General features: G+C 38.1%; 4 protein-coding genes across 8 annotated transcripts; 1 reads left to right on the forward strand and 3 right to left on the reverse strand.

The window, feature by feature from the left end:
* Positions 1-17,756: 17,756 nt before the first annotated feature.
* On the reverse strand, positions 17,757-19,172 carry ccl19b (C-C motif chemokine ligand 19b). Its single transcript, XM_039675829.2, has 4 exons — positions 19,015-19,172; positions 18,436-18,556; positions 18,225-18,337; positions 17,757-18,110 (listed from the first exon to the last, which is right to left on the reverse strand). Exons 1-4 carry the CDS (start codon positions 19,091-19,093, stop codon positions 18,088-18,090), a joined length of 336 nt encoding a protein of 111 aa, XP_039531763.1. The 5' UTR covers positions 19,094-19,172; the 3' UTR covers positions 17,757-18,087.
* An 8,059-nt stretch (positions 19,173-27,231) lies between these two features.
* On the reverse strand, positions 27,232-37,116 carry pigo (phosphatidylinositol glycan anchor biosynthesis, class O). The gene is made up of 11 exons (XM_039677783.2): positions 36,859-37,116; positions 35,787-36,268; positions 34,374-34,517; positions 34,095-34,218; positions 33,828-33,987; positions 33,450-33,629; positions 31,772-33,317; positions 31,071-31,274; positions 30,707-30,894; positions 29,226-29,296; positions 27,232-28,712 (listed from the first exon to the last, which is right to left on the reverse strand). The coding sequence occupies exons 2-11, from the start codon at positions 36,265-36,267 to the stop codon at positions 28,583-28,585; spliced, it is 3,228 nt and encodes a 1,075-aa protein (XP_039533717.2). The 5' UTR covers position 36,268; positions 36,859-37,116; the 3' UTR covers positions 27,232-28,582.
* A 1,455-nt stretch (positions 37,117-38,571) lies between these two features.
* Positions 38,572-42,601, forward strand: LOC120481781 (uncharacterized). 5 transcript variants are annotated; one of them, XM_039675595.2, is made up of 12 exons: positions 38,572-38,706; positions 39,518-39,571; positions 39,674-39,706; positions 39,900-39,932; positions 40,038-40,070; positions 40,165-40,197; positions 41,095-41,127; positions 41,436-41,465; positions 41,610-41,627; positions 41,813-41,830; positions 42,023-42,079; positions 42,298-42,601. In XM_039675595.2, the coding sequence occupies exons 1-12, from the start codon at positions 38,652-38,654 to the stop codon at positions 42,342-42,344; spliced, it is 444 nt and encodes a 147-aa protein (XP_039531529.2). In that variant the 5' UTR covers positions 38,572-38,651; the 3' UTR covers positions 42,345-42,601. The 5 variants fall into 5 exon arrangements, 3 of the variants coding, with proteins under 3 accessions (XP_039531529.2, XP_039531530.2, XP_039531531.2); XM_039675596.2 differs by having other exon boundaries at positions 42,041-42,079; XM_039675597.2 differs by lacking the exon at positions 41,813-41,830 and having other exon boundaries at positions 42,041-42,079.
* A 270-nt stretch (positions 42,602-42,871) lies between these two features.
* On the reverse strand, positions 42,872-54,909 carry slc20a1b (solute carrier family 20 member 1b). Its single transcript, XM_039675594.2, has 11 exons — positions 54,605-54,909; positions 52,744-53,496; positions 52,494-52,634; positions 52,284-52,369; positions 52,065-52,161; positions 47,747-47,866; positions 46,051-46,275; positions 45,404-45,950; positions 45,127-45,312; positions 44,942-45,026; positions 42,872-44,835 (listed from the first exon to the last, which is right to left on the reverse strand). Exons 2-11 carry the CDS (start codon positions 53,093-53,095, stop codon positions 44,680-44,682), a joined length of 1,995 nt encoding a protein of 664 aa, XP_039531528.1. The 5' UTR covers positions 53,096-53,496; positions 54,605-54,909; the 3' UTR covers positions 42,872-44,679.
* Between the last annotated feature and the right edge of the window lie 3,613 nt (positions 54,910-58,522).

Genomic DNA, 58,522 nt, shown 5'->3' on the forward strand with positions numbered 1-58,522 from the left:
TATACACGCAAAAACTATTTTAGCGTATAAATGGAGACCAGATCACACAGAGACATACCTGTTCACATGCCCTTGTTTGAGCTTGAAGATTCAAAACTCGACACAGGTCCTCTTGTCCAAGACTAAGTGCTCCTTGCCCTGCACTTTGACCAGCCCTCGGGCTCTACTACCTCAGACCCTGGTTGTCCGCCCTCTTGCATGACATCCTTTGCTTCGCCCTCGAGCCCGGACCTGTCCTTGAGCCGACAATGCGGTACTTGTCTCCGGAGTGTAGTCCTCATCAGAGCCAACAGCGCTGGAAAGCTCTTTCATGCAAAACACCTATATGTTATGAATCTTACAAATTCACCTTCATCACAGTGTAACTGATAGTAACGGCAAACATGTATCAATGAAGCTATTTATAGCTTTGCCTTATATTGAGTTTGATTTGGTTACGAGCTGAATTTGTGTCTTGTAATATAACAATTTTCCATCCATACAGAGGAGGCATGGCCTATTTTAAATGTATTGAAATTAATACGGCATCTTTGAGTAAACTTCGAGTATCATTTGAGTATCTGTTTGTCGGGCTGAGTGTCCTGGTTTTTGGTAATAAAAATAATGGTCATCCTAGAAAACATGTCATAAATGCTGCAAGGGCAGCCAAACTCCAGTCTTTCAACAAGTGCTTCATGGGCCCTATAATATAGACAAATGTTCCTGACAAAAACACAGACAGGCACAGTGGAGCCAGACGCGGTGCTTTCACAACGAATCGCAGGGAAGACAGCATTTGCACTAGCTCCATCACCATTAGCAGCCCATCCACAGCGTGATCTCTCGGCCATTAGTGTTCATTTGGCGGGACTCTTGGGAGGAGCTCACCATCAGGCTCTCTCTGCTAACAACCAGATGAATGAGAATGCACTGCCAACAGATACTAGTAATGGAGACTTTTCTTTTGTTGCCATTTGTTGTGGACTGTGTATGCCATGGTATGACCCAAAAGATTAAAATGTCACACTGTGGTGTTCAAACCACTGTTATAAACATTCATTTGCATCACTATGGAAAATATGTTTGTAAAAAAAAAAAAAAAAAAAAACAGTATGATATTTTTCTGATCCTTAACTATAAACCCTAAATTTAAATGTCATTTTTTTTAAATCAAAATTTCATGTCAAATTCACAATGTAACTGATGTGACTTCTATTCAGCACGGATGCATTAAATTGATCAAAATTGTCAGTAAAGACATTTATAATTATTTCAGAAGGATCATGTGACACTGAAGATTGATTCTTTTTATGTATGTGTGTTGTGTGCCATTTGCACAATATATAGTAAATTGAAGTTTTACCATTTTCCTCCATATGTCACCATAAATAATCAATTCAGTGACATGTAGTCTTATGTTGATGTTTAATTCTGCCCTGCACAATACCACGAAACATCAATATTTTCAGACAAAATACCACATTATGCATTCACAATCTTGTATTATAGACTCCCGGGCTCTACGAATGGACTACAGGTGTGATCCATCCTGAAATATTATAATTACCACATGAAGGAATTTGTTTTCAGTTTTTAATACTTAAAGTAACAGGCCAAAACCTCTTTCTTAACACCAAACAGCAAGCGAATGAATGGATTAAGGCTATTTCAGTTCACTGCTCCATGCATTTATCGATTTCAAGAAGTGACGTCATGAATGCTGTCTGTGATTATGGTGAATTGTGACTAACACAAAGCTTTGACAGAGTTGAAGAAACAGAGAACAGCACAGTTTTGATCAACCAAAACAAAATACTATCTTATGCTTTTAGCATCTGAAAAAATCACCACCTTTATTTTATTTTTCAACATTTTCATAATTTGCTTGTGTGGTTGCACTTTATTAATCCTATTTTTATTTTTTAGGTGTCAGGCTGAACCAAAACTGCCTTGCATTAATTTACATCCTGCTGTAATGGTTGTAGTCTCATGCCACAAGGAAAAGCAGGGCAAAACTAACGAAAAAATGAACGAATTCAGATCTGGCACACTGTGAGCCACTGCTGAAAAACAAAAAGAGCAGGATTTTGATGCCAAGTTTGTTGCCTAGCAACTCTCTCTCTCTCTCTCTCTCTCTCTCTCTCTCTCTCTCTCTCTCTCTCTCTCTCTCTCTCTCTCTCTCTCTCTCTCTCTCTGTCCCATTTTTATAAATAAAAAATATATATATAAAAAAATTTACTTAGCAATTGTCAGGATTCCACCAGCTTCACTCACTCCTCACACTCTTCATTGTTCCCTGAGTACTGATCACCATCACCTGCACCTCATCATTCTACCGCCTTCATATTCAATTCTCCTTCACACACTCATTGTCAAAAAAATAACAAAATACGTTTTATACAAAATAAGAAAACAACAAAGTTTAAGTTTTATAAGCTCAAATCGTGGCCTTGCTCTGTTCTGTGATGCGCGTTCATGACTCTCCTGTTCAAACTCGTTCATCAAAATGAACAAATCTTTTTCTGAGTCAATTCGTTCATTTTGTTCGTTGAATGAAGCAAATGACACGAAAAAAGATTCCAGATTCCAAAAGAGTCCAGACCAACTTTTCGACCAAAAAAATGTTCTGGGTGGGGTTCGGGCTGGCATCCAGGCTACTGAATTGCCCTAATAAAACTGCATTTGGAAGCTCAACCTGTGTGCGTCAGAGCAGTTTTATGGCAGTTGTGTAAATGAATGGGCAATATGATTTTTAGTTGAAAACGGTGTTGTTTAAATGCCTCCTAAAACTCATTTCTCATGCTGTCCTGTCTGGGAGATCCAAGTTAATAGTAAAAAGTGACATTGCCAACGACTGGCCACACATTGAGGATGCAATGAGTTTAATATTAATCTTTCGAAAATCAGCCCGTACACTTGGTTTGAGTTGGTTTGCGACGAGCTAGAAACTAGATACAGTAGATAGCAGTTACGGGATTTAATGTCACACGTTAATGTCACACGTTAAATCTCACGACCAATTCATACGAATTCGACGAATGATTAAACAGTGGCTAATTCGTACTAATTTGTACGAGTGAGGTCGTATGAATTGTTACGAATTAGCCTCCTCGTAAAATTCGTACGAATTCCCGTGAGATCGGGCTGGTCAATTTGTTTTCCAGTTCTACTGTTTATAAAAATAAATAAATAAATTGAGAACTTCATTTGCATGAATATATGAACTGACAAACTAAAAAAGTTCTTAACTTTTGGGAGTAAGTAAAACTCAAAATGTAACAATAATATGATTTTTAAAGATAGTAGAGCAGTTTCCCTGCTTTTTCAGAAGCTTAATATGTCTTCCTGCTTGGCCTAATCGAATGGCTTCGTAATTGTATTACGGCAGAAATGCTGAAATTTGATAGAGTCAATGGCATATTTTTCCTCCTTTTCCTCTTCATCCTGATTCCTGCAGTCCAGTAGTGCAAAAACCTCTTGTGAGTAGAAGCTTGGTGAGGTTCTGGGTGAGACATTAGGATTAATCAGATGAATATTAGATCATGATTATACCCTTGTTATTATCAGCAGATAATTCCACCAGGCAGGGCAAGAGAACATTTGTTTTTATGACCACAGATATACCGATATATAGCCTATGACAATAAGCCTTTATCAGTATGAATAACAATTTAAATAACAAAAAACATTAAATTACGAGTAATATGATTTAGTAATATGGTGATTAATTCCTAAGCCAAAAAGTAATATTAAAAATTGTGTTTCAATTTTATGATGCTATACTGTCTGAGAAAACCTTGCCGTCACTTGCCACCAGCCTTTTTAGTCTCTAATATCATGGCAACACATTATACGATCATGTTACTCAAGGAAGTTTTCCAACAGATAATTCAAAGACTGTCTTGGGAATGAAACACCAAAGTTGTTCCGTGAGTGGGCGTTTGTCAGTGACTCACTGCAAAGATAACAACCAGAAAACCTTTAAGATGTATTCATTTAAATATGCTGTTGAGTTCATGTTTACAAGAAATTGTGCGACACATTATTTTACTCAGAATTGGGGACAGATGGTTATATATCAGTTAGTCCAGTCTCTAATTAATACCTTCCCATAAGGTTTACAATTATACGTTGTTATAAGAATGTTTATCAGACTTCATGGTACTGATTCATTGAAAAAGGTGTAAAATGACAACAAATATCATCACTGACCCATTTCCTTGAGCTGCTAGACTACCCCATGTGTGTTTCCCCCTCAGTTCAATCTGGCAAAGTGTTTTATTTGCACCTCTGGAGGTGGAAAGCTGTTTATAAAGTCTCCGGCACAACTGCCTCCATCTGCCTCTCCCCGACCGTCCGCTATAGATCAAACCCAATGAATCTGTCTGCAGTGATTTGATTGGAATGGTGACATAAGCAGGATTTGGGAATGCATGAGCTTGACAGAATTTTATGCACAGCTTAAATGCAAGACAGTTTGGCAAGATGACCTGACATTCAGCCAGTGTGGAGCACAGACATCCATTAGAGGTGTTAGAAAGGATAGCTCGGTCAGTTCCCTTCTTTAATTAAATGTGATGTCCTTATAGTGCTAGAACACGGAGCAGCATACTTACAGTATTTTAGTTTAAATCAAAAAGGTGCAAAAACCATACAAGGTAAAAAAAAAAATTTTAAAAAAAACATTTTATTTTAGTTAGATACATATTAAAAAAAATATTAGTTCACCTCAAAATGAAAATTGCATGATAATTTACTGACCCCAATGCCATCCAAGATCATTGCCATCCAATCGTTTCGCTAGATAAGACCCTATTCCTCAGCAGGGAATGTGTAGAGGCATTTGAAGCACTTCATAGCCGTTTGAAACTACATTGATTTGGACTTCAATATGTTGGTTGCAATTGAAGTCCATTGTGTGGAGAAAAATCCTGTAATGTTTTCCTCTAAAAAAATTATTTTCGAAGAAAGAAAGACATGAACATCTTGGATAGCATTGGGGTGAGTAAAATTATCAGGAAATATTCATTTTGAGGTGAACTAATCCTTTAAGATATACAGTGTATTAAACAATGAGTTAAATTTGGATTTAAATACAATAAAAGCAAGGAAAGAGAATCTAAAAGTAATAATATAACTGGTTTAAGCAAAATACATTATGCAGTTAACATTACCAAGCCTCTTCAAAGCATTTGCAAGGCTATGACAGAATCAATAAAAGCTAATATGGAAATATAAATGTTCAATTTTGGTGTTCTCTGCAAATTAATTATCATTAGGGACAGCAAATTTGAAAGCAGAACAGCCAGAATGTTTTTATTTAGGATGGATTGAAAAGGATCTATGCCGATTTTATATATATTGGTGTATTACTGCACTATTCACAAAAATAATGAATGGTCCAAACAAGATGTGTCCACATTTTCTCAGAATATGGTCTTGGTGGTGTTGGGGGTGTATCAAAGCATTTGTGCAGTATTTTAAATTAATGCCTCGGGCTCACACTACTTCATAAATCGCCATGCTCTGGATGTTTTCACAATCTATACCTAGAGGCTGATATGTGGTTTTCGGCTCATATTTAAATCCATGGGCTTCTAAATGTATTTTTGGTTTCTCTCACTGCCTCTGAAATCAGATATGTGAGAGTGGATAGTGGGTAAGTTGTTCCAGCTGTGTCGGCCCCCTTAATGTAGCAAACTGCATAATTTTGATCACATCACCGTACTTTCTTTTACTTTTTTTGATAATTGGAGGTCTAAAAATATAGCGCGTTAAATTGCCAATCTATAAAGCCATGAATTACATAGCTGAAGATTAGCCATGAAATATTAATGCATAAATCAAGTCAGATGATTTTGGGTAAACTATGTCATTGGCTCAAATAGCTAATTAGTCCAAACAATATTTAATCTTTGAAAGAATTCATACTTTTGTTGTATAAACATCTGAAATATTGTATGCATTTCTGACAAGCATTGTAATTGGTAGTCCATCTGACCAATCAGAGCAGAGTTGGCCAATCACAACAGACTGGGTCATCTGACCAATCAGGGCAGAGTTGACCAATCACAACAGGCTGGACCTTCTGACCAATCAAGGCAGAGTTGACCAATCACAACAGACTGGACCTTCTGACCAATCAAGGCAGAGTTGGCCAATCACAACAGACTGCACCTTCTGACCAATCAAGGCAGAGTTGACCAATCAAAACAGACTGGACCATGTGACCAAACAGATCAGAGTTAACCAATCACAACAGACTGGACCTTCTGACCAATTAGAGCAGAGTTGACCAATCACAACAGACTGGACCTTCTGACCAATCACAACAGACTGGTTCATCTGACCAATCAGGGTAGAGTTGACCAATCACAAAAGACTAGACCTTCTGACCAATCACAACAGACTGGACTATCTGACCAATCAAGGCAGAATTGACCAATCACAACAGACTGGACCTTCTGACCAATCACAACAGACTGGGTCATCTGACCAATCAGGGCAGAGTTGACCAATCACAAAAGACTGGACCTTCTGACCAATCACAACACACTGGACGTTCTGACCAATCAGGGCAGAATTGACCAATCACAACAGACTGGACCTTCTTACCAATGAGAGCAGAGTACACCAATCACAACAGACTGGACCTTCTGACCAATGAGAGCAGAGTACACCAATCACAACAGATTGGATCATCTATCCAACCACATCAGAGTTAACCAATTTCCAGACTGGACCATCTGACCAATTAGAGCAGAGTTAACTAATCACAACAGACTGGGTCATCTAACCAATCAGAGCAGAGTAGACCAATCACAACAGACAGATGCTCTCAGAAAAGAGTTTCGAGGGAGACCTAATCTTTGAACAAACTATTTTCAGACTCTTTAAGAAATGAGGTGATTTACCTCATGAGGTCCAATGAGGAGACCAGAAAATAAAATTAGGAACCTTTAAAATAGCGTAATATATGGGCACTTTAAAGCGAGCTGAAGGTGCTTTCTAGCAGCACAGGATGAGGTGACTGAAAACTAGACACTGTCAGTCATAACCTACTTGTGATGCCCGGGCCTCTAAAGATGTGCATGAGCTGATTAATTAGAAATGAACTGACAACGAAGACAAATCCACTCTCCTCCATGCAGGCCTGAGCAAGGGCTCTCGCTTTTTCTGTGCCTGAATGGAAATGAGGCTGGTACATAAATCAAACCTCAGTCAACATTTTAATCTCAGGGAAATGTGAATTTTAAAACCGCCCCTCAATAATGCTAAGGTGCCTTTCTCATCCTTTAAGTATTTTGCATAAAAATTATGCCATCTACATCTTTAATTTATCATGACAGCACTTCACAAAGCAAACCGTTTTATAACAGGAGGTGCTCTTAAAACTTTAAGTGCATAATGGAGTGAAATGCAAGAGGGGAGGGAGGGAGAAGGGAAGGAGAGACATCAACAATCATAAGCTGACGTCAATACCTCACGCAGTTTACAGTAAGACACATCCCTATCATACTTCGGCTAAAAGCATATCTGTTATACTCATATTAAGAGCTTCCTTTCAACCCTAGACTACTTACCTAACAGCCTACTCTAAAACGAGAGACCGACACACTACCCAACTATAGTCTTTAGAAGCATCGCAATGACTGATGACTTTGGATATACGCCTACATACATCACAGTAACTAAAGATGTGTTATTACATATCCATCCTATTATAAATCATGCTTTTTAAAAGGTTACTGAGAAAACTTTTTCTATATGAAAGTGGAAAATACCTGACGGTGCTCTGTCGGTGTCAACCGCAGCCACGCTACTGGACCAAACGAGCGGAAAATACACAATTAAGCTGATCTGATTTCCACCTCCACACATCCTCAACAATTAGGCTCCACAGCGGATGTCCCCGGAGATGACTCCATGCTATTGCAGTCATCAAATACTTCACTGTGGCAAACTGACAGGAAACTGAACAGATTGAAGTTTAACGGCACATTATAACAGCAGCCTACTGGAGGCACATGGTAATCAGACACGCTTTAGTGCTTGAGACTCCTGAAACAACACATACAATAAATAGTGAGACCAAACCTGTGCTGGTGCACTTCAGTTGGAATGACTGTATATATTATTCATAAGTCTTGTTCATGAATGAGACTTGGGTGCAGTTCTATTGAGTTTGTCCAATAGCTTGTTTTCATATGACGTCATGCCACTGCGTTGCCATGGCGCGAAATTCAAATGGAGGGCAGGAAGTGATTTGCTGTATTTAGAAAGCACTATAACAAACTCAAAATGCTTGTGTTTTGAGTCATTTAGTTACTTGAATCGACCAAACCACAAGGAGTTTTTAACGTGTACCAAAAGTTGTTGTTCATACGGGGGGAAAATGCAAGAAATTGATCGAAAAACTCTGGAAAAACGGCTTGCAAACCTATGTGTGTATAGAAAATGTGCGTGTGGTTGTAACGTTAATGATCACTTCGTCAAAGGTGAGTTAATACAACTTAAGTGACTGTTTGTGTAACGTGTAACGTTTCCGAACTTTGTAAAGTCAAAGTATGTCTGTAAGACAAGGTAGTTGCTGATATCTGCAGCCTCGATGGCAAGAAAATATTTCAATTCAGTTGAAAAATCGTTCCTCTTCATAACGTAAGGATCACGTCCAACATATGTTTGATTTTTTGTTTATTTCTTTTTCTTTACAGTACGTACTTTCCTTCATCTCGTCCATGCGCTCTTCACTTCCTGCCCTCCATCTGAATTTAGCGCATCATCATAATCACGTGACTGAAATCCAGCTATTATGGCAGCCAATTAGGAGTGCTAATATGTTACTCCACCAACAAACGTTACAAAACAGAATACTGAGAATGACTTTAAAGGGAAAAAGTTTCAGTAACTAAACTAAACATGTAGGTGTACATTTGGTGGAATCTTGAAGACCCTGTGAAACCTGTGCTGTTTTATCCTGTGTTGAGGAATTTATTAGAGTGCTCTTGTCCACTTTATCACCTTAGGACCAGATTTAAATAATGTATATTAACTATCGCAAACCTATAAATCACCTTGATTCATTTAAATACTCTCCCATAAATTTTGCGTCTGAAAGGGAAACTCCTATAAATGCAAATGCAATAAAGTCGGCCGCGAAGGTAACTCTTTTATCTTTAATCTCTTTTAAAGATAAGCCTTTTTAGCGCTACTTGTTCACTGTGTCTTTAGTAAATCCTGACAGTAGTTTTTTTGAGCCAAAAAAGGGTATAAGCTGTTAGTAAATCTGGCCCGTACACTGTACAAAATGTAACGATTAATAAGTTGTGACAAAATGTGTTTTTACATTGCTTTAACTCATCAAAATAAGTTAAGCAATTTTCCACTTTTTTCCAAGTTACACAAGGTTTAACGCTTTAAGTCAGTTTAATGTAATTTAAGTTGAAATGACTTAAACATCCAAGTTGGTTGTACTTAAAAATTTAAGGCAACTTTTATTTTATTTTATTATATGTCAAAATTAACTAACATATAGATGACCTCTAACACACAAATTAAAAGTAAAAAAATAAGCAGTGCTGGGGCTCTTCAATTAGCAGGATTAAGATCATTACCAACAAAATGACTGAAAATTAACCAAGAAAATTCTAGTAAAAAATTACTTAGAATGTCTACATTAAACAAAGTTAAAAAGGATGAATATTAAAAGGTTTGACATGGTATTGATATTTCCTAATACACGCATAATAGCTGTAAACACACATTCACACAATAGCTTGGCTGGGATCACCGGCACAATGTTCGACAAGAGCAGAAGAAAACTGAGCTTCAAAGGAATAACATTCATAAAGACGAAAGAAAAAAGCCCTCAATCCATTATCCAACTAGAGTCAATGCCCCAGATGTCATGTAAAGCCTGCATGCACACTGTCTAAAGACAGAGCCAGATTGGACCCAATGAATGCCAGAGCTCACCCTAAGGATATGTCTCAAGTAAAACAAACACAACACTATAAATACTTTACCAGAAAAAAATCTTTATAATGGCTTTCTTATTCATGCTACAGTGCTTCTGAATGGAGGTAAAACAACTGCCTGTGATGCTCAAGGTTGATTGCATTGTTTTTCATTATATCCTCTAATGCATTTTGTTTACGTTTCCGGGAACTCAAGCCATAAAAGACATTGCTATCTTTAATGTAGTCTGCAAGTTCACACCCTATTTCTTCAATTGAACATTTGCTTTAATGCCATGTCTTTTATTCAGTAAATCTTTAGAGTTTATTGATCCTCATCCTCTTGGCCTTTTTAGTAGAACAGACTGACCTTTTCTCGTAAACAAGAGCAGCTCTCTATGACTTATCTATGAATGTCGTCAACCGTCACTTCCTGGAAAATTGGCGCAAAATATCTGTAATGAAAACGGAAGTTCCAGCAATCGAGGAAGCCACACTGTGGATCTTTTTTTCCTCAATCTTAAATGACTTGCGTCTCAGAGCAAGAAGACGAAATAGAATAAACGCTGTCATGTTATCTTGCGTTCTTTGAGATCCTCTGCTGGTTACTACAGTTATCCAGTCACTTCAGTATTTTGTTGCAAATCGATGGATTTATTCAGTAAAATGCTTCATCGTATTGTATGTCTTCTTATCGGATAAACAGTTGCATCAGCCTCAATTGGTTTTTAAAATCTATGCACATCTTGGCGTTTCCATGTGATATCCAAAAATGGATGTAGGTGGATGTAATTTGCCATAGAATAAATATGGACAACTCTTGTTTTTTTTATGGAATATTGCAGTATTAATTATAGGTAAATGATTTATCTGTAAACAAGTTCCCTCATTTTTTATCAAATTAAGTTATATAATTTCAAAATAAAAGCATGTGCTGGTTGACATAACATTAAATTCAAACATATTGTAAAAAATGTATGATCAATAAGTTATAATAACATATGTTTTTACCTTGGTTTAACTCAAACTAGGGTTAAGAAATGTTCAATTTTTTTTAAATTTATACGAGAAACAATTCATTTTCTCACTCACACGCGAGTCCCGTGGATATAACAGAATAAGGACTTTTAATTCTACTGTAATACCTGCAAGTGCTACTACTCACACAGGACAGGTTATTTGAAGAATTAAACTTGTGAGGTAGCGCTGTTTCACTTCAGTGTAAAAAAATATTGTTGGTTTAACTTAAAAAAATGAAGCAACCTGGCTGCCTAAAAATTTTAAGCTCATTAAAATGGAAAAAATTGAGTTAATACGATGAAGGGGATTGATTTAATCATCAGAAACTCAAAATATTATGTTATCTGAACTACATAAATTATCTAAGTTGATTTGACAAAAGAAAAAATGTTGTGAATCATGAAAATATTTTTTTACAGTGTTGGTCTACAACACTATCACACTAAACTGCATTTGAGTGTGTTGAAAGTTATAATGTCATTCTGTGTTAGTTGTCGTCATGACTCATGAAGCTCACAGTTAGTCACGGACGTGGAGCTCCCGACATCTCGGAAACACCACGCTGATATTGATCCTCGTTTTAGTTCTCCTTTTGTTCTCCATTGTCCATAATGAACTAAACAACAACAGCGTGAGCGTGCCACTAGACATAACGCAGTTGTCCACGTCAGTCGCCATGGTTACTATGCCAGTGCGAGCGGAAACCATGCAAGGGTAACGGGGATATTATGTCATTGACAGGCAAGTGAACTTAAACTTAAACATCAAAGTTGATTGCACTTGAAAATTTAGTGGTAAGGCACTGTGCTCATCTTTATGATGATTGCTAGCAAAACCAGGTCACTGTGCCATTAGCATCAGAAACGTCTTTTGCATTGACTGTCCTAGAGCTGCAGCCACTGGTAAAGTCAGTAAATATGAAGAATGTTTTCTCACATAGTAATTCTTAATTGCGAATGTCTTTAACTTGTTCCTCATGATTATCAAAATGACTTTGGGAAAAAACACCATATGGTCAGGCACTTCAGTTTAAATGTCACTCTTTGTCTATGGAAGGGTCTCTGTGGCTTGACAGCAGTTTTAATAGCACACGATTTAGTTTGGGCTTCTTGATTTAGGTCTCAATTTAGATCTTTAGATTTCATCCAGATGAAGTTTGAGTGGAAGTTAGCCCGAAAGCTTCATCTGAGAGAGTTGCGTCATCTTTTTTTTGCAGGGGTGTGCAAATTCATTGAATTATCTTGTCACAGCCTGTCCTGAACTATCCAGGCACTATCCACAGGTTATTGTCAAACTGAAATCAAATAAACTGTGTGATGCAATACATTTACAGCATGATTTCACTGTGGGCAGGGCTACCCTAACATCTTGTCTCTCATCACATCTTGTTATATACACCACTGTTCAAATGTTTTGAGGCAATGAGGTTTTTTTTTATTATTATTCTGTTTCGTTTGTTGGAAGAAATGAATTCCTTTATTCAGCAAGAACAAAGGAATTCGTTTATTTTTGTCAGTTAAGGCCTAATTATGGATCTTTCTGGCAGGGACACCAGAATAACAGAACATTCAAATCTTTGGAAGGGAGAAAAGGTCATAAAGGTGTAAGATGGATGACACAAAATCTCATCATCCCATTACTCTACCTTTCAAGGGTCCAAACGATGCCATAAATTTCCCACCCCTATTGATCTCTTGTCTTTTTCTCAGGAAGTAAACTAGAGCAGGAAAAAAGGCTCTCGCTGTTTCTCAAGCCCCTGCTTTGAGTAGTTTGTGTACGGCACCTGACAGATAAAGAGTTTCAAAGAACCACTCTCACAACGTGCCTTGTCCTCCACTCCACCATCAATAAGAACAAGAGACACTCTTGCTAATTTTACCATCATCACTTTGCTTGCGGAAGGTTTCCAGGGCTATAGGTACATGGCACTTCAGGGAATTACAGGAGATGAAGGGCCAATCAGAGAACCCATTCAACAACCCATTCACGAGACTGTGTCCGTCAATAAAACTGCATCAATTAGACAGGAATCTTAAAGGAACACGTCAGCTAAATAAAGAAATAAAAGCCAACCCTCATGTCTTTCCCTGAATGAACTTCTTTCAAATAGATTTTTTAAAACAAAAAATGCATGAGGGCTGAAGCTATCAAGCTCCATAATAACAAATAAACACACTTGTCTTTGGCTTATGACTCAAACATATTTCACGTCCTCTATCCCAAAAAGCGATTTAATGTGAAAAACAGACCTTTGTTATTCACTGAAAATCTTGAGAGAAGTAGCAAAGTGGAATTTGTGAAAACGGTTTAGATTGAATCAGACTGGGGTGCGTTTCCCGAAAGCATCGTTAGCCAACTATGGTCGCAAGTTCCGTCGTTATCAGCATAGTTCAACGAGTCGGTGTTTCCCGAAACCATCGTTCCAACGAACATTGGCAAACAGCATCGCAAAGCTGTGTGGTTTGAACGACAGCTCTCGACCTGTGGTTAGAGGCATCGTTTCTATATTGCATCACATTTGGACGTAATAAATCCTTATTTTGAGCTGACATTCAGTACAACCGATGCCTTTTATTTAGAATACATACAAATATAATTTACGTCTTTTAGTTTGTCAAAAGATTTAAAGTACCGTGTTTGAAGAGTGCGCATGTGCGAACTTGCTCTATATAGAGCCAAATATTGAGTCTGGTAATAAAGCAAAATAACTGAGAACAATTAGAAATAGTCCTCAGATGTCTGTAATTTATATAAAACAATCTAGCGTTAATTGATCTCAAATAGTTTCATTAAAAGTAGTTATTATTCCACCACGTGCGAAACCAACGTGGTTGAAGGATAATTTGCAATCAATGGGTTTCGGGAAAGAGTTGTGACGAGCTAGTTGATTTATCCAACGATATATCGATAGTGAAGCAGCAAACTAAAGTTGTTGAACGGGAAACGCACCCCTGATTGAGTTTTTGAGTTAAACTCTTGCTTAAATTTCTATCACACAAAGCTATTAAATGGCTTTAGAAGACTTGGAATTTAAAACACAAGTCACGGTTTACTTTCATGGTGTTTATCATCTTATATTTGGAGCTTGACAAACAAATTCGTTGGAGTGAGTACGAGGTGGCTGATTCGTACGAATTCCGCAGTATCGGGTAGGTTTAGGGGTGGGGTAATAGGTAATTCATACGAATTCTCACAAAATTGGGCAACTTGTAAAATATGTATACGATTTAGCAAAAGGAGGTTGTATCAATTCGTAAGAATTGGCAACCTCCTAAAATACGTACGAATTGCCGTGAGATCGGGTTTGGACAAACCCAGTCCTCATTTATAAAAAAAAAAAAAAAAAAAAAACTGCCAAGGAAACTCCTAAAAAAATAACACTTTGTACAGGTTTGTAACAACATGAGATGGTGTAAATAAGGACAAATTTTCATTTTTGGGGTGACACGGCTTGAGAACTCAGCTTGATCCAGTGATAACCCTGAACCTTTGCATTTGGAGATATGAGCTAATTATTGTTCTTTCAACATCGTCTATTATCATAATTACAGAGGGAATATCAGAGAACGCTCAGTACTCTTTTTGTACGGCTGTTCAGCCTCCATCCAACGTGCAGAATAGCTGCATGGTGAGCGAATGCGGGGGGAGGTAGGTCGTAACTGGCCTGTGAATAGATTTGTCATTAGAAGCGCGGTAGGGGAGACCCCAATCCTGGTCGTCCTGTGACACATCTGCCTGATTAAAGAGGTCAATAAGCCAGAGCTACGACACAGATTGCCAATTTCGACTGTCCTCGCCCAGATGTTACATAAGAAGGGTTAAAAATATTCTCTACACAGATATTTTTGTGCTTTGTTACCACCAGTTGTTGTTTTTGTCCTAAAAGTAGCGCTAATCAAAGATATTGATTTTGTACAAATGAGAAAATGATTGATCACTGCCAGATATATCCTTGGGGTATAGTGTAAATTTATACGAAAATCACCATTTATAGCACATCCCCTGATGCTTTAATAAAGAGAAGTCAAGGGGAAACTGATACCTTTGCCACAGAGGTCTGATATCTATCTATAGCCATAGCTATTCATAAATGTTTTGAATATTCCCCTTGTTCTGTAGAGATTGACCTTCATATAAGGAGTCTCGTGCAGACACCTCAAAAATAATAGGAATTAACCTCTTATTTTCCTCTATAATTTTTGTATCATGTGAAAATGTATTTTATACTCTGTGGTCTATAAATTATATAAAAAATATATTTTTTAAAATCTAACTGTTGAATGGTAGTGGACACTGTGACAACAAAGACTGGAGTAATGCTGAAAATTCAGCTTTGCATTACACAAATAAATGATATTTTAAAATGTACTAAAATAGAAACAGTTATTCTAAATTGTAATAACATTTCACAATATTACTTTCTCAAATCAACTTAGATAATTAATGTGGTTTAGAATAGATAACATAATATTTTGAGACTATAATTATTGAACCAATCTCCTTCATTGTATTTACTAAGATTTTAATTTTAATGAACTCAAAATTTTAAGGCAACTTAACAGGTAGCTTACTTTTTTAAGTTAAACCAACACTATTTGTTTACAGTGTACTGCATTTTCGGTCAAATAAATGCAGCCTCGATTAACGTCTTTCAAGAACATTAAAAAATCTCTAAACTTTTGTATATAATCATCTTTAAAATATTAGGATGAAATCATGAAGTGTCTTTTACTGATGTTTTTCAAGCTATTAGGTGATCCCAGAACGTGTGCTAAAGTATCTCCTACTTTATATCCTGTTCTGTTTCTATTTCCTATGAAGGTATCCATCCACTTTCTCTATGAAATATTAACATGCTTGTAAGGGTGGCTGACCTCTCGAGCACAATTTAGCTCTCATTTTAAACTTCTTTTCAGGAGAAGCCTATAGTGAGATTGTCCATCTTGTGGAAATTGTTTAGTGAAAACACTGACCCGGGTTTACCTGATTTGATTCGAAAACAGCCTTTCAAAACATGTCAAATATTGCTCTGAAAGACATGTTGGTGCATTAGATCAAACTCAAATGCAGATGAGTTCAACAAAACTGACATAAAAAAAGAAATCAAAGAAAACCATAAACTGTTCTACATAAAATGCTAAGCTAAAGCTAGGATAAATCTTTAGCTGCCATTTGATCCAATTCATTTGTTATCCCTTAAAGATGTGTCCCAGATTAAAGTGCATCAAACCTTGCAGGAGAAAACACGGCCAAAGCTATCACGGCAGCTTTTAAATGTATGACCTTAAGTTATAATTAATTAAGGTACTTTTGCTGTTGATTATGGGGTTTAGCTTTGCTAGGGGGGGTTGCTAATTGCTTTTAATACAAATTAAAACATAACATGTCAGCATTACAAACCAAAACATTACAAACAGTTTGCAAATAATATTCTTTTTTAAAGAATACTAAAGGGCATACCTGTAAGCAAATTGAGATTGGGCCCGGATCTCTTGACCATGTGGTGCATTAGCACATGTGTAGGGGGTCCAGGAGCTGTAGCATGAATGATCTGACCCCACAGGCTTCATCCATTAGAACTAATGTGCCTCACTAGTCCATTTAGCCTGCTAACCCCACCCCCACTCACTCACTCTCTCTCTCTCTCTCTCTCTCTCTCTCTCTCTCTCTCTCTCTCTCTCTCTCTCTCCCTCCTCAGACTTCTCCTCCAGGATACAGAAAGAGAAAGCAGGGCAACAGAGACCGGCTCTTTTCTTCTCTCCCAAGTCTGCTGCACTGAGCAATGCTGAGCCTCGAAGACTGAAAGAGTGGGAGAAAAAGAAAAGACAGAAACAAAAAAAAAGAGATTCTGAGAGGATGTTTGAGAAGCATTGACTCAAAGAGGAATGAAAGGAAAGAATAAACATGGGGGGGAAAATAGAATACAGAGGCTGTATAAAGGGCGGGAAGGTCAGTTAGACATCTATCTATCCATCCATCCCTCTCTCTCTCTCTCTCTCTCTCTCTGCGAGTCTTACTCTTCATGTTTGTCCCGCAACAGAATCCAGTGATTTTTCACTTCAGTAATCAGTCCATTCCTTGCTGGAGGGCTGCAAAGAATTCTGTGGCATCTGGATTGTGGGTTTCTGGGTGTTTCTGTGCACATTTGTTTGTGTGCATATGAGTGTTTGTGTGTACAATACCACTATCCATGGGGTACAACTTTCTCCTAATCCTTCAGAAAACTGGAATCAAATGCAGCTTCATCACACATCTGAAAGCGGTGGTCTGGATTAACGCCAGCTGATGGGATGCCACAATGTCGGCAATAAGAAATACAGTCGGCGGTCTTCTATCACAAGCACATAGCTGATATTACCACATATATACACAAAATACTAGTCATATAATTGTTTAAATATTGCAACTTTATGTGATTTAAAAGAATATATAAAGCACAACAAATACAACCTGACTTGACATGACTACATTTTACATTCTGGGGGAGTGTTTATAGCATGGCCAAAAGATGCTCTGCTTTACTTAAGTTCATTTGTGGAACTAAATAGAAATTATGGATAGTTCAAACAAGGTTGAATACCGCTTCGTTATAGTATAGAGGGTAAATACTTTATATAATAATCATTTTAAAGGTAACTTTGGCTGCTTGAGCTCTCAAGATGTGCCTGCTGCTGTTACTTTATATGCAGTGCATGTGTCGCACATTTTGATTTTGAGAATGATTTGTTTTAAGGTCATTAGTTCATTTTAAGATTATGCAAATTGAGCACACACCAAAAAAAAAAAAAAACATGTAACCAATTTTCATATTTAAACATTTATTCATATTCCAAAATACAGTGAAAATGTGAAAAAGAAAAATATATATTTTCATTCAATGGCTCAGGAAACAGTAACTTTATACAATGTAGACAAATGGTGGAAATATTAGCTTAAAATCTCTTCATGTAGACCAGTGGGGGAAAGGGTTCACATTTCTCATCTTCTTATGATATGACAGTAGATTCAAACTTTGACACGTTCTACTAGAGTACACATGTAAATGATCATTTACTACAGATGAGTGCTATCAGCTCTCCGTTCCAGGATCAGGGCTGTACACACGCCACAGGCTGGACCTGCGTAATCTGATTCACTGTTCCCTCCGTTTCTTTCCTGTAAGAGAAAAGGGAAAACTTGAGTTACGTGTCGAGTTCAAAATGTTAGATTATATGTTCTAAATATGATCTTTTACAAACATTTGATGATGAAATAGATACAAACACATACCTTTAGGTTTTATGTGTACAGGTGAAGCCAGTATGTGGTCAATCAGTTTGCTTACCCAGTTACTCTCACTGGGAAAGGGCGCACAGAGCTTATAGCCCTTCTTTGTGACAAATCTGTGGAAATTCATTCACATTTAAATATGCAAAATCCTATACACCTTGAAGTCTCCAGCACTATTGAGGCATTTTGAAATGCATGTAACGCGACTTACATAGTGGCAGGAATCCTGCAGACTCCATCGCTGGTCTGAATGGTGAAGGACGTCACAACCCTCTGTGGGATGCGATGGTTACTGGTAGTTAAACAGCAATCTGCTGCACCATCACTTTGAGCTGTGGTAGTTAAACAGTGAACACAGAATGTTAACCATTAGTCATTTTCACAGTCTCGCCTGTTAAGCAATGAAGAAATAGCCAGATTATCTTTACAGATAGTTAAGAATTGAAGAGTTCAGATGCAAAAGCCTCTAAATGCCATTTGAAATTTTCTTCTTTAATGATGATTTTTATCAAACTTGTATATTTAGGTTCAGTAATTTCACTTAAATAACAATTAATAGGTAATTATCATTGCCATTTAAGTGAAATCACTGAACTTAAATATACAAGCTTGATAAAAATGATCATTCTAGAAGAAAATTTCAAATGGCACGTAGAGGCTTTTGCTTCTGAACTCTTCAATTGTAAAAAGTTGCTTTAGACAAAAAGCATTCTTAACCTTCAGATACGTTCAAATACATTATATTTTGAAACCTTATCCATTTAAACCTCTTGTACAAATTTTTCCTCACCCGTTGTACAGCTCCATAGACTGACGCTCAATATAAGCAGAGCACCTGTCCATAATGTCATAGAGTTCGAGAACATCATGTTGTCCCTCTGAATGCGTTATTTCACCTGTCCTCAACAGATGTGTGGCTCACTGGGACTTGCGCTCCTTTTATACGTTCATCGCAAACTTTCACTTTCTTTATCCTTTAAGGTAACCGTTTCCTGTAAATCCATCCCTTTAAAGAGCCCTTTCACCTCCGTTTGTTAACTGGAAATGAAGGTGCCTGCCAAGCGAGTTCATTCCTCTGAAGTGAAGGGAAAGTTTCGACATGTCTTCGGGGCTGTGCATATCAGATGTGCTTATCAGTGTCACTGAAAATAAATAAATAAATTATATATATATATATATATATATATATATATATATATATTATAAATTAAGATTATATTTTTTAAAAATTAAACCCCTCAAAAAATAAGTGCATGCAGCTCTGCATTGAATTCACAATTGCTCGTAGGTTTGCAACTGACTTGTGTGTCTAGTTCAGTATCAGTCATATCAGTATCGGTTTAATCATGAGCACACTTCACATGTGGATATCTGATGTGATATACCAATTATTATCATAATGATTGTGATAGCTATATTCATCTTTATGACTCTTTTATGTAACATTAACATTTAAAGAAACATACCTTAATATCAAACTGGCAAATTCCTTCCAAACCACGTATAGTTTGATTGACAGCACGACTAATTTTTTTTTTAATTTGTTGGTTCATGTGCTTTTGGATGTGACCCAACAAAAGCTGCAAGAACATGTAGGCCTACCAGCTACTGCTGGCAGATGAGCAATGATTGCTGTTGGAAAATTATGCACTTCTAGAATTATTATCTAAGTTCATTCCAGTCTTTGAAGAGCACCTATATTTTTAAGTTACCATATTATTCATTTCACAGATTTGTATACTGCATTTCGCTGCTATTGTGTTTTGATCCACAAATAAAGAAATACTTACTTTCTGTGGATTTATAACCTGTTCAAAGCAGCTGAAATGTGCATCATGATATTCTTATGCACAGAAATGTCAAGTGTTTTGGCAATAATGGTAGTGTTATGTTTCAGGCGTGCAGCTACACGTGAAAGCTAAATATATGCATGGAATACAGCCAGCAAACTGTCTAAAGGCCTTGGACATGTTAATCATGCAGAACTTTTTTTTTTTTTTTTTTCATGCCATAGACAGAAATTCTGCTCGATTAACAGCCCCTCCACACACCGGCAGGTCTTTAATTTGTGACGTGATCCGAATGTCTCTAATGAGCACTAAAGTTTAATTTCTAACTACAGCTGGGTTCAGTTTTCACTCATCACTTCAGGATTGTCAGGGAATGAGCACCATGCCGTGTCACTTCCTGTTTGACGGCTCACTTCCACCTGGGCCGCGGCGACATCAGCAGGTCCAGAGGTAATCAAGCTTCTTTATCAAAGCAAGTGACGAGGAAATTACAGACAATCAGGACCACTTGAAGGCTAGTCAAAATGTGCGATGAGAGTCTTTTGCTCATGTTACAGCCCCTCTAAGGAAAGTTTTTTTTAATATGGAATCAATAATAAATTATATAATATAAATAACTTTGAATATATGCATTTTATGTTTTGCATATTACGCATTTTGTATTTTGGAAAATATTAACAAAGAAGACTATGAAAATAAATCTGCATTGTTGATTCTATTGATCTTTAATTCAAAATATTGGAAAAAAATCGAATCTTTCAAAATAACTGAAAGCGGGGGTGGGGGGGTTATTTATGTATCACATGGATGAATAATCATATGCAAATGATATGCAGATGAGGAGATTTGCATATCAGTCAAACTAGGCATTATAAGCTCCATAAATGGTTATTTCGGGGAGGAGACGCATGTGCGCACAATCTTCGGCTGACTGGGATTTATAAAGTGAATCTGTGCAGGTTCTGGCGTACAAACGGTTTTATAAATCTCAATATTTTTTGGCATACGCCATTTTTGGCTTTCGGGCACACGAACACTTTTAGTAAGGATCTTACACGCATTTTTATAAATGAAACCCCAGGTCAGGGACTTGGATAGTCACGGCAGAATCTTCAATTTGCTCTCAATAACACATCTTTGTGTTGATTTTGATATTTGTTTTGGATTCTTTTCCTGATGGAATATCCAACCACGGCCCATTATAATATTTCAAGCAGAGGCCATCAGGTTTAGATTTTTTTTTTATCTGTTGCTATTTATCTATGATGCATATCTCTGAACAAGATGTCCACAAGTAAAAAAAAAAAGGGGGGGGGGGGGGGTGTCCAGCACAACTGTGGGCACTTGTTAACCCTGTTTGCACAAAACCCATCTTGGTTTTGCTGCACAAAAGCTCTTTTTTTAGTTTCATCTGATCCTGTTGAAGTTCCAAACGTGTCTGACTCTGACAACTGAATATGCCGGGGTTTGTTTTTGGATGAGCGAGGAGGATTTTTCTTTAAAAAAAACCCAAACAACACGAGGAGATGTAGGTGCTGTTTGATTTTTCTTTTCCTTAGGCTAATTTCTGCAATTCTCCATCTGTGATCCGTGGAGTCTATAGCCACTCAAACTATTTTCTTGCAGCCACTTGCTGTTTTGTGAAGCTCAACAATCTTTTGCTGCACATCAGAACTTGATAGAGACAGATGTTTGTATTCTCTATTCTCTAATTATGTTGATAGAGAATACAAACATCTCATATATATATATATATATATACAAACATCTATATTTTACTGACCACTAAAGTCCACTTACTTAAAAATGTAAATATGAAGAAACACAAAGGCCAAATTTCCAACACAATGCGTACTGTAAAACCATTACTAACCGCAAATTAGCCTACTAACCGCAAATATTTTATGAATCTTGCTCAGAACATTTGACAAGTCTATATCTGTTGATAGAGAATACAAACATCTCTTTCAAATGTACATCTGTTCTCAGTGTAAATGAAAGCCAAATGCATTCAAATGCATTACGCATTCAGTCTATAGGTGCGTAGTTTCTTTACAAAGTGACATCGCCATATCCGACAACAATAATATGTTTTTACTCGTTTAAGCGGATCCCTGAATGGAGATCATTTTGAGAATACAAACATCTCTTTCAAATGTATTCTTATTCTCTATATAGAAGAAATGTTTGTATTCTCAATCAACAGATATAGACTTGTCATTTGTTCTGAGCAAGATTCATAAAATATTTGCGGTTAGTAATTTGCGGTTAGTAATGAATATTCTTTGGTTTCACCCATTGTGTTGGAAATTTAGCCTTTGTGTTTCTTCATATCTGCATATTCAAGTAAGTGGACTTTTTTTACCATACAGGTGACAACGTCAAAACGATCTCTATTCACACGGATCTGCTTAAACGAGTAAAAACATATTATTGTTATCGGACAAGTCGATGTCGTCTTTGTAAAGAAACTACGCGCCTATAGACTGAACGCGTTATGTGCATGTGCATGACGGCACCGTTTTCACAAATTTGAGTTTTTGTGAAAGACGATAACGGTATCATTTTCAAAATGTGCACTTTGAAAAAAGTTATTGTTTTTTTAAGGCCCCCAAATGCTGCTGTCATATAAATGAACGACCAAAAAGCATTAAAAGATTTTAGATTTTTTACTTTGACAAAAAAAAAAAAATCGAAATAAATTTGAATATAGGAATTAAAAGTATCCTCATCATAGAAGATGTGTAGGTCTACTGAAGTCAGTGTTATATAAGTGTCTGTTTTAAATGTTGATAGCAACAGACCACTTAAAATCACAACTATTACATCATAACATTCATCCAGTTATACAATAAATCTGTTATATAACACATTTCTTTCATCAGTATTGATTTACTCTTTCTCATCTAATGATGAATCTTGGTTGGCTGAGAACAGATGTACATTTGAAAGAGATGTTTGTATTCTTTATCAACAGATATAGACTTGTCATAAGTTCCGAGCAAGATTCATATCATATTTGTGGTTATTAATTTGCCAAAGATGTTTAACTTGAATAAGGCTCCTATAACAAAACGTTCTGTTCGTTTGGAGGTTCAGCTTTCATTGTGCTCATGAAGAACAGTAATGATCCATCTTCCTTGTATAGACTCGCCCACATCTCAAAGTGCTTGTTTATACTGGAAGCTCAAATTCACTTTCCTTCAATAAACAAAAGAAAGGGGGGGAAAAAATAATAATCAGACCACTTCCCGCAGTCAGGTTGTGCACTTGCCAGATCTGTCTGGAATCCATACAAGATAAACTCATTGCAGAAATCTACAGGTCACCAAACACAGTTTGATCCTTATCATTGATGCCCTAAAGCAGTTAGACACAAACCTCACTACTAGTTTGAAGGCTGGGTTAATATTTACATTTTGGAATTTTCTATTACAAAAGTATTATTTTAGTTTTTACTATTGAGATGTATGCCTAAGATGTCTACAGATAGAGATGTAATTTAAATTGTTCACAATTGCAAATTAGGTCTATTTTCTAAAATGTACAGACTTTCAGCTGTTTGCAATGAACAAATCAAACAAAATCCAAAATCAAGGGCTTCATTAGCTGCACCAGGTGTACTTGAGCTAGAACACGTGAAATATCTGAACCGGCTAGGTTTGTAAAGTGTCACTTTTGACTGCATGTTAGAAATATGACAAAATAATGGTCCAAAAAGTTCAAAGAAGATATCATCGCCTTTCACAAACAAGGAACAGGATACAAAAAGATAGAGAAGACACTAAATGTTCCTAGTTGAAGTTACAGTGGTTACACTACCTGAATGGGGCCGAAAAGGAAAGCTATTAACGGCTGCAACCAGATTTCTGAGAAGGCAGGTTCATAAAAACCCTTGAGTGACTGCAAAAAACCGTTAGCACTGAGGATTCAGCTTCTAAAGTAAGGGGAGTACTAAGTACATGCCATAACTCCAAGATGTACACCACTACTGACCCAAAAGCACAAGAAACGTTGGCTCCAATTTTCTCAAATTCATAGTTTTGGGATTCTGTTCAATGGAGTGACAAAAGTGGATTTGCCGAAATGAACACCGTCTATAGTTAAGCATGGTGGGGCTTGGTGATACTCTGGAGCTGCTTTGCATCCTCTGGCACTCAAAACCTGCAGCGTGCGGAAGGCAAGACGGATTCATTGAAGTATCAGGAAATCCTAGGGTAAAACTCCATGTCCTCAGGGAGGAAGCTGAAGCTTGGGACCTTCCATCCCAAGCATTCCTCAAATTCCACCAAGGCTTGGTTGCAGAAGAAGTCTTGGAAGATTCCTCAGTGGCCATCAGTCAACCCTATAGAAAATCTCTGGTGGGATTTGAAGAAGGCAGTTGCAGCACGCAAACCCAATAATATAACTGAACTGGAGGCCAGTGCTCATGAGGAATGGGCTAAGATTCCTCAGAATCGCTGCCAGAAACTATTGTCTGGTTATACATCTCATTTGCAGCAGGTCATGACAGGAAATGATGTTCTACCAAGTACTAAAGATGCTTGCCGTGAAGGGGTTGAATAATTGTGAGACTGTAGAAGTCATTAAAAGTTGCATTTTCAGTTGAATTTGGGGAAACTTGCTGAGCTATTTCTATTACTTTTGTTTGATTTGTTCATTGAATAAAATCTATACATTTTGTCAATAAACGTGATTTGCAATGGGGGTTGAATAACTTCGATTACAACTGTAAACGGAAAACAACAATCTTCACAGTTGCATTGAATCAAGCTATGTTTGCAGAAATCCCCCTCTGACTGCCAGATAAAGTTACACGGGAGTGTCATTTTCAAGAAGTCAGCTGCTATGCAAGATTTTATAGATCTTTCTCTGCAGATAAGCAGAATATTCCAGAGCACACTTTGCACCCGTAACACAGATTGGACAGGTATTTTTGTGATTAACAGTAGCATTGGTTTGTTAAATGGAGCTTGGAAGTTTACCGTCACGCTCAATGGGACGTTTCGTTGATAAAATGCGCTTAATCTCTCATCTTTCCTTGTTTTGGATCTGTTCTTTATGTTTGTGCAATGAGCCTGCTTTGATACGAAAGATCTTTTGTAGTGACAGGGACAAAGGCCACTGGAAAGTCCCTAAGATTAGTTTGTTTATGCGTCAACCACAGGTGGTCATGGCTAGTTTCTTAACATGACGGATGGATATTTCCCACTTTGATGTAGGGCACAAAGAGGGACGTCTTTTGGTTGTATTGGTTAATTGTTTTGTATGGGTGGAAATGTGAACTTGTTTTGTATATATATATATACAGTATATATATAATTTCTTTTAAGTTTCTTTTCTTTCTGCATTTTTGTCATTGCTGCATTGTTGTCAAGCTGGTGGGGAAAACACTGATCATTTTTAAATAAAAAAACTGGTTTGGTTTTGGTCGCGTTTCTAAAATGACACGGGTCATTCCAACATTTTTATGTCCCAATAGAATCATATTCATTATTTCTATCATTATTTTACTACTTTGATTGGGTGTTGTAATTTGGCAATGTCCATACGCACTATGATTCTAAGAACTCGCAATTTGCAAGCAAATCATTTTTAATTCTTTTCAAAATGTCTAAATTTAAAGCATGTTTTCTTATTCGTATAATCCATCCATTACTTTATATCCTGTTAGTTTTTAGTAAAAATAAAATAAGTACCTAACTAGCTATAACTAACAATGTTTAATACAAAATCCAGTCCTAAATCTGTTATTTTAGTTTTATTCATATTTTAATTAGCTTTTATTTTTTTCTATTTTGCTAGTTTAATTGTTAGTAATTTCTTCATGCAATATTATTATTATTGTTTTTTTTTCAGTTTCAGTTTTAGTAAAGTTTGCCTCAAATTAAACTTGTTTCAGTTTATTGCTAAGGCAACATTTATAATTAAATAAGTTTACCACATATATTCTATTTGATAACAGTTTTATTTCAATTAACAAATATGTTTGTTAGTAGTTTTAGTTAAGGATGATATCCCTGTCCTGAATGACATCATTCCAGGAGGTGACTCCATTTATGGTGGGAAAACAATAGCACAAACCTCAGTGGGTATTAGCAATGTATTTGATGAATTGTGTGTTCTCATTTTAAACATTCATATATAATAAATCTCATCACAAAAATAAAAGCATAATGAAAAAAGTTGAGTCCGTCATGTAAGCTAATTTTTAAATCTCTCACTGAGCATTGACTACCTTTATTTTTCCATTCTGTTCATTTTCTTGCCATTGTGTAAATAAAGTAAATATTTATACAGACAGACTATGTTTTGGTTGTGCTTCAGCTCTGCGTGACTACGTGGATGAAATAACCCTTCACAATAGATAATGCTTTACAAATGAACTCTTTTAGAAAACAAAATACGGCGATTTATCTGTTCAATAAAATAACTTAGCTGTTGAGTAATAAAAACAACATCTCCGCATGGCTTTTACAACATTTCTAATCCCTGATCTCGCCATCTCCAAAAAGCCATGCCCATGTTGATTTTTGTTCTATAGGCTTCTTGTTCTAATTGCGGTCATGTTCTCTGTTTGCCAGACGACTCTACTCTATTCTGCGGGGTTTTTTAATAGATTCCCCGGAGGTTCAAGATGAATGCATTCAAGATTTAGCAGCTCCATGTCAAGCAGTCTCACTCGTTGTGACTGACAGCTAACCTATAGCACTCTCCATAGGCATAATTTGGGGGTTAATGAACTTAACCTTAATTTAGCTTTAACTTAGGTTAAGCAACCTTTTAGCAACAACAAATTGCCACAGGACCAATAGCCATAACAACCAATGAAATTGCAGCATTACATTATTCTTGTGCTTTACACCAAAAAGAACAATTTTATTTCACTTACCATAACTTAATTGAATGACTGAGCTTGCAAGTATAATAAAAGTTTTATATAATATTGTTTTAAAGAGAAAATGTCACATAATAACTTAATAATTGAACAGAAATCACATTGAAAGAAATTCAGTTTGTTGGTCATTCCTGAGCTTAATGTGCACTTATGCAAAGAGAACGACCTATGACAGGGCACTTCGTAATGAATTTACCCTTGCTGACCGCAGAAGGAATCCGATTTCATAGGGTGTTTTTAGATAAAACAGCGCACTCTGCAGGACAGCAGCTGCTCCTGCAAACACAAAGAAACTAGAAAGCACACACACAAACAAACATTTCAAATTGTAAAAAATATTTAATTGATTTTTCCCCCTTTATCAATGAATTTAAACAAAATTTAGACAATTAAAATGATTTCTTTCACAGCTCTAATTCAATCATCAACCCCACATTAAGATGTTATTAAAAGCCACTGTGTGGCTTGACTGTATTTTGCTTTAAAAAATTAAATACAAAAACCAGCCTCTCACACACACACAAAAATGCACCATGCAGAGCAGAATATTCTATTGCATTCTGGCTAAATTAACCTGAGCATATGATCATGTAATAATCTTCCCCATGCATTTCTCACAAAAAAAATGAGATGAGTAAAATCATTTAATCCATTAGTGAACTAAATATATGACAGCTAAATAAATAACAGTCATTGCAAATTGAATGAACGCAGATTTCATTCACTAATATCAAACAAGGCAACCGTTAAAACTAGTGACCTGATATCTAGGTGAAGAATTTACCTAGCCAAAAAAAAAAAAAAAAGGTGCAGAACACAACTTGTTATTGGATAAACCCTGATGCTTGTTATTGCTAGGGAATAAACAGGACACCCCATTAACAATGAGCTTTTTATATACATAAAAAAATAAAACATTAAGAAGCAGGACAATAAAAAGAAAAAAAAATATATTGAATAGTTCAGTCCACTGCTGAAATGAATGATGCTCTCAAGCATGGCTTTTAAAGAGACAGTTCAACCGAAATACAATAAATAATTCTGTCATTTACACTACCAATCCTGCATGACTTGCTTCCATAAAACACAAAGCGAGCGCTGTTGCAGAATGCTGCGCTCTTCACAATTTTCACTGGTTACAATCCACCATAATTGTATGAAGCAGCTTGGTCAGTGAGATCACGACATGAGGGTGTAAATGATGACAGATTATACATTTCAGTTGAACTAGCCCTTTAAATCTTTTGGTCAGTCGGGTTTTTAATGAGTTCGCATTGCAACACTGTGGATTTCATGTAGCCCTTCAATAAAATAACTTCTAATATTCTCTTAAATGACCTTCTGGGCATGGCAGTAAAAAAGCATGCACAAAGATCATCTCTCTCTCTGTCTCTTCCAATACAAAGGCAGTAAAGCAACCAATGCCTGTCAACAGTTCAATAGCTTATTGAAAGCATAATGACTGTAGCAGTCTTCTAAAATAGCTTCGGTTTATTGACTTCTCTCACGTGTTCATAAATGAAGAGATGCTTTAGACCTCTTTGTTCCAAAGTCAGACGCGAAAAAGATCTGGTTTTCATCTGTATAGTTGGCAGTGGAGCTGAGGAGGTTGACCAGGTGTCTTCAACATCTCTGAAAAGTTCTAGATGAGGTTTTTTGGGTGACAAGCGCTACCTGGAGTTCTGATGGAGGAGTTTCTTAAACAGACCACCCACTGACACGTCCACCCTCATCACCACGGCAACCCCCAGAATAACAAACACGCTGCCCACGATGAAGGCAGACGCCTCAAACATCAGTCTGCCGAAAAGAAGAAAAAAAAAACAGCTTAGGATGCAGTTATGAGTGTTTTTTTTTTTTTTCAAAAATTAACTTATGCTACAGTTGCGCTGTGTCATAATTACAGCAATTACAAGATGAAAACTACTCTGGTTTCTATGCCAACACTCATAAGGCCACAATGGGTCCCTGTGTGGGTTTGTTCGTAATGACAGCAAAATACTTCACTACATAAATTCACGTCATGTGAAAGTCAGAGTTGTCAAAACTCTGAATTTATGTTAAAGTAATAATTCATGGTCTGTTTAGAAAGCACTGGACTGGAAGTCTATGCTGACAGTTAGCTTGCTAAACCTCCTCAACATCCAAAGCAAGTGCTGCGTGGGTGAATTTTAGAAAAGTTTTAAAGGACCTTGTACAAAACAACACTGTCAAACAATACTGAACTATTCGTTCAACCCACCAACAAGTCTTTTTGTAAATTTAACAACACATTAAAATAAGAAAGAGATAGAGATGGAGATGGTGACTCACTTCGGTGCAAACACTTTCCACACCATGAGGTGTCTCCTGAGGATAGCAGCCGCACAAACCGAAGCAAAAACCTAAAAGTAAACAAGTTATTTATCATTTATTTTCCATTTTACAAAAACTCAAAGAATTACAAAGAATTCACTAGCCTACTAAGCCCGTTCACACCAAGACTTACACGACTCAACACAAATGTATGACATTCGCCAAAAAAAAAAAAAAAAAGGTGGCCCTGAAACCAAGGTGTCCATTGTCTAGGTATTAATGGACTTTGGCGGAGGCAATAAAGTCTAGAGCCCGACCGATACAAATATTTGTTGGTTTTAAAATCCGATATATAGGCCGATATTTTTTTTTCTTTTTTTTCTGAAACGAATAACAAAACAGTAACAGATTTCCCTAACATTAGTTATTTGTAGATATTTATGAGTTTTAACTAAAATAATATGATAACGTATTTTAAAAAGAAACTTGTTCTTTTATTGTTACAACAGAACAGACTAATGATAATGACATTAGCTAGCTTTGTGGTTAGCTAGTCGATGATGAGCCGTAATTTAGCAATGGATAACGTCATACTGCAAATTGTAAAAACATACATTTTCAATATAACAGACCAAAGAGAGATGATACGTCTCATTGCTATAAATGTCACACGCTATTAAAGAAATACTTCAGTCACATTGTCAAAAGTTAAAAGGACAGTCAGTCAACTACACTGTAACAACGTAACATAATTATTACTAGCTAATTCCGCTTCACTCTCGGCTTATTTAACAGCAGCAAAACTGGACATGATAGTCACAAATTTTATCATGCTTATTTTAGTTAAGAGAACTGATGGGGATGTTCTTTTAATTGTTATTCAAGCAATGTATGTCTCGTGACCAACTCAACGAGTGTTGCCAACAGGGACGGTGTAGAGTGCCCTCTGGTGGACAAACTATACAACTCCAACATTCATAACATGGTTCAAGCGTGTTTCGTGATTCGTTTTTATTTTATTTTTGAAATATTCATTTATCGGCCATTATAACTGACGATACCGATAGTTTGGAAAATGCCTAATATCGGCCGGCCGATATATCGGTCTGGCTCTAATAAAGTCCACAACGAAGTCCAGTCAACGAAATCCAGATGCTGCACATCGGATGGTTCACGCCTCACCGTCATCCATTAATACCTGACAATGGACACCACGTCGGGCATTAACCCTTACATAATAATAACAATCTTTCTTACAAAAAACGCATTGCCTTGCTCCAGAAGGCTTTGCGCCTTTTTGTGCTCACTATTAACTCCCATTTTAAAGCATAGAAGAGCCAGGATTTTTAATATAACAATTGTATTTGGCTGAAAGAAGTCATATGAACCTAGGATAGCTTGAGGGTGAGTAAATTAAGGGATCGTTTACATTTTTGGGTGAAGTAACCCTTTAAATGTGAGCATAAGGCAATTAGAATATAGGCATAATTTGAACACACCTGTGCTCCATTCACAAAGAGGTAGCGTGCAGCGAGCTGCAGGAGACCAGAGCTGAACTTCTGAGGGTTCTCTCTTAGTCTCATCTCCATGACAGCGTCCTCACTCTCCTCTGCTCCTGCTGAGCATGTAGATCGGGTCCCACGCACCTCGCACACCAGAGGCCAGAACAGCAGTAGAGGACAGCCAACTGCATGTGCGAATTAGACAGTGCAGTGATCGTTAAAATTATGGACACAAGGCAGAATCTCATAAGCTTCAAACAAATGGCTGAGCAAAGTTGTGACTGGTTGATCAGTATAAGGTCATACAGAAACATCACATGTGAATCATGCATATCCTGCACCTAAGCTAAGGTCAAGTTACCCGCAAAGATGATGTGAGAGGAGAAGGTGTTGAGGGTCACCAATAAGGCAGGAACCACAGTGCCTGTGTGACCTTGAGGAAAACCCACAAATGCAGCACCCCACTGTATGGAGGGGAAGGTTGGGAGGTGTCCTGTAGCGTGGAAAAACTGTGTGGCCGCCAGAGACCATGAAACCACTGGAACCCATGGCACAGCGAAACCATCTGGAAGGGTTCAAATAAGAATATTTGAGGCATTAGTAAAATGTAAAAAAAAAAAAAACGAATGCTTTGAGTGATGTGGAGTGGAAATGTAAACAACTCTGATTGGCCATTGTATTAACGCACTCATCAGATATGTCAGTGATTGGATACAATGATCAATCAGCGCATGGGAGCATTTGAAAGTGTTTTAAAAGTGGGTGCAGGAGTGCTTGAAAGCACAAGCAGGCGTCTATCAGCGGACCAGACGCTCCCATGTGTATCTGTGCAAGCGCTCAGTAATGAGCGTCATTGATGTATATTTACAACATATATTCACATTTTTGAAGCACCGATAATTGTAGCCAATCCCATACATATTTGATGAGCATGTGACCACAATGGGCTATCAGAGGTGTTTCAGTACTGATTTGGTACCAAAGTCGGTACTTTTTGACAACACTAGTAGTAATAGCTTAGCAAGGGATAGGGTGTGAAGGTAGAAATGGAGAGCATCTTACTGGAGTGTTTGTACAGGCTGGAGAGGGTGGTGCTACAGGCGTGGATGTGCAGCACAGCTCCGGCCTCCAGCAGGAGAAGCAGGAAGGAAAGGGCCATTCCCTCTGGATGGAGTAGCAGAAGCACCAACCCCAGAAGTTCGCACAGCAAGACCAAGGGTGCCGAGTACACTGTACCCAGCCCGTAAGCCTCCACGGCTGGTCTGCTGTCCTCTTCGCTACCTCCTGTGACCCCATCCTCCAGCGAGTGTCGGATACGCTGATACAGTTGTGGTATAAGGTGGTGCAATTCAGCCTGTGGACTGATTCCCGTGCTGGCTCGGTACTTGGGGAGTGGGAGGGATGTTCCTCGAGAGTTCAACGGAGTCCTTGACTTGAGGAACACAGTCATGGGATCCACCCACAACAGGAGCAATCCCAGCCCCAGCAGGCAGAAAGTGGCCCGCGGCAGATACACCTGGGCTAGGCCGATTAGTTCGGACAAACTCCGGAAGGTGTCCTGTGGAGTAGCGCTCACTGCCCAATGCAACCCCATGCAAACACAGGCCAGTGGTACAAGGAAGCAGGCCAGAAACAAAGTAAGGCTGGAACAGTTAAGGTTCCCGTAGTGTCTAAGCCAACGGTGTAGAAGGTACCCCCACATGGCCAATGAGACCACGGAGAGGACATAGTGGAGGTTGCGCAGTTGGCTGTCCTGTATACGTGAGAGCGGGGAGAGGAAAGGTGAGGGCTGGCAGGAGCCCTGCTCCTCGCGGCAGTTGTGGAAGGAGAGGGATAGGTAAAGCGATCCAACCAGTACTCCCAACCACACCAGCAAGATGGTGGCCTCCCGTCTAATCACTGAGGACGGCAGTGCTGTTGGGAGCAGCCGAGGTGGCTTCTGGGTGTCTGGTGGAGGAAGTGGGACCAGGAGTCCATCCCAGTTGAGACGGAGAGGAACATATACGCTCAACGTGAAGAGCAAGAAGGTAACAACATGGCCCTCATATATAACATAACTGTCCGAGAGTAGAGAGGCACAACGAAGGAAAAGAATAAGCAGGGCTGGCGTGAGGAGGCCAGAAGGAGACCACCTATCTTTTGGAGAAACTCCATGAGTTCTCCATAGAAACAAAACCTCAGAAGAAAGTGCTGCAACTCCCAAACACCATGAGAGCTCCAAATAACCTTGCATGAACAGCTGACCTGCAGCTACTACTAGTCCCATCACCAGCCCTGAGAGTATAGGCAACTTCAGGATGTTTTCCTGAATTACTATATGAGACAACTCGGAAAGGACATAGCACAGCATACAGGAAACCCCTAAGATTAAGAGCCCAGCTGCCATCTTGAAAGGGTTGAAACGGGCCCAGGAGGCTCTACAAGTCTCTCTGACAGCTGTCAGATAGTTCTGCATGGAGACAACTAGCTTGGGAGAGGGAAGATGGCCCTTATGGGCAGCAGCTAAGTACTGGGAGGAAATGTTTGAGAAGTCAGCCTGCAGCTGAGACAGACTGTCAGGTGGGATGTCTTTGGCCATGTTAGAGTAGGTCTCCAAGAAGCGGTGTACCTTCACAGAAAAGGAAGAATCAGACAGAATTAAGTTCAGCACAATTGTTAAAAAAAAAAAAAAAAATCAAACATAATGGAGACAAAAAATTTATTGCACCCTAAAACATAGGCTAAGAGACATTCCTCTAACCTGTTTGACGTTAATCCACAGCGCCTCAGCCTGGCTTAGTCCTGTAGGTGCACCTCGGGAGCCATTCTGAGGAAACAGTGGCAGAAGGACCTGGCCCACACTGCTATAGGGAATGGGAACTCCCAGCAGAAGTGCCAGGGTGGGCACCAGATCAGTCTGAGGTACTACCTCAGGTTCCACCTAAAAAAAATATAAACGTGCTGAACTCCAAATGTATGGAAAGAGTTCAAAGATAACCAAAGCACTAAGGTTTTATAGATTTTTTTTCTCATTTTATGAAGTGGAAGTTGACCCTAACCCAATTGAGAAAAGGCTAATAATTCTGCTATGAATTCTGGTATTATTCTGATATGGACAAATCATAACAGTGTCATTTACCTGGGATCCTGGTGCTGAAAATAAGGGAGAGGAACTGTAGAGAAACAGGGCAGCATCTGTTTCTTTCTGGCTCTCTCCACCATGATCTCCAGTGTCTGTCATTCCATGATCACCCATCACAACCAACAGGGTGTCATTCTTCAGACGCTTTATCACTGACCTGGGGTTTGCGGTGAGGCAGCAGCAGATAATATTTAAGAGAATATATTAAAACTGTAACAACATGGCAGAGTGTAGGTTAATGAAACTAACAGCCATGCAGCTAACCTGATAACTCCATCCATCTGGGAAAGTTTCTCAGCCATCGCAGGGTGATCCGGGCCAAATCGGTGCCCACAGTGATCAACACCCAGGAAGTGAGCAATCAACACATCCCAATCATCCCCCTCCACTGAAGAAAGCAGACAAAACCTCTTAGCCATTCGTTCAGCCACTGTGTTTACAATGTAAACATGAGATGTGTATGTCTATTTACAAGGTAAACAAAGCGAGATCTTAAACCAACCAGGCGGGTTCCTAATAGATAGGTGAAATCATTCTGCTTACTGGTTGGATAAATGTTTTGGAGAATGCCATTGTCCACGGTGTGCAAGTCCTTCACATTGAAGGAGGGGAAGGGCAGAGATTTGTGGAACTTCTTGGGGAAGAGACTCACCCATGTATCATCCCCCATAAAAACAACTCTCTTGCCTTTGAAACCAGGAGAGAAAACACAACTATTAAGAAACACTCTAGCGGAAAAGCTACATTTTATGATCATTTCAATTTAAGCACAATATGTATAGCACAATATGTACGATTTTTAGATTTAAAATATCCCTAAACCACTAATCCCAAATGTTTGCAACAATGTTTTAACCAGTGTGACGGCCAGTGTCTTCTTTGCATTGCCTGTCAATGATATCATGTCTGCGTTACCCTCAATTTCCGGTTTTACTTCCATAAAACACCAAAGAAGCTTTAATAAGCCTAAACATTTGATAGGCGATCAACTTTTTGGATACCTTTACATAGAGAAAACTAATTGTTATAGCTCAACATGGTCAGTTTTATTTTAAGAAGCTAGTTGTTTTCTTGATTTACTCTGAGTAACATGTTTGTGCCTTTGTCAAGTGGCTAACATAATCAGAGATAGCTTTATTTGTAGTAACAGTAATACAGCATTTTCTCCACCATACAAAATATTTTAACATGTATTAGGCTTACGTTTAGCAAAACAAGTCATCCAGGTTTTTTTAATATGATGTTCTAATATCGATCTGCATTGTGCAATTAGTGTCTCAGACTAGCCATTGAGCGAACACACATAGTAACAATATAACAAATGTATTTTTAGTATGATTTGTTTTGACTAAGTAAAACAGCTGTGTTACCCTGTAATTTTAATTCGCCAAATAAAGTGACCTGAGAAGTAATTCAGCACTCAAATTATTTCATTACAATGAAATATAACAACGTGAATTTAAGTGATCAAAAGCAACTATAGTTAAGTTCAAGTTCAGGGGCGGATATTAAGATTAACTTTAATCGTACAAACATTAACAACAAAACAAAATGGCTGTGGCATACAAACAATAAAAACAGCAACGTAAAACGTCTCAGGCTCTATGCCCCGCCCTGGTTCATATCACACAGCATAACTTTAATAGCTCATCTATGAACCTGATTTCTGCCTGAGTCCCGTCAGATTGCTTTCCATCAGCTGAAGTTGACAAATTCCCATGATTAAACATTCATTCATGGCATCATCAAGCTACGCCTTTGTTATTGTTTTGAATAAGCGACCTCTAGTGGTGAAACTTACATACTGTGCCTTTAAGATTCATTTAATTCAATAAAACAGTGACTTAGTAAATACAATTCCATTAGTTCCAATAATGCATTATAGTAAACAGAATTATAGGAATATAAAAATGGCAAGTTGCAGAAAAGGAAAATGGCAGTTGCAGATTCACTCACCCACTTGGCCCAGCTGGTGCACTAGATTGTCTTCCAGGATGGCATTGGATGCAAAGTTGTTCCCCACGTCAATGAATGTGGGCAGGGAGCCAGTCGTAAAGCCTTTGATCCTCTGCATGGTAGTGGTGGGCGGATCGGCCCGGAAGGTGTAGAGTCTGGCATGTGAAGGGTGTGATGATGCCATCTCATCTAACACCGGCAGCTTGTTCTCAAACGGTTTGGGTGCTGTGTTCTCCGGATCATAGCGGGTGAAGTCAGCCTTCAGGGCGTCGATGATCAGGACCACTGCCCTACGAAAGCGAGGCTCGCTCAGGCAGAAATCCCCCTTCATCCGGGCTCCTGGAGATAAGACGTCCGCACAGGTACTGGTTCGGTTAACCTCCAGCCTGACGAGAAGGAAGCCTCCCACAAACAGGAAGATGCCCACATAAAACACTGAGCAGACCCAGATGAGGGCGAGCAGGACAGGAAGTCTTCTCATGCTAGGCAAGACAGAGATCATGAAGAATCAATAATATGGCTGGATGTAAATTTGGGGTACATTTCTCATCAACAAAACTGTGATTTAATGAAATTCCAAGCAAACTGAAACATTGGGGTACAATTAGGTGCTTTTAATGGATAAAATAGGCTTTTTCTGAAGAAAATTGTCAGAAACAATACAATTTTCATCAAAAAACAGGAAATTTACTCTAAATTGTAGAATGACAATACATTTAGACAGAGACTCATATACATTACATTTAGACATAACGTTACGCACAGAGACATATAATATTGAGTGCCTTTCTTAGACACCCCAAGTGCATTCACTGTTTACAAAAATGCTGTCAAGTTAGGCAACTCACAAGGTTTTTAGACACAGGCCGACACAAGCAATGCTCCATAGTAAGTCAAAACTGAAACAACACCAACCTTTAGGACTTTCTCTAATGTGAAATGTGCTGTATGAGTGTACCAGGCCAGACTATTATATACTACGAAACGCACAAGAAACTGAGTCCGTAAATGCAGGCGAGTGGCTTCTGTTGTATTCATGTGTGTGTGTATGTTGCATGCATCCAGTACTGACCTTGCTTCTCTGTGTTCGTCCTCTCTCTGTTCAGGGATGTAAATGTACACCGTGCGTCCACTGCAGGCGGACTGAAATGCCCCAGGTTCACCCACATTTGGCGGCGGTGCTATCAGAGCCTCAATGTTGCTCTACACTTCGGGACATGCAGCTTAATCCATGTCAGTTTGGTTTAAATATTCATTGATATACATCTATGTTAATATTGGTCATCTCGCAGACCGGTTTCCACTTCCGCTGACATGCGCAGTATGCATGACGACGGTTACAGGTATTAAGGCACCTGTCAAAATAAAAGACACTGCCTGCTGATGGTCAAAATAAAAGCCTCTCTTTTCGCGCAGAATCTGTGTTTGTCGATTGTAGTAAAAGTAATTGTGTCCAGTCAGGGTTTTTATTTTATTTTTTTTAAACTAACTTATTTCAATACAAGTAAACACCATTTAAGATATTTTTCACGTTTGGTTTAAATTAAATAAACTTAATTTGTCCTAAATAAATTGCGTTACTTGGTCTGTAGATGTACTGGGATATTATACTTGGACATTATAGCTGTAAAAGGCCAAACCAACTATACTGCATTTATTCATGACTTAGAACCCACTAAATGATCACTATACATTAAACCTGGAACATGACAAAAGTATAATGTAAAGTATTTGTAACATTTTATTAGGCTAGGGTAGGCCTAGCCTACATGTTTTTTTTTTTTTAATTATTTTATTTTTGTATTTTTTATTTTAATTTTTTTCATTTTCCAGCAATATTTCAAACAAAGTTAACACATCATAATCATACCTGGAACACAGAATATGACAGATTACTTCAGTATAGAGCTCCTAAAGGGACAAAAAAAGTTTCTCTGGGGAATGTAAACATTTTGTGAGCAAACGCAAAAATTTAGAAATATAATTTTTCCTCCTATCTCTCGTTTTTCTTGCAGTTTCTCAAGGGAACACAAACATTTTGCAAGCAAACCCGAAATTCTTGGAGGAACGCAAAATATTTGCGAAAGAATGCAAAAGTATTAAAATATAGTTGTTCAATAATGTCCCTTTAGGGGCTCCGCACCAATGTATCCAGCTTTGTGATTTTAAGTGTGGACATTTTTATGTGACCATCATGTCTGTGATTAATTGGAGAACATTTGAGAAGTAAAATGATTTTGTTAAATTACAATTTATACATGGCAGCTAGATCTAAAAAAAAAAAAAAAACAGATTGGAAATATCATGTTGGTGACTTAAACCTATTTATCTATAGCCCATAGGTAATTTTTTCCAAAATGGTACCTTATGAGGCAAAGTGAGACATTAATGTAATCCTCAGTAATCATGCTTATAATGAAGAGTGTATAGATAATCTCACTCTAAACACAACAACAAACCAGTGTGCCAACTGCAGTGACATCAGATCTCTGAGCACAATCAATCATTTCCTTTACTAAGATGCCAAACGCACACCAATTTGGAGAGGAAATGACCATTTACTTTTGAAAACACAAATTAACATCCATCCCATTCTCACACCAGTCACCACTGAACACAATAAAGTTACGTCTGATCACAAAGTCAACAATGCGAGTCATTCAATGTGGGAATAATGCCACATCTGTGTGTCGAGCGAGAGGTGCCATCCAGCTGTTGGCAGGTAAACAGAGACAAGCCTGTTCCACCAGAGCATGTGATGCCAGCTAGCATATAAAAGCGGGATTTAAAGCACACACTGGCATTGGGCACATTGAATTTTAGCACTTTGTTTCAACTTGTTCGGCATCCACCCCTTCATTCGAGATGAGAACTGGTATAGCCATAATGCTCTTTGTTGCAGTGGCAGGATTCCACAATGGTAAGATTAAAATATTGCCTAACAACATTTGTACATTGATGTCTGTCTAGTTTATCTGTTTTTGTTTTAGCCAGTCCTGAAAAAATGGGCTACTGAAGTCGCTGCCTTAATTTTTTAAGTACAACCAATCAAGTCATTTCATTGTACTTTGAAGAATTAGTTGAATCTTGAAAAACATATAAAAAAGGTTTAAATTGCTTAACTTACCTTGATGAGTTAAAGCAATGCATAAATTATTGATTACATATTTTTTTTACTGCGTGTCTTGTTTTTTAATTGAATGCATACAACGTATATAGATTTGAATATACATGATATATATAGCCTATATATATATATAATGTATATTCAAATCAATATATATATGTGTGTGTGTGTGTGTGTGTGTGTGTGTGTGGTGTATGATTATTTATATATTTAAGATAAAAATGTTATATGTATTTAAAATATTTATATCTGTATATAATTTATAATATTATATTATTTATGTAATATATGCTATTATATGTTAAATAATATTAATAATAATATTTTATAATGTTTCTGTTATGAATACTAGACCATGATATGTGCAAGGTTGAAATCAATAGCCTAATTGGCAAAGTTATTTAAATAGCTGCATCGTTTCCATTTGTGTTTCTTTGCAATTATCTGTGCTATAGCCTGGTTAACGTTAATAAATTAGGCCCTAATTTACGTCATTGATAACAATTTATTCTTACTGGATTAGCTGGCCAAAATAGAAAGTATTTTCTGTACATAATCTGCATAGCCTCCTATGAAACCTATATTTACATGTTTGTGTTTGTAGCGATTTCAGCATCTCTGGAATTCGATGAAAGCAATAAATCGCCTGAAGAGAGAAGTAAATATATTCAGTTTGTTTTGGATGATTTCCCCCCAATACAACATACAGTAAAATATTGACAAAGAAAAAAAAATGTAGGCCTAATCTCTCTATTTTGTCTGTATGAAGAGAACGTCACGACAACACAACCAGGTGGGTCATAGTTTCTTCTGAAATGTATAGCCTAAATTAAGATATAGATTTGCTCAGAATAACCTCCACCACTGACCCACTCAGCCTTGATATGGTTTATGACAGACAGGCTCGTAAATCTCGCATTTACTTATCGCAGTGTTGTTCTGACTGAGATTCCCACAAGCTGACGTCATTTTACATGTTTCCTCAGATGACTCGGAATATGCGGCTGCTCACGTGAACGGTAGGCCTAGACATGTGGGGTAGGAAATCAAAAGCTGTCGATCCAAATGCTCATTTTGATGTTGGTTTGAGGCCATTTACTCACTCTCAATATTCTTTGGCTCAGTGACAGAAGATCTCCTTAAAACGACTCATATGGGTGAGAGATGGGTCGTGTCTTTTTTAAGAATCTGAATCATCTGAAAATGTCCAAATAAATAGCATATTTGTTTATTTTCTAATTTGTTTAACAGATGGAGAGACAGAGGCACTAACATTTGATACAGGTAAAGGGAATTACTTTTTCAGAACTTTTTTTCCTGGAAAAAATATACATTCATGATAGGCTAGATGATGTGTTGCAGGCAGCATCAAAATTGTTGTAGATTTTATAAATAATAGAATTTAAGCCTATTCTTCCTACTTAAATTGTCCAATACATGCAATAACCAACTCAAATCAGCTCAAAATATCTTGCATTGGATCAATTTGTGTGTGTCTGCCGATTAAAAAAAAAAAAAAAAATTATTATTATTATTATTTTCATGACTCTTGCCGCTAGATGGCCTTATAGCTCTATAGAAAAACTACCCAGCCGAACATCTCATTTGTTCCATATAGAGTATATGGAGCAAATGAGATGTTCGGCTAGGTAGTTTTTCTCTTCAGTATGCATTCAGACCATAGACTGTGGGATAGATACACATGTAGACATTATAATATATATATATATATATATATATATATATATATATATATATATATATTTTTTTTTTTTTTTTTTTTTTTTTTTTTTGGTAAAGCTTTAGCATTTTAAGTTTTAATTTTGCTAATTTTTTTTTTTTTTTTTTTTTTTTAGTTTTTCCTATGTATACTGAAGCATTCCTCACATTCAATTCATTCATTAAGGGGGACCCGTGAGAATTTCTTACTTTTTTTTCCACAACTAAAGTAAGATAACTCCTCAAATCTGGACCACCCCAATGACCACCCCACTCAACTTTTTTTTTTTATGAGGGGTTGAGGTGACCCACGGGAAATATGAGGGTTTTAATTATTGTTTATAATTATGGTAGCCTAATTATTTATTATGCTATTTAGTATTATGGTGTGTAGTTATATTTGTTTATTTCCAAATTTGTCTGTTTTTTTCTAACTTTATACTCCATGAACAATCCTAACAGATGGAGAGACAGAGGCACTAACAGTCGATACAGGTAAAGAGAAAGAGTAGCTATTTCAGAACTTTATTTTCTGGAAAGATACACATTTGGAACATAACAGATAGTAATTAGCAAATAATAACAAGCTTTAAGATGCCAAACTAAATATTATATGAGCTGTTTTATTTTGTGTTCGTTTTAATATTCAAGATTATTCACACATGTAATGTCTTTCAATTGATGGTATAAAAAACGATTTGTTCTTTATGTTATTTTTTATGGAAAAAAACTGTTCTAAGGCACATGTGACGAAACACTTATGCAAGGTTTTTTTTTTTTTTTTTTTTTTTTTTTTGACGTAGGAGAGAACACCGGAAGTGACGAGTCCGTAGGTACGTGTGGTAATCCATTCGTCACCACACGAGGACGACAGTGTGTCACTTACAATGCAAACTGTACTATGAAAAGAGATTATGTGAAGAAAAAAAAGAGATTTTGTGAACTAATCGCGGGTTGTGTTGTGTGATTTTATTTAGATTTTTATGAGGGAGACAGTAAGTATATTCATTTAAATTATACTACTGTACAAGCAAAGCACTGTAAATTATATAGGCTATATTGTCTTGTTAACTCATCTTTATCGTGTTATTTTATTTCTATGATTGGTGTGGCTACTGTAAACTGCTAATGTTTCCATGGCTATTGTAAAGTTGTGTAACACATGACTCTTATTGCACAGCCTCTCAACAGAAGACAGGTAAACGCTTCACGTTACATTATTTGTATCCATAATTTAAGACGAAAAACAGTTAGAAGTCTAACATACGTCCTTTCATTAAAATAGAATGATTGTATTCATGCATGTGGTATATATAGTCAGTAATTTAATGGATGACTTTTGCAATAGTAATCGTTCCTTTTGATAATTGACCTGTTCTCTCTTATATAGTCTCTTGTTATTTTCTAGAGCACATCGAGCAGGCTGAAGAGACTGTGAAAATAACAGGTGAGATGTGTTCTTTTCACTGTTAATCTGTTCATTCAGCTAATGAAATTAAAAAATAATAATAATCTTAAAGAATAATAGGGTTTGGGGTTCATCATACTCAAATACAGACAATGTTGAGGGCTAAATCTTAGAAAATGTCAAATTTATAACTAATTTAAAAAATGCAACAAAATATAGCCTATATATTTTTTTCTCAATGAGACCTTTCTTTCTAGGGGTTTTCTTTGATGATGCTTACGAAGAACAGTCGGTGTTTGAATGAGTGAATGTGAGGCAAAATGTAAAGCGCTTTGGTGGACATTTGGGTCTGCTATATAAATGCAGTCCATTTACGAAGAAAACTAGCGTGTGTGAAATCTATGTAATATCTTTTAAATCTGAATCTCTTGTTATTGCAAATTGCTAACCTGTGTACTACCTAGATAAAATCCACTGCATGTATGGTGATCTTTTGCACACACAATTTCAAAGATCAGTTTTTTTTTTGTTTTTTTTTTTAATAAAGACTGTAAAAACTGATGTTGTCCAGCCTTCGAGTAAATGAGAGGCTACAGGTGGGTGTAATAACATGATTGCATGTCTTCTCACTGGCAGCAGATGTAGGTGGTGTGAGAGAACATATCTAGGACATTTATCCAGGCCAGCGCCGTCTACAGTCCTTGGGGGCTCATTTGGGCTTTATTTATATCAGCTGCATTGTCCCAGCTTATTTTTGGACCAAAGATGCAAAGTTGCATATCCCTAAAAATACCATCAGCACTAGTAAAATTAAATAAGCAGGCAGACAGATGATAATCAAAAAGACATTTTAATCTTTCATCCCAAAGCGCAATATACAAAATAAAACATGTTTTTTTCCCACTCTTTGGTAACAAAAGAAAAGAAAAGAAAAAAAAAAAAACCATCCTTAAGGCAACTACAGCAACTATGTAAGGTCTAAATGTGTTGAGTTTAAAACCAAATAACCATTCACAAATGGCTTCACAGCAATGCAGATCCTCACATCCAGTTAAAGAATGCTGTGATCTTTCTACACCACTGCTACCTTCAGACCAAACCATCATTTAACACCACTGTCCCACACCCATCTAATAAATTGGGCAAGTCATACGTGTTGCTGTAGGGTTTGTAAAATATAAGCATATACATGTTTGTATCGGTCTACATTCCTCAGAAGTACTACAGTAGGTCTATGAGAAGGCTGGAGGAGATGAGCTACACCAACCAACTGGATGCCATCAAGTTTTACAGAAACGCCAATGGTCTCAAATCTAGCGCAAGTAAACTTCACTCACTTCATCAACGTTTAATTCACTGTGTCAGATATTAAGCAACACAGCAAAGCATTACTGTAATTCACTCAAAGGAAAAGAGGCTTATTTGTTGTTTTTAAACATAAGAGGTCCATTTTTGCAGGGGACTTTTTATATATACATCTATAAATTTAATTTCCAAAAACGGATCTTTTGGCCCCTGGGCAGCATTACTCTGGTAATACGGGCATAACGTATTTGGGCATTTTAGTAACACTTCATCCAGCAGCCATGGTGACTGAACACAAAGGGCCGAAATCCACCATATGGAGTTCAATTGTCTACAGCAAACATTCAAGGATGCGCTGCATTTAAGAGTCGCCAATAGCATACCAATTACAGCAGAGCATTCTGTGCTTTAAGGAAAAGCTGAATCGTAGCAGTAGCTGCTGGGATGTTTAACTGCATCTCCAAGTACAGGTTGGTCTGTTATAGTTATTCAAAGCTGGGCTAAGCAGAGCAAATATTAACAGCTCAATTACAGTGGTGCAAAACACGCAGGTGAGTTTGATGTTCTGGAACCCATTAATAAAAAAAGAGCACTAAAGGAACGCCTGGACTATCAATATTTTTGGAAACTGCTTAGTTTACCAAGAGGCTTGTTTTGTAGTGTAACCTACAAAAGAACTAAAATTAGATCAAGACATCTGAAAAAGGGCACTGAAATTGTATTAAGGAACATGATGTGAGTGACCAGTTTCTTTGCAAATCAACCCTCACAGGACTAAAAATGTGAGTTATAAGGCTCTATTTGTGAGTTAAGTCAGGGCTGCTTAAGAAAAAGTGAAAAACTCATGCTTACCGAATGTAAAGAATAAAAACGGAACTCCATTGCTCTTCCCTAAATTCTTTACACCGCTTTTGTAAGGAACTCAAATGACAAAGTAATGAAAAATGCATGTCAAAGGAAGTCTAGCTAATACTGCATTGTAATTGTTGTTTTACCTTAAAAAACCCTTTAGTTCTGTACATAATTACATTAAAAAAAACTGATTTAACATATGTACAAGAGGGAATTTAAATGGCAACCATTCTAGTGATGAACTTTTCTTCCCTGGCCAATGGCATGTGATGGTGCAATGCACACAAATCATCAATACAGGCTAAAAATGATGCAACCAAAAATCACAGGCTCAATCGAAAGGGGCCTTTTCATCCCCCACTCATCACGAGGATGACAGGAGGGAAGAAATAAGAGAAACAGAGAAGGGAAGGTTGAGACATGCCCTCATCCTCTCTCTGGGGATCCTTGTTCCTCCTTGAGAGCAGAGGACTTTTAAGGCCTCACAGAATGACGTAGGTGAACAGGGCCATGATGGCCGCGCTGATAAGGCCAGAGATGGGTACAGTGACAAACCAGGCCAAGAAGATGTTTCTAAAAAGCCGCCAGTCCACTGCCTTCCTGGAGCGCAGCCAGCCGACAGAGACCACTGACCCGACCTAAAAACCACAAACGACAACAAGCTGTAGTTATCAATCTCATTCAAATAATCTCCGTCTAGGACTTGCTTTGCATCAGTCTGTTTTACATATAGGCCAATCTTACCTTGCAGTGAGTGGTGGAAACTGGAAGACCAATGTTAGAAGCAACCACAACGGTGATAGCAGAGGCGAGCTCGATGCTGAAACCACTGAAATTAAACAAAGTATAGTTTAGGTAAGTCTGCCAATTGGGAGGTTTTGCTCTGTACAGCAGGTGCCTAATATTACAACATGGGTATGTATTTATACCTAGACGGGGTGATGGGGGTCAGGTCCTTGCCCATGGTCTGGATGACTCTACGGCCCCAGACCCACAGACCGACACAGATGCCTACTCCTCCATACAGCAGCAACCAGATCGGAGTTGGTGCAGTTGATACAACAGACCCACTGTCATAGACCAGCCATAGAGCAACCAGGGGACCGATTGCATTACTGAAAGCAAAAGAGAAAAAACAAGCTCAAATCTTAGTTTTAAAATCTGTGAACACAATTTTAAGCATTGTACAGCTCAATGCAATAATACCTGACATCATTTCCGCCGTGAGCAAAGGAGCCAAAACAGGCGGTTAGAATTTGCAGGAACTGGAAGAGCATCGACACTTCCGGTCTGTCAGCATCAGCTCTATCCTCCTCCAAAGAACTACGGCTACTCCCAGGATCTTCGTCAACGATCTCCAAAGTGACCTCACCTTCGCCGAGGCCTTCAGGTGCACCATTCTCTGCCACTGCATTACAGTAACTTGTGTAGCTGTCCATGCGGACGCGCTTCCTCTCCTGGGTGCTGGCTTTTTCCTTGTCTCCGTCTTCGGAAGCACGGAAGTCAGCTTCTTTGGGCTTGATTTCTCCGTACATGCCAATGATGGCCATAGTGTAGGAGGTGTAGCTGTTGTTGCGGCGGATGGGCCGTTCGCCACCCTCCCCCATGCAGTCTCCCACTTTTGCTAGATGGAGTTTGTGCAGCAGGTCCTTGTAGAGGCCAGAGTCCTTGTGAACTGTGTGGTACTGAGAGTAACCGTTGCTAGGAATCTGACTGGGGCCGGTGGTGAATTGAACGTGGGTCCTTGGAGCAGCTGAAGACAGAATTAATTTACATGATTGATCTGCGACAAAAACAGTAAGCATGCGTCATGATTGGCATGGCATGTGAGGCATCACACCCTACAGACTTACCAATGCCTGTCTCTGACTCTTTGCAGTCCTTTTGATCTGGGTCATCTGAATCCCCAATGTTAAAGGTGACTTTGCGCTCCTCAGAAGGAGGTGGGGAAGAGGGGGGGTTAGAGGACAGGGCACTGGATTCCTCAGGGACAGGTTTCAGGATGGGACTGTGAGCTTCATGCAGCTCCCTCTTCTCCATCAAAGGACTCTCAGAGGGACTGGAAGACTTTAATTTACCTGTATATCAAACAAGATAGATTAAAGATTATAGTCAGCTCCATGATTGCTAGAAACAACAACAACAACAAAAAAGTGTTCAAATGTTTTATTTAAATCAATTTTATTAATTTACATTTATTGAGATAATAAATGTTTAATTAACAATTAATTGAGAACCATAAGGAATCTGATCAATCATTTGTGAGAAGTACAAAGGCTGGTGAGACTTTATTCACTGGCAATTCACATGGCCATCACATGAGCGCTCGATTCTATAAACTTTAAGAGGCAAACACTCTGTTTGCTTAAATTGTCACTATAACCCTACATTTCAAGGACAGTCTGACATAACTCGGTCCATCGTCCACTGATCTGCCGAGTAGCGTACTTGAACTCTATTTTAGTAGCAAATGCCACCTCAAACTGTAGCCATACACCTTAATGTGACGAGACGGAGATGCTTGCGCCAACACCTCAATTAGCCCACGGCTATTCCGGTTTACTAGGCAAAGACCAATTAATGGATCACTATGACCCAATTAGGCTGTTAATACACAGCCTCCGACTATACAGATCTAGATAGACAACACAGACTACTTGGTTTGTGTTAAACTTCCATATCTAAAACTGGTATTTCTTGAAAGTGCAGTTGGTATTAGAATGTTTTGTGTGTTTTTGTCCGTCATGTGAATCGAGGATTAGGGAACATTTGTTTGCCATCAAATTTTGTTCATTGTGAACTGTAATTGAGATCACAGCTGTTACAATGGATGCGTATTACTGTATTTTTCAACTTTAGCTGTGCAACAGGAAAGTCTTGGGTTCAACACAAATTTCAATTTTGTATGTGTGACATGCAGTTAAGCTACAGAAAAAGTTATCCGAGCAAGGTAATAAATGTCAATACAGTATATAATAGCTACAACACTACATAAAAACTAATGTAATAAAACTGCTTGCAAACCATTCTGCATACATTCAGTATTTTTGCACAGCATATCCAGAGTTGACAGAGCTTAACTTGTATTAAACCCAGAACATTCCTTTAAAGAGTATATTGTCTTTCTAAGTGACTTATTAAAACTGCTGTCCACTGCCAATCTTTAATCTGTAGGGTATTATCCTCACAAACACCTGGTGCTAGCCCTAAGGCTAATAAATCTCTCATGTCCACAGATTGCCATCCAGATTTTATAGGGCATGGACATTTCTGATTTAAAGTGTGTACTTAGCCTATTTAAATTATAAAAAAAAAACATTCAAAGGTTATATCAAAGTACAGTGCAACACAACATCTGTAATGGGCCTTATAAAAACTCCTGTGGCACCCCACACATTTAACATTTTAAAGTAGTCTACTTGGCATCGGTTAAGCTACCCAACCGGGTTGTGGAAGTGATATGCAACCAGTTATGACATTCTATTCTATTCTATTCAGTTTTAGTGCAACTGATCATAAACAATTACAAAATGAAAAATAGATACTTACATTCAATCTTCTTCTTGAGTCGAGGGCAGACAACAAACCAAACGAAGATGCCGGTGACCAGGCCAAAGCCGATGGAAATTAGCAGCACTCCCCACCAGGGCAGCTTATCGAATCCCAGCACTGCAGTCCCATCAGTCACAGGGGGAAAGGGACCAAATGGGGTTTTGAGGAGGGGAGGAAAGGAAAGGTGCTTTTGAGACAACAGGCAGCATGTGCTACCAACAATACAAACAGCATTAGGGAATAGACAGGGACATTGTGGAATCCCGGTTGTTAGTAATGGAGTTGGAGTTGAATATTAATAAGATGTAAGAAGTGAATTCGCAGCATCTAGAATTTGCTTTCACACCCTTTCTGAAGAAAAGAAATGCATATTCAGAGAATAATACTTAGAGGCCACTGGCTCTCATTTATCATTTTCAGTTAAAAGACTATTATGAAGAGTTTAAGAAATGTACTTGCTCCACTTGTTTAGGAGTCGATAGAAACGCAAACCAAAACAACCACTGCAACCAAGTGTCAAATATCCTTGTCGCAAGGCTTGTCCTCTTACATAACACTTCAGGTGAGATGTGAGTGCAAACAGCAGCAAAATGTTGCAGTGACAAGACAGCGCACAAGGCCAACACACCATGTTCAACAAGTGCGGGTGCCTTAAAAGGCAACTGCGGCAAGATATCACCCCCCGTCTCTTTGAGAGGACGAGTGGGGGAAAATAAATGTGACCACTCCTGCAGAAAGGTTATATCTGAGCCAAGACTGCAGTGTTAGCTGTGGTAATGAAGAATGTGTGCTGCATTTTCAAGAAAGAGTGCTGGCTGAGCAAGTCAGCCATTTACAAATTCCCCATGGGGTCCAGAACCACAGACAATGAAATGTGTCAACTTAAGTTCATGGGACCAAAAAGGGTATTGGAAATATTTGGAGCAAAACTGTCCAAATGAGATGGAAATAAAATGCTTAGGTGGAGCAGGAATGTGAAAAATAAACAGTAAGAGAGGTTTAGAGATAAGAGGCCAGGGAGCAGTGGGGCATAAATTCCCGTGCCTTGCCACATGCACGTACTACTGCAGGGGCATGCAGTGACGCTGTGTGCTTTGGTTATGCAACTCCAGTTCAATCTCCGGAGACAAGATTCAAAGACATTTTTTAGAGAGGGCACTGAGTTACAGAAGGGAGGAACAGCTGAACTTTCTAACATGACTTAGCAGCATCTAAAGGCACAGAACAGGTGTGGCCAGCAGAGTTGAGGGGGTGAATGATGGAAATAAGAGAAAGGCCAACAAATGGGGCCCAGTTATCACTTATGGCCGGCTGGCACGGTTCCTGCTCAGTGTGTGAGAAATGCAGCCCTGTGCATGTGGGTTAGGCAGGGATTGCATTCATGCTTGCATCGACGTAGTTTGAATAGCAATCTCCCACAAAAGGGGAGCAGCCAGGCCACAACCATGCAGTGGGATGAATGAATGGAAGTGGATTCATTTCCTGCTTTGCCTCACAATAAAATCTGCTATCCCATGGCCTTTATTACACAACAACACAAGTTGTTTTTCCAGACACTTTCAAGCACTATTTGTCATCCTGGTGACGTGCCGATGGTTTATGAATCATTCATAAACCTGGGCTGGGAACTGGTGTTTATGGCAATTATGGTGATTGTGATCTTTGACCGTCGTGTGTCTGTTGCAAAGGTCACACACAGTTTTTGATAATTAACAGACAACATGAAAGAAAAAAAAAAAAAGTTTATGATGTGATATTGTAACTTAGTACTACCAGGAAGATATTTGGTGAGGATACAAACCGTTTATTGTTTTGTTTTGTTTTACCCATGCCACTGAGTATGGCATCCGCAAATGAATCTGGTGCTTCAAACAAAACGTTCTTTTTGACACCGTAAACTGTTTTGAGTCATGTAGACTAAGCCTGGCCAAATATAAAAACATTCCACTTCAAATCCACAAAGTCTGTTATTGCTGCCTTTCGTGTTTGCTTTATATCCCCGGGGCAACCAAAACACCCCACTGTCTGTTTTTCCAAAGAGAAAGCAGACCGGAAAATAAGCATAGACATACTGGGGGCGGGAGGGTGTAGCCAAACATTATCGCCCTTGTTATTAAATTAAGAGCATGAGTAATACAAGTTAAGGGCTGGGATAAAGGATCCTTTAGGATTCACAAAAAAATTCTAAAGAAATTTCTTAAGACAAACTGTAAGGAATTCCACGTAAGATTTTTTTTCCAAGAATTGCACATTTTCAGAATTTCTAAAGAGCTATATGAAATTTTTTTTCTTAAGAAGAAAATGAGAGGCTTTGTTTATCTAATCTTCAGCAAGATCCACCATACAATCAAGATAACAACAAAGAAAAACACCTTAAAAAGTGTTCTTTTTATCTTGACAGGAGTTATCATACAGCACACCATCATATTTAACGTGCATGGTCCCTATTTGAATCGTTTTTGTAGCTTAAGTTACAAAATTTTTAAATCAAGTCACATCACTCATAATTATGACTAATCATTGTTTACATAATCTACCATCCGAATTTTGGCAACTAGTGTCGATTCCTCCAGATTGTAAATTAAGACAAAAGTCGTGTGGTTTATTTCAGCCTTCATGTGTAGTCATTGTGAGAACTAGCTGACTAAATTAAAGTAATAATTCAAACAAATAAATCAGACAAACAAACAAATAATTGTTTGCCTACTTCAGTCTCAAATGCTGAGGGCTTGTGTGTCATCTGTATTTTGCATGAGGTGAAATTTACAGGCACTGTGGATGCTGAATGACCATATGTCTGTGTGCAGAAATTGGGGGTGGGTTACAGCACCAGGTTAAGGAAAGGTGGTTTATTATAAAAGGACCAGTGACTAGATGTGTTCATCGCAAAGTATGTGCATTGGAATGAGTTATCATCCTCATATTGCACAAACAGTTCAAATAAAACCAGAAGAACGAGGAGTTCCAAGTACCAGTGCAAACACACCGCTTCAAGGAAACTCCACCTAGCCACATTCTTACTGAATTTGTACAGGGCATGTGCACCTACATTCAGCACCCAGCACCCTTCAGCACACAAAAGAGGTTGATCAACGATTCATGACATGCCGCATGCCTCTCAACCCCCCCCCTGGCGAGTGCTGGTATTGTCCTGTCCAGGGAGAAGCCTTGGAATAAATGATCCAGAGTGAACAGCCTTAAACAGGTTTAGAGTGGGCGGAGTTAAGGGACTGTGTCTGGTGATCTGCTGGCTTTAAAGCTAATCCAACAGCAGATGACACGACAATGTAACTAAGTGTGGCTAAAGATCAAGATAACCGTATGTTAAGATGGCTCTATTACTATGTTGACCTGAATTGTCAGCGAGACTGTGAGAGGATACATGTCCTTGTCCTGATGCTTTCAGACAACTCACGTGCTGTGTGCGTCAGCTGATGGGAAACCTCATTCTAATTGATTCAGGGTCCTGAAGTGACTTTGCACTTATTAAGTGGGCTCTAGAGGACAGCCTTTTAATTTTGAGACTATAAATCTTTAAAAGTCATTAGAAACTACATGTATCAGATGAAAACCACTAGGCATAATCTGAATGGATTTATCACTTTTTGAGTTTTGTAACAAACTTAACATAATCTTATTTTAATATTTAAGTACTAAACAGAGACTATTCAGAAAGAAAACTGGCATTGCATAACTATAGACTGTCCAAATATGAAAAAACTTAAAGCATTAGGGTGTTTAAAGCAGAATGTATGTGTGCTGCTAAGTGCATGTGTGTATGCTGCACCTTGCTGTGCCTACGTAAAGAGCGCCCGCCTGGAGTGCACGTGTACACACTCCTAGGCTGCATATCACGTCATACCCTGGCCTGTAGCCTTCATTTAATGGCCCAGGCCAGTTGACTTCTTGAATTGTTGAGCCCTGTAGGTAAAAGGAAACAAAAAAGGAGCAAAAGTTGCTCATTTAATAAGGCTTCAAATTGAAAGGCAAAAATTATTCAGAGCTCAACAGTTAACAGCACTCAAAAACGAAAAACGTAGTGCTTTCTCTACTGAGGCTGACGGTTCTTTTTGATGGGCGTGAATTCTTTATTCCACTGTTTTTTCTCTCCTATGACGGAGAAGGAAAAAACACTGACTGAGGTCATAAATACAGACACCACATGTCCATGTCATGAGTGCTCCACTGAGTTCTCCATTGCCCACTGGTTAAACACTGCTTTGCCTTATGCACTGTAAACACAGTCTAGCAGAGTCTGGGCATCTGCTCAGGATGTTAATGGGCATGAAAAGGGCAGGAATTCAGAAATACTCACAAGGAGCTCCAGTAAACATTATGGAGAACAGGTTGATTCCCATTGTAACGGCGTAGAAGAATGGCAGGGCCCTCAGACCATTGGGCACTGGATCCTTCTGCAAATGACAAAATACACTTTTAGCCAACATTCAACCTTGGTGTGATATTATATTCTTCTCACTCTACATACAAGTAACCCATTAAGACCAAGTTGGAAAGATAAGATCCTTTTATTTACCTTTTGTAAGATGAGTTTGCGAACAAAGAAGAAAAGAATGGCAGACATGATGCCGGAAAGGAGAGGTGAGAGGAACCATGAAGCAACTGTAAGGGAACAAAGAACAATACACTTTAAGGAAACTAACACACCTCCAGTATCTTGACAACAGTATTAATCATACAAGTTCAAATGACAAATGGATCGTTTATGTGAATGCTGCCGACTCACCGATTCTAAGAATCTCCCACCATTTGACTCCCTGCTGACCTTTGGCGACAAGTGAAAAGCCAATGGTAGCCCCCACGATGCAATGGGTCCCAGAAATAGGTAGCTTCAGAAAAGAAGCAGCCAACTGCCACACAGCAGAGCCTGTTGAGTGGTGGGGGGAAAAAAGCACACTCAAAAAGAGAAACCTCAAATTGCATATATAATAATAAGTAATAACATGTATTGTACAAGCACTTCATCAGCTACTCACCAACCATAGCGCTGACTGAGCCAGCCATCAACACATGCTCCGAGCCGTTATACATGGTCACATCAATAATGCCTTTGCGGATGGTCTCGCTGACCTTTGCTCCAAGCAGCACAGAGCCCACAGTTTCAAAGATAGTAGCAAGAATACAGGCCTGCCTAAGGGTAACTACACCTGAACCCACTGCCGTCCCAAACGAGTTGGCAACGTCATTAGCACCCACTGAAAAGGCCAGGATAAACGCTATGACGAAACCTAGGATTAGGAGCCATAGATAGTCTGCCGTATCGATTGGAGCAAACCCGGCAATGGTGCTGCTCACAAGCGCTATCGTGGCCAGAGTTGTCGATACCATGGTGCGCAGATGGTTTTCAAGTTATACGGAAAAAAAATAATAATTTACTTCACAATCTTACAGGTAATAGAACCAAATATGTATAAATAATTCAAGCAGCAGCACACTGGATATTTTATCCCCAGAAAATTGAGGTACTAGTGTTTCTAAATCCGTTTTTCTGCCTCAGACCTACCTTCGCCCTTCACTAAACCAGCAAATCAAAGCAATCCAGACACCAGAGGGAGAATCTGCACTGCTCTAAACTGATATGTAACGTCAAGGGAGAGGGTGGAGTGAGGGCCTATTGCTATCCTCTGAATAGACTAGATCTGTTACGGTTTGTTTTGGCTTGGGCAATTAGGCAGACAGAGAGGACATCCATTGTGCAACAGACACGATGGGTGAATGGTAGCTCATTCCTGAAAAAAAAAGAGGAAAAGTGGGAAGGTTCCCGTGTTACGTAACAATTTCACTGCAAAGCCACTATAACTTGGACATAAGTCTGCTATTGCACACTAACGCAGTATTAGCACTACTTTATTCGCCATAGAGGGAGCTAAAAGTTTCTAGAAAACTCTTTCACTGTACAAAAGAGGACGCATCGAGAACAGACAAACATGAATGCATGCATGATCATACAACAAAAACTTTTGAAAATAAAATATATGGCATCTAACGTTAACGTTGCCTATGCATGAACGAAATCCAATGATCTTATGGCTTTTTGGCTACAATCATCGAGTCAAAACATTCACAGAAGGAAAATGTAGCATTAAAAAGCCAATATATTTCCTAACAAGCCGGAGAAGGAAACACTTTGATTATTATTTTAGGCATTGTGACAACAAACAGCAACTTGCATTCAAATTAAGCAGCCAACACATCCGTGTCATGTGGCTTTCCAGCACATTACTGCAATGCAGCCTTTATTGGCAAAGAAAACGCAGAAAATAAAATCACGAAATGTGTTTGCCTGTCACTTAGGGCTGTTTCAGCCAGTTCTCCCCGCTCGCGCTAAACACGCACTTCCTCGCTAACGTTAGCTTGAGGAAACAAATCACTCACGAACCCCAAATCGTCAGCTTTTAACCCATTTTAGATACGCTGATGTAAATATGAAAATAAAAAAGTACACTAGTGAAAAACGAATTTGATACGCCTTTTTAGGTTAACAATGCGAAATTCATCTTTTCTGTGCGCGCCGGGTGTCCCCTCCGCACAACACGTGTCGTCATTCATTCACACCCGCTAACAGCTAATATGACGTTAAAAATCATAAGTACTTAATTAAAAACATACCAAAACACATTTAAACAACATATATCCGTGACACCGTATCAATTAATAATCGTAAATAGACGTGTGTATTTTTTCCACATTCGACCACCGCGAGTCAGCTGACAAAGCCAGGAGCTCGCGCTCATTCTGACCGTTCACAAATTAGCAAAGGGAAAAAAACGTCGACGAGAAAGAACGACAAATACCACCAAGTACAAACTAGAATAGGAAAAAATATTTTTTACTCACCACTCAAAGAAAATTGTCGATGAAATCGATTTAGATATTTTGACACAGTAGCCCGCCCAGTCAACTTCCCGTAGACGCTTTCCCCGCGCGCGGGGGGTAACGTTAGATACGATAAATGCTCTAGCTCTTTCTTAAACACTAACGTCGGTTGAATAAACTAAAATCAGATCTTAAAGCGACAAATAAAAAGACACTGCTGATTGCTTTGAGTCTTTGATTAAATAAAAAAAAATCCCAATTTAAACCGCTTTTAGCCGGCTTCAGATACTGAGTTCCTGCTTGTCCACGCAAGACATATATCGTCGGACTGTGAGGGCGGGGCAAGGGGGCCGTCTTCGCTTGATGATGGTGGCGTCAAACAATAAACTCCGCCCTCTGACCTTATTTGGCAAGTAAAACGACTTTCAACTATTACTAAAACTCTGTAAATGTATAATCTGGAAAATGCCCGCATGATGCTTCTGCATTACAAATAAAGTTAAATTCAACATCTACCCCACAAATACATTGCTTTAGATGTTTCAGATGCCGGAAAATAATTTTTTTAGTTTGTTTTAGAGTTTATATTTACATTTTGTCTGAAAAAAATGAAAGTATAACTGACTAAAGACATCTGTATTTGTGAATATGAAGATAAAAGTACAGAGGACAAATTAAACTATTTTGTTTTTGATTTGGTAATTTGGTAAAAAAAAAAAAAAAAAGTAAAATAAAACAATATATTCATTTCACATTTATTTGTATAGCGCATTTTACAATAAATATAGTTTCAAGCAGCTTTAGAAAGTGCATGCCTAGATTACAATAGAGTGATTTATTATAGCTGACTGTGTCCAAAAATTACATAAGTACTTCAGAAATGTACATTATGCAGTTAGCCAACAATGTATTTATTGAAACAATGTATCCATTTAAAGCAGAAACATATTTCCCCTGATATAAACAAGAGTGCAGATTGATCTGTTGTAATTGGTAAAAATGTGGAATATCTAAATTAATTCAAAAGTGCTTATTGTTGTCTCTCTCTCTTTAATGTGAACATTTGGGGACTTTAGCTTATTCACTGTATCCCACACTGTAAAAAGAAAAGGTGCCTGGAGGAACCTTTTGGGGTTCTTCACTTTGTCACACCGGCAGAACCATCTGTAGATCCTCTAGGCACCCTTTGGAAAAGGGCAGTTCTCTGAGGAACCACTCCTGAGGAACTCTTATATTAGGCACTGTGTGGAACCATTTTGGGTTCCTCCAGGAACCAAAACAAACTGAACTAAATACAAAATAAGAATGGTTTATTACATATTTTAGATCCACTTCAATACATACAATTCATGCACTTGGGAAAAAAGTTATGGTTAAAAGATGTCTGTGTATCATATAACCTTGTTATTTGTACAAACTGTGACTATACAAATCACAACATATAAATGGGAAAATGTTGGCATTATTTTGTCACTTATTAGGGAGCAGTATGCTAGCTGGAGCCATTTACTTCCAGTCTTTGTGCTAAGCTAGGCTAGCGGCGAGTGTGTCAGACAGTTACAGCACGCACGGAGATGAAAAGGATATGTATTGACTTATCTAACTCTGGGATACGGTGAATAAAGTCCCCAAAAATCTCCAACAGACAACAATGTAGGCCAGTTTTACCTTTATGTACAATTCCAAACCTGCTATATTTGAATCTCTTTGTATATACAGTATACATTATAAACAGTACATTTAATGTATACTGTATACAAACATATTCAAATATAGCAGGTTTGGAATTGTACATGAAGGTAAAACTGGCCTAAATTGTTGTGTGTTGGAGATGAGTAATGGTCATGTGTTCAATTTTCACAATTCAAAGGCGTTTCCTGTTTCCAGTATTGCATTCCCTCTAATTCACATATCCATGCTGCATCGTTTATGGTACTTGAAAAAGAGATCAAAATGTATGTAGATGTGATGTCAAAATCTAAAAATAGTAAAGCAATTAAAGTGATTAATATATGCTCATCCTTGAACATTTTCACATAATATAATATAATTTCACATATATAATAGTTTCACAAATATAATTAATGATGCTGATATATAAAAGTATACTCTATGTATTTATATTGCATTAGAATACGCTTTGGAATTGATAAATGTATAATGTATATCTGCTGGTAAACTGATTATTTTATTTTTATTTTATTTATTTTCTGTTCTTGTTGAGGCATGTGAAATATGTTGTATGAGAAATTACAATGTACATGCTACTTGATGTTCACAATAAAGCATAAAAAAATAAAAAAATAAAAATCCATGCTGCATCGTGGGATGCAGTTCTATGAAGATATGCTGTAACTCCCCCATGTGGCCACAGCAAAACAACTTTATGGCAAGAGACCTTTCAGTCCAGGCTTTATGTATTTCAAAAAGGGCATTTATTGTCCATGTTAAGAAAGAAAGAAAGAAAGAAAGAAAGAAAGAAAGGACGGATTTTTTAAAATAGTTCTAAGCACTTTTATGATCTGTCCTGACAGTTATATTAAAATAATAAACAGGATAAGTTGATATAACAAACTGTTTCTATGCATTAATTTGGGTATAGATAGATAGATAGATACGACTTATGCATAAATTTTACCAACAAAAAAAATCGTAGTTAGCTACACCAAAATGCGATGATGATGTAATAATAAATAATAAGTAGGTGTGACCAAACTTCTGACTGGCAGTGTGTACATACGTGTATACTGGGTTTTCCGGCCAAGATGGCGTACTAGATAGCAGCGTAGTTTTATCACTAGTAAAGTCTCAAAGGTTTATTTCGTATTTTTATAACTTTTCCCAAACGGTTCAATAGAATTTTGTTCTTCATCATCTAAGGTTGACAAGTAGAGTACGTAATTCCGAAATGATGACCGTGAGCACGATCAGAAATGATCATGATTATATGGATGCGATGGAGGTTTCTGCTGAAACTAACAAGCGTGTCTTGGAGCAATGCGCTGCTGAGAATTTACCTGTTACTCCCAGCAAAGTTCACATAATGAAGAAAGTGCGGCCTGATCAGACGGAAGATATCTCTAATGCGGATATACTTGAGGCAATTCACTCCCTCGGCAAAAGATTTGACAAGCAGGAGAAAAAATTGGAGGAGCTGTCTAAAAAGATGGAAGACAATTGTAACGCCATTTCTGAGGTAAAGGAAGAGATGAAAGCTCACAAACAGAAGGAAGTTATAATGGAGCTGGAACTTTCTGATCTTAAAAAAGAAAATAAAGAGCTGAGGGCAAGGGTAGGAGAATTGGATCGCTACAAAAGGCGTTGGAATTTACGTATCAAAGGCTCGCCAGAGAAACAGAATGAGAACACCCGACAGGAAGTGATATCCCTGCTGGCCAAAATTGCTCCTGGTGTGCCCTGGGAAATGGAAGAGGCGGTTGATACGGTTCATCGTATTGGCAGAAGAGAAGGAAATCGTACGCGTCAGATCATCATACAGTTTTCCAAACGAATCTACAGAGATCAGATATGGACATTGTCAAAGGGGTCAACTGTGTGCAAGGAGGCAGGCATTCATTTCGCTGAGGACTTAAATAAAGAAGACCGAGATGCTAGGGGAGTACTTTGGCCACGCATTAAACAAGCGCGTGCTGAAGGGAAAGTGGCATACTTTCGTGGTCCCTTCGCTTTTATTGAGGGGAAGCAAATTTTTCCCGGATGATGAAGAAGTCTTGGAAAATGGGAATTGTGCTGTTGTTTAAGAGGCTTTTTTTGTAAGTTTTGTACTTTATTTTTCTAATCTCATTGTCGAGAGCTTATTGACACTCGATCCGTAACGTACACTGTGAGTTCCAGTGGGCGTATGTTCTCGTTGAAATCTCGTCTTTCTTTTTGTTCGTTAAATGCAAGGGGACTAAAAGACAATGTAAAACGCAAAGG

The sequence above is a fragment of the Pimephales promelas genome, chromosome 23 (assembly GCF_988280905.1).
Source record: "Pimephales promelas chromosome 23, fPimPro1.hap1.1, whole genome shotgun sequence".
In the NCBI taxonomy this organism is placed as follows: Eukaryota; Metazoa; Chordata; class Actinopteri; order Cypriniformes; family Leuciscidae; genus Pimephales; species Pimephales promelas.

What these genes read in the sequence shown, in the direction of transcription:
- ccl19b (XM_039675829.2), bottom strand. Translation starts at nt 19,093, where the DNA reads ATGATGTTCTCGAACTCTATGACATTATGGACAGGTGCTCTGCTTATA. An exon ending in TCTATGGAGCTGTACAACGG is followed by an intron (nt 18,557 to 19,014) that starts GTGAGGAAAAAT and finishes TAACTACCACAG; the next exon opens with CTCAAAGTGATGGTGCAGCA. An exon ending in TGCAGGATTCCTGCCACTAT is followed by an intron (nt 18,338 to 18,435) that starts GTAAGTCGCGTT and finishes GAATTTCCACAG; the next exon opens with ATTTGTCACAAAGAAGGGCT.
- pigo (XM_039677783.2), bottom strand. Translation starts at nt 36,267, where the DNA reads ATGAGAAGACTTCCTGTCCTGCTCGCCCTCATCTGGGTCTGCTCAGTG. An exon ending in TTTCAGCACCAGGATCCCAG is followed by an intron (nt 33,630 to 33,827) that starts GTAAATGACACT and finishes TATTTTTTTTAG; the next exon opens with GTGGAACCTGAGGTAGTACC. An exon ending in TCTTTGTGAATGGAGCACAG is followed by an intron (nt 29,297 to 30,706) that starts GTGTGTTCAAAT and finishes GTTTACTTTTAG; the next exon opens with GTTTTTGCTTCGGTTTGTGC.
- LOC120481781 (XM_039675595.2), top strand. Translation starts at nt 38,652, where the DNA reads ATGAGAACTGGTATAGCCATAATGCTCTTTGTTGCAGTGGCAGGATTC. An exon ending in AGTGGCAGGATTCCACAATG is followed by an intron (nt 38,707 to 39,517) that starts GTAAGATTAAAA and finishes TTGTGTTTGTAG; the next exon opens with CGATTTCAGCATCTCTGGAA. An exon ending in TAAATCGCCTGAAGAGAGAA is followed by an intron (nt 39,572 to 39,673) that starts GTAAATATATTC and finishes CTCTATTTTGTC; the next exon opens with TGTATGAAGAGAACGTCACG.
- slc20a1b (XM_039675594.2), bottom strand. Translation starts at nt 53,095, where the DNA reads ATGGTATCGACAACTCTGGCCACGATAGCGCTTGTGAGCAGCACCATT. An exon ending in GCAAACTCATCTTACAAAAG is followed by an intron (nt 52,162 to 52,283) that starts GTAAATAAAAGG and finishes TGTCATTTGCAG; the next exon opens with AAGGATCCAGTGCCCAATGG. An exon ending in ACCCCCATCACCCCGTCTAG is followed by an intron (nt 45,027 to 45,126) that starts GTATAAATACAT and finishes GTTTAATTTCAG; the next exon opens with TGGTTTCAGCATCGAGCTCG.